At 41.0% G+C, this 60,948-nt stretch overlaps 3 protein-coding genes across 3 annotated transcripts; all 3 read left to right on the top strand.

Annotated features, from left to right (window-relative positions):
- Positions 1–1,953: 1,953 nt before the first annotated feature.
- On the top strand, positions 1,954–8,082 carry chchd1 (coiled-coil-helix-coiled-coil-helix domain containing 1). Its single transcript, XM_033979994.2, has 3 exons — positions 1,954–2,215; positions 2,792–2,910; positions 7,567–8,082. Exons 1-3 carry the CDS (start codon positions 2,086–2,088, stop codon positions 7,675–7,677), a joined length of 360 nt encoding a protein of 119 aa, XP_033835885.1. The 5' UTR covers positions 1,954–2,085; the 3' UTR covers positions 7,678–8,082.
- Positions 8,083–8,834: 752 nt separating this feature from the next.
- si:ch211-51a6.2 (neurotrypsin) lies at positions 8,835–31,361 on the top strand. The gene is made up of 14 exons (XM_033979993.2): positions 8,835–8,981; positions 12,661–12,700; positions 13,281–13,523; positions 13,634–13,772; positions 15,243–15,418; positions 16,116–16,260; positions 16,348–16,526; positions 17,756–17,897; positions 18,153–18,373; positions 18,456–18,597; positions 19,980–20,258; positions 27,346–27,468; positions 29,671–29,951; positions 30,647–31,361. Exons 1-14 carry the CDS (start codon positions 8,883–8,885, stop codon positions 30,955–30,957), a joined length of 2,520 nt encoding a protein of 839 aa, XP_033835884.2. The 5' UTR covers positions 8,835–8,882; the 3' UTR covers positions 30,958–31,361.
- A 708-nt stretch (positions 31,362–32,069) lies between these two features.
- On the top strand, positions 32,070–58,795 carry zswim8 (zinc finger, SWIM-type containing 8). Its single transcript, XM_033980265.2, has 26 exons — positions 32,070–33,324; positions 33,524–33,677; positions 34,068–34,162; positions 34,290–34,462; positions 34,841–34,948; positions 35,024–35,105; positions 37,027–37,147; positions 37,767–37,968; positions 46,266–46,441; positions 46,826–48,020; positions 48,087–48,218; positions 48,344–48,523; positions 49,253–49,436; positions 49,517–49,615; positions 49,695–49,819; positions 49,917–50,232; positions 52,041–52,190; positions 52,456–52,678; positions 52,794–53,083; positions 53,195–53,418; positions 53,758–54,252; positions 54,397–54,574; positions 54,657–54,830; positions 54,910–55,029; positions 55,148–55,326; positions 57,188–58,795. The coding sequence occupies exons 1-26, from the start codon at positions 33,147–33,149 to the stop codon at positions 57,389–57,391; spliced, it is 5,757 nt and encodes a 1,918-aa protein (XP_033836156.1). The 5' UTR covers positions 32,070–33,146; the 3' UTR covers positions 57,392–58,795.
- Positions 58,796–60,948: the final 2,153 nt, after the last annotated feature.

The following is a 60,948-nucleotide window of genomic DNA, read 5'->3' as shown; positions in this document are numbered from 1 at the left end:
TGCAGAGGATCACGCCAGTTTGTAAGGGTTTATGAGGAAGCAACACGTTGCCATCCAATATTGTACATTTCTTAGAATTTTTCATTTGTCTACAATTGCGTGTAAACTATATTCACTGACAAACAAATCAGAAAACACTGCTACAGTTACTTGGACACGAAAATATGAATTTTATCTGATTTCTGGATCTTTAAGATTACCTAAATTGACATGCAAACTGCAGAATCTGATATCAGGGCTCAGAAGGACCACGATCAGAAGGAAATCAGTTGCTGTTTACATATCATTTTAATTGTCTTTTAACTCTAAAATGTGATAATAAACACATTTTAAATGTGCACTGCACATGTAACTGCAGCCAGTGACTTGTCCTTATACAAACCCATGTTCAACACATCAACAGCCACAAACATTGGCATGGAGAGCTTTAAATATACCGGAATGTGTCTTAACATGACCCACTCACAACAGGAGACAGTGACAGTCTGGTGACATCATAACTGATGGCATTGGCACACTCATTTTATGCTTTTTTGTATACATTCCTTTGGATTAGCGAGGGCTTGCGTATCAATATACTGGTAAAAACACAATTTACTCTGAATTTGATCAGTGAGCAATTTTGTTAAATAGCTGCCAGTGTAGTCTACAGTTAGACAGAGTCAGACAGACAGGGGTAAAGAAGTCTGGGTGAGCTTGGGGCTGTCAGATGATCTCATTAAAATAAACTGAAGCAGGTTGTGCTGACACATCACTGAGCATGTCTGACTCGGACCAGTGTTGGGACATGTCTTGCATTCTCTTAAATGTTACCATCTGCAGCAGTGAGCAGGAGCTATACCATTTAGTCTGACAAGTCATATTCATACATCCGGCGCATATACAGAGCTTGAATCAGCCTAAATAGTAAACCAATTCATCCCTGGCTGTAAATGGTCATCATGAGGCAGGTGTTCTGGGGTGAGGGAAAAAGTGTTGGTACAGTGGTATTCTGGGGGTAATATTAAGCTAATTACAACAAAACCAACTCAGTTCTTCAGTTCTCCTATTGGTTAATCCACAAGGAAAAAAAACATTAAAATAATTCAGTCATTTAGATTGTGTTATTGTAAGGACCTATGGTGCTTGAATGTCCTATATTACACAAAACTGACTGATTTGTTTGATTCACACACCCTGCATTATTAGTCTGTCTACATCGCCAAAGCTCAAAATGCTCTGTTCCATCTTGTGATGTCATGAAGAGGTAGGTTTAAAGTTAACAGCTATGTTAACCTCAATGTAACCGCTTTACTCTTCAATAAACTAGAACAGTCATTCTCAAAGTCTGCTGTCCTGTGGCCCACCATCAATGCACAGATCACACAGGGCTCTTCTAATAATATCTTACAGAACATGTAAAAGAATATATAATGTTTTCTACTTAATTAAAAAATACACATCCTGAGGGCAAGAAATATAAAGAAATATGAAGAAATATCTTATGTAAAGTTGATTTAAAAAATGTTTTTGCTTGTTGTATGAACGGCCTTTGGGGCAATGCTTCTAAGGATATAGATACACACGCGCACCCACACACGCACCCACAGAGAAGCGCGCATTTTCAATTCAATTTCTCAGCTCAAAATCCGTCTGTTGTTTTAAACGTTAACTTCAGCTACGCTCTATGCCCGCTCAAGATAAGCTCAAGCGCTGATTGGTTAGAGTGGTCACGTGGTACGACGTAAACGAGCCGCAGGATTAGAACATGGTTCAGAAGCGCCCTGGAAGCATAACCATTATAATTAACAATTTAGTTATTATTCCCTTGCTTTCTTCGCGGCCGCTCCGTTCTCTCGTCGCTCAAAATCTCATGGGGTAGCTCAACTGCGCATGTTCGATGGGCAGGATGTACCTAGGGACTAAAGGCTACACCATGCCGTAGATTGCCAAGATCTTTGCAACAGTTTGTTGCTCTTTACGGTACAACATGGCGCTGCCCTGAAGGACGAGTGTCTTTTATGGTAAGGCCTTGGAGTAGTAGACAACGCAGTGTGCTCTGCTCTGCTTGGACACCTGCCTGTGTCGCGTACCTGTCTCTGTAATATGGCGAACCAATCGATCCAGGACAAGGTTAGCCGTCTGCTGAGCAGACAGAACGGCAAGCCCGTACTCCGACCCAACCGGCCACTCAGTCTGAGGGATGCCGTGGCAAACCGCAAGCCTCAAAAAGGAGGTAACAAAACAATAATGCAACTATATAAAACACATTTGAGGGCATAAATGTCGTTTTATTTCAGTCATTGTTTAACTTCCAACAATGATTTAGTATAACACAAAATTGCCTATTATGTTTCATGGAATTATGATTTTGTTGGGGGTTTTCGGGGCGACAGTAGCTCAGTCTCTCGACATAAATATCATTGGTTGAGCGGTCAGATCCACTGAGGGCAAGACACTTAACCCACCTCGCCCTCAGTGTCTGCGTACACTGGTGTGTGAATGGGTGAGTGGTTCCTTGTTGTAAAGTGCTTTGAGTGCCTTGAAGGTGGAAAAGCGCTATAGAAAAATGTGACCATTTACCATTTGTTGTTATACACAATACTTATACATAAAAATGATTGATCTGTGTAGAACTACTTCTCTCTTGTGAGCATCTTGGATCAGACCTACTATTTTAAAATCTGAACTGTTCTTATTATCACGGAAGTTAGTTCCTAGTTTATGAACTGTGTTCACAAACGATGGCAATAAAAGGATTCTGATTCTGGAAGACATTAAACTGACATCATTTGCACATTTCGATCTGCAGAGGCCACATGCATCACAGAGATGTCACTGATGATGGCCTGCTGGAAGCAGAACAACTTTGTGGAGGGTTTGTGCTCCAGTGAGATGCAGACCTTCTACTCCTGTGTGCAAAAAGCCCAGGTGAGTCCATCCACACACCACTTTGTCATGATAAAATGTGGTGTATGGTTCCTGTTAGGACTAGCGATGGGACGATATTAAATTTTAGACTCATGATTATTGTGGCCAAAATAATCGCGATTAACGATATTATCACGATAATTATTAACCTGTTAACGTTCTGACGGTCCGGGCCTACTTTACAACTTTACAGCAATGTACATAGACTTCTGCGTCACCCGCACAAACAATCAACACATCAAATGAAAGCTGCGGCGCTTGTCTTTCTGGATATGCAAACCATTTTCATGGTTTTCAGCCGCAAACACCACAGTGCTGACAGGAAAGACATTTTTACAGAAAAGTCACAAAGTGTCCCATAAATGTCCAGAGAATATAATCCAGTCAAGAAATTATGTCCACAAAATAAGATCCTCCATGTCCAATCTGCTGCAGGAAAGCACTCCAAATATGAAATCTGCACCGTCACTTGTTTGCATTTCTTTTGTCGATTTCAGGCATAATACACTTCTGACAGTACCAACTTTCTTCCTCAGTGTTGAGCACTGAGGAAGAAACACTGAGTTAGCTTGTGATTGACACCAGTGTTGGCCAATAAGGTGGGGGTTGTGGGTTACTGAGGCCGCAGACAGCGAATCAGTGCGACAGATGACTGAAAGTGTATGCCCCACTCTTCGCCTTGTAGAATCAACCAATTACATCACACACATTTAGTGACGTTTTCCCCTTACAGCCAATGAGCAGCGGGACAGGATGATGCATCACATGCCATGGTTTTCCGTAAACAGACGTACCCGGAAGAAAATGAACTCTTCAATGCCATGCTGGCGAAATGGACCAGTCCTTATCGCGCCGGAACTGAAGCAAGTGCCCGTCGACGAACACTTAGAACGATGTGTTTAAGGCACTTTGGTGAATTGGGAAACGGCCGAAGCGGATGGGTCCATCCGCAGTATGTATATACACATACTGTGAGGCAAATAAGTATTTGAACACCCTGTGATTTTTCAAGTTCTCCCAGTTACAAATCATGGAGGGGTCTGAAATTTTCATCTTATGTGCATGTCCATTGAGAGAGACATAATCTAAAAAAATCTGGAAATTACATTGTATGATTTTTAAAATAATTTATTTGTATGTTACTGCTGCAAATAAGTATTTGAACACCTGAGAAAATCAATGTTAATATTTGGTACAATAGACTTTGTTTACAATTACAGAGGTCAAACGTTTCCTGTAGTTTTTCACCAGGTTTGCACACACTGCAGGAGGGATTTTGGCCCATTCCTCCACACAGACCTTCTCTAGATGAGTCAGGTTTCTGGGCTGTCGCTGAGAAACACGGAGTTTGAGGTCCCTCCAAAGATTTTCTATTGGGTTTAGGTCTGGAGACTGGCTAGGCTAGGCCACTCCAGAACCTTGAGATGCTTCTTACGGAGCTACTCCTTGGTTGTCCTGGCTGTGTGCTTCGGGTCATTGTCATGTTGGAAGACCCTGCTATGACCCATCTTCAATGCTCTAACTGAGGGAAGGAGGTTGTTACCCAAAATCTCGCAATACAGGGCCCCGGTCATCCTCTCTTTAATACAGTGCAGTCGTCCTGTCCCATGTGCAGAAAAACAACCCCAAAGCATGATGCTTCACACCCCCATGATTCACAGTAAGGATGGTGTTCTTTGGATGGTACTCATCATTCTTCTTCCTCCAAACTTATTATTATTATTATTATATTATTTAAGACCAAAAAGTTCTATTTTGGTCTCATCTGACCACATGACTTTCTCCCTTGACTCCCCTGGATCATCCAAATGGTCATTGGCAAACTTAAGACAGGCCAGGACATGTGCTGGTTTAAGCAGGGGAACCTTCCGTGCCATGCATTATTTTAAACCATAACGTCTTAGTGTATTACTAACAGTAACCTTGGAAACGGTGGTCCCAACTCTTTTCAGGTCATTGACCAGCTCCTCCTGTGTAGTTCTGGGTTGATTCCTCACCTTTCTTAGGATCATTGAGACCCCACAAGGTGAGATCTTGCATGGAGCCCCAGTGCGAGGGAGATTGACAGTCATATTTAGCTTCTTCCATTTTCTAATATGTGCTCCAACAGTGGATCTTTTTTCACCAAGCTGCTTGGCATAGCCCTTTCCAGTCTTGTGGAGGTCTACAATTTTGTCTCTTGTGCATTTTGACAGCTCTTTGGTCTTGGCCATGTTAGTAGTTGGAGTTGGGTGGACAGGTGTCTTAATGCAGCTAACGACCTCAAACTGGTGCTTCTAATTTAGGATAATAAGTGGAGTGGAGGTGGACTTTTTAAAGGTGGACTAACAGGTCTTTGAGGGTCAGAATTCTAGCTGATAGACAGGTATACTTGCAAGAGAGAGAGAGAACTTGCAAAATCACAGGGTGTTCAGATACGTATTTGCCTCACTGTATATGTATATATGTATGTGTCTGTGTGTGTGTATATATATGTGTATATAGCTTTGATTACGGCATGCATTCGCTAGGGCATTGTTTTGATAAGCTTCTGCAATGTCACCACAAGATTTATTTCATCCAGTGTTTCATAAATTTTTCACCAAGATCTTACATTGAGTGTATGACCCTTTTTTTTGGTGGCAACTTTTTTTTGGCCAGTGTATATATGTGTGTATGTTTGTATATATATATGTGTGTGTGTATGTATGTGTGTGTATATATATATATATATATATATATATATATATATATATATATATATACACACACAGTGAGGCAAATACGTATCTGAACACCGTGATTTTGCAAGTTCTCCCACTTGCAAATAAGTATACCTGTGTATATGTGTATATATATATATATATATATATATATATATAAACAAATATGTCAAAATCGCTGACATCGGGCATGCATGTTTTTTTCTTTCCGTATTGTTTGACATGAAATCAGACTAAATTTTTCCTGTATTAGGTCAATTAGGATTACTAAAATTATTTTTATTTGCTAAAGGTCAGAATAATGAGAGAAGGATTTTTTTTGGGACAATTTCTCATTGCTTAAAGATTACTATGCATTTAAATGATTTGGGAAAACCCAGATGTTGTTATGTCTTTGGAAGTAGAGGCACACTTGAAACACACTGTTTCTTTGTGTAAATAAAAAAAAAAAATTCTGACAGTTTCTGAATGTGTTTTTCTTAAAGCTCTGTCATAGGCTTGGTCAACCATAACCTTGTGTGTGAAGGGAAAAAAAAGTTGCACAACTGGGTATAAAACGGTGCAACGGCGCTACCTGCAAAAATCACCATACATTGTGTCAGTGGGTGTCATCCTGACGCGACCTTTGTTATAGAGCCACAAAATTCAGTACATGGTTTTGTCATGTCAAGCTAAGCAAAAAACATTATGATGGCTACATACCATGGATATAAAAATAACTGGATAGGGTATTGCTGCTTAGAGCGGTCTCGTTGGATTAATGGCCACTCATTGGTACTACAACGAAAAAATCTCTCCTGTCTAGAAAGGATTTTTCTCATAAAGTTTGTGATTACAATCTGCTCGTGTTTGGCTAACAGGGCACCTGCAACTTTCACAAAGGTTGAATTTTGTGGCAATTTTCAAATCATAAACTTCTCAGCTCAAAATTAATCTGTTGACTTAAACGCTTTTTAATCGTGAGCTTCGGCTACGCTGTATCTACGCTCTAGCTCAGCTCAAGCGCATGATTGGTTAGAGCGGTCATATGGTACGACATGAACAAGCATGTGAGCGATGCTAACGGGCCCAAGTCAGTGTATATCATCGAGAGAAGTGGGGCATCAAAGGTTATTCTATTAATTCTGATATTCATTATGGATTACTTTCAGTGAAGCCGAAAATTTACGTAGTAATGCATTTTAACCATTTTGCTAGGATGTGCAATATTGCCAGTGTTATCTCAATGGGAGTGATCCCAAAATACCCCATTAATGAGAAAAATATTGGTATCATGGGGTAATGTGAAATTTGCCACAATGACCCTTCATGTCATTCCGATCATGTTGTATTTTGCATGGTGTTGCCATTGCAATGTGTGAAAATGCCTGTTAGTCTTATGAGCAAAGTTCCTAAATTTCAAATTACTACAACAACTGATTACTATCATTGAAGAATGTGACTCTTAAGGTCATCCCTGTCGGAAACGTCTCTGGGCCAAAGTTTTGCACTGTGTTGCCATGGCAATGCCCGAAACAACCCATGTTATTCTATGTTAGTGTATGAGCGCTTCTAATGTGTGTTGACTTTGTTACTGCAGCTGTATTTGTCAGTAAACAGACAATTTGCAATAACATCAACACAAGTGATGTTAGCACCATTTTTAGGGAGTTGGCCAAGTGCAAAGGTGAATTTTGTGAAAATGATCTAGCGGAGTGGGGCATCAAAAGTTACCCACATTTTTTGGACATGAGCTATTGTGTGGCTGCGCAGCCAAAGATAAATAAGTCAATAGAGCCTCAGAATTGGCAGTGGGTGTAATGTTAAGAGGGAAATTGAGGGCCGATCATTGCTGTTTGCGGCTATATTCTTGCTTTATTATGTTTATATTACTATTTTCAAATGTAAAAAATAAAACACATTAATGAATTTTTTTATTAGTACTTATTCTGATCTCTTTGTGTTGTTGTTTCAGGCTGCCATGAGAAATAAAACTTATACCACTGGTCAGGATACAGGACGTCTTCTCCCTAAACAAGCGACAACACTGCTCAAGAGATTTCCCAACCTTAGAACTGAGATTTGACTTTTTCCTGTTAAAGCTTACAGTGTTTTATTGCATCGATATCACAGCACGGACTTGTCCTGGAAACAGGTGGTGGGCTGATGTCTGAAAATGTATGTTGGAAATTCAGTGCTTATGAATAAATTTTTATGTATTTGGTTTTGAAGTTCAGCCATTTTTTTATACTGACTTCTTTGACAATGTGAACATAAAACAGTCACTGTTGAGCAACAGGTCAACAGCATACCTTTTCTGGTCCCTAAGTGTTGAAGAATTTAAAATTTAATAAGAAGTTATTAGTATATTTTTCCTGATGAAATGAGAGTATAATATGATACACATTTGATTCGTGGTTCAATTTTTTTTTTTTTTTTTTTGTCGGAATATAATTTAATTGTGTCCTTTTTTAAAGTTTATGTAAACTTTCAGTTTTCCAGCTCAACTTCGAAACACATTTAGTCATGTCTCTTTTGAAACAGACCTCTGGTTGTGTTGTGGTTTCTTTTTGTGGTACAGCTAAATAAAACAATTTTTATGGCCTGTTTTGCTGTAAGTGTTGACAGGGGCATAATGACATTTCCGTGCAGATGCGCTGTCATGTTTTGTCTCGGCCACAGGAAGTAGTTAGTGATGGACACACAAATACTATCTTAGTGCTAACACTAACACAAACAGTGTCCAGTGTCCAGAGCAGCTCTAGCCCAGCACTCGGCTTACGGTACCAGTAGTGGTAGTCATGGATGAGCTCTAAGTTAATCTTTTTAATATAGCATCAAATGGTTTGAAGAGTTTTAACTACATGTAAACATCTGACACGATTGTTTGCAAAATGATCACATGCTTTGTAGAGGATAGGTGAATATATATCGTTCCAGTTGTTCCAACATATTGCTTACTGGAGACGGCTTAATGAGAGTTAATTCTCTTTTTTAAATAATTATTTTCTGGGTAATAGTCAAATGTCAGTGTCAGTTAAGTCAATTTCCTTATTATTGAAGGGCAATTTTGGTCATTGCTTTGTGGATAATAATTCGATTTTTTTTCTTTCCTAAAAAATGTTTTAAATTTTAATTAATTTGAACGACTGAACAAGTAATTTCGCCTTTGACGCGTGGGCGCTGAGGGTGGAAGGGATACTCGTCAGCCGCGCGTCATTTTTATTTTTGCTCGTCAGTGGACGCGTGTGCAGAGGAGCTTTGCGGGAACATGGTTGGTGCACGACTCGGATGAGATGGTCCTACAGCGCTATGGAGCCGAGCAGAGCCGTATTTATGTGGATCTGCGCACTCTGGTGCTGTCTCCCGTTGCTGAGCGTAAGCGCGGAGGTAAGAGCGCTTCCACGCAGGCTGTTTAGTGCTGTGCGCCTGACAAGAGCTACATTTGTCATGTGCCCCACTGCTCCAGATTTAGATTCGTCTTAGCAGAGTTCTGAATTGCTGTTTAGTGGGTAACAACACAGCAAACACCGCCCTCAAGTCTTATGTGGCCTATAGCTTTTTTATATTTCTATTTCCCGGACTAATTTCGCCCAAGTAGAAGATTTTTTTTTCCTGCATTCCACCATGCCGCACTTCTAGAAGTTCAACATAAATACCATAATGGAGGCAACTGAGGCAAAAGTGTAGCGGGACTTGTGATTTTAATGGAACAATGGTGGTATAGCCACACTGTATATACACTTCGCATGTGTATCTGAATGCAAAATCTTTATTTTTAGGCTTTGAGAAATTTTTACCTCACAAAATTTACCTAAATCCACACATTACATCCTTCACAACAAATCCTACTTTTATATTAATTGCATATAACACTTTTTGTACAATTTATACATATTACTAAGCAAACTGACGCTCACAAAACATTATAGTGAACATTTACTTTTGTTAAAGAGACACTATGTATTATAGAGGAACATGTTAGCTAGCCTACACAATTCCCTTCAAAACATGAATTGCATTTATTTATTAATTTATTTTATGTTAAAATAATAATGTCCGTATTACATATTTTGTTTTTTTATTCTGTACCAAAATAATATTTTTGCCACTAGATGTCGTACTAAACCACAAGCCTGTAAATCCAAGTCATGTGGAACCAGGCCAGGCCATGCTATGAGCCAGGCCTTACTATGGGCAAGGCAAGGATATGTGCTAAGGTGAATAGGTGTGTCCTCCTTGGTCCTGGCCTGTACGGTATTGCCACGTTCACGTGATCTCGGAAACTCGGAAGATCTGACCTCAACTCGGAAAAATTAGCTTTAACACAACTTTGTTCAGAATTTCAACTCAGAAACTTGTGCAGAAGCATTTTACTCAGAGTTCCCAAGTGTACGTCACAGTGATAGTATACTATAGAAATGGAGGATAACATAGATTCAAGCTGAGTTTGAGAGGGACTTCTGTTTTAAAATACACTGGTGGTTCTACTTAGCAAAACCAGCTTGATATTAAAATGAACAAAGTTATCAGCAAGACCATCCATCCATTTTCTTCCGCTTATCTGGGTCCGGGTCGTGTGGGCAGCAGTCTAGGCAGGGACTCCCAGACTTCCCTCACCCCAGACACGTCCTCCAGCTCCTCTGGTGGGACCCCAAGGCGTTCCCAGGCCAGCCGAGAGACATAGTCCCTCCAGCGTTCAGTAAGACCAGTTTGTGGAAATTTCTTCAGTTTGAGTTTCAGTTTCGGCCTGCAAGCACCTGCCTGCAGTGCAACTTGATCATCTTTACTAATTCATTGGAACTATATGTAAAAACACATATTGTTGTGATGCAGGATGACGACTGATTGACAGCTGTTTGGACCTGATATTTTTTGATGAAACATGACGCCCTGCAGTTCCTTCCTTCCTTTCTTCTCTCATCTAGGCCTATTGACATTTATATCATCACAGATGTAAAATCAAATAGACCCCATGTGTTGTAAAACAGTCAACATGATTATTATATAATCATGATAAGCTAAAATTTTTACCATAGACCAGGTCTAAGCATGTGAGCTCTGGATTCTTTGCTCTGGTGATGTGATGTTAGTCCATGGTGTGTGGGGGAAAAAGGAGAATGCATTCACAAAGTTGCATGTAGCTTCAAAAAATCCAAAAGTTGAAATGAACACAAGATCTGTCTCTCCACTGGGACTCTGCGTGATCTGAGCCTGGCTGTTCTCCGGCTCAAGGAGCGTCCAGGCTGATTTCAGCTTTTTTCTCCTTCCCCTCGACTGTGCTCGCTGATAATCCAGGCAAGGATTTCGGTATTTTAAACACACCTATTGTCAAGAGCTTGTACTGCCTGGTGTGGTGGCATAATCTTTCTCTAGATCAGATAGGATTGATATACATATTACAAATTTGATATTTTTATGTAATAAATACAAACAAAGCATGTATTTATTGTCTAAACTCGATATACTAGTAGTCAGTGTGCCATGTGTCTCATTTAGAGTTTGAATCTGGGATCAGCTGTTCTATAAGCAGCCACTCTAATGCCACTTCAGGCAGCTCCTGAAGGAAGGGACGTGAATAAGCCGTTCAAAGAAAATTATATCAGTGTCCCCTCATGATGATGTACAAAAGTGCACACAAATATGCCCTCTGATGTCCAAACGGAATTCATTTTGAATTTGAATGGCTTTCAGAATTATCACATAGTAATAATAGTAAAAATGATAAGCATAGAACTGGTGTCAGTTAAAGGTTCACTTTGTGGTCTAAAACCTGTTTGTGTCAATGGAAATATTAAATATTGCATTAGCCAGGAACATTTCAAAGCATGACAGTATATTCATGGAGATGAGCATACGACATCACTATGTATGCCCATTTACATTGCATTTTTTTACATTTGAGGTAGTGTAAAGGGTGTATAAGACCCTATAGCACAAAAGTGGATTTCAAAACAGGAATTTACCTAAGTAGAAAATATTGTGATTGTATTGAAATGCAACAAAATGGGGTGGATAGACGTTCATGACATGAATATTTTTCAATATATGTGGTATAGAAATGACATAATAATTTACCCTTGTTGGTGTATAGCACATGTGTCAAACTCAAGGCCCGGGGGCCAAATGCAGCCCGCCACATCATTTTATGTGGCCCGCAAGAAGATAAATTAAAAGGCATGACTGTCATTTTAAAATAAGTCTATACTGCTTTAATGTTTGCACTGACAATAAACTAATGAGATTTTCCCAGCAAGTGGAACTGAGAAATATTTGCAAATAATCATTCCAAAATGTTCATCAAGAGGAAAATTGTTGGCATGGAAGGAAGTTGGGAGGAAGCAAGGTGAAGGTGAATACAAGTTTGTGCTTTGAGGAGAAAAAACGATGTTTTTTGTGTTTTGAGGCGCGGTCGGTACAATATACATCGACATTTTGACACCAAAGATGGAGCTAAGTATGGAAAAGTGAGTCTGCAAGAAAAACAACAAATTGTCCAATAATTAAAAGGCTGTAAAAGGCCGTATTTGAAGCAGAGCTGAAGGTCTATGAGCAGGTGTGTCCCGACCAGATACACACTTTTAAAAATGTCAGTTTATCACAGAAACCGTCATTTAACAAGTTAAAAAGAAATTACATTTATTTTACATGACATTCGGCTACATTTTGTGACATTTACACTGCCGCACAGTCACATCTGGCCCTTGATGGCGGCCATTTTGCTGATGTGGCCCTCGGTGAAAATGAGTTTGACACCCCTGGTGTATAGTATGTCACCTTGTCCACATAACTATTACTATTCAATTGCTTGGTTTCATTTACTAGATCATTCACTTCTTTGGTTGCACTTTAACCAAGTGGTTGGCCCTAGCAAACTTTATCTGAAGATCATAATTGACACATAATTGTTTGAGTCTGAAGTCCACTGATAATAACCTCTTATACTCTTAAATATTTGATTTAGGCAGAGCCTGTGCTACTATAGGTCTTGGCTCTTGGCTCTATTAGTCATTTCTGTCCAGTAACATTTTGTCTGCAGACAAAATATTTTAGTGTGTTTTCTTCCCAGATGGAGCGCATTGGTCACCAGAATACAGTGCACTGGACAGGTATGGATATGAATAGACTGTTACTAGTACTGGCTTGGCAATGAAAAAAGATCATTTAAAAAAAAAAGGATTTCAGCAACTTAAACACACCTATTGTCAAGAGCTTGTACTGCCTGGTGTGGTGGCATTATCTTTCTCTGGATCAAAGAAAAAAAAAAAAAAAAAAAAAAAGAAAAAAAAAAAAAAAAAAAAAAAAAAAAAAAAATATATATATATATATATATATATATATATATATATATATATATATATATATATATATATATATATATATATATATATATATATATATATATATATATATATATATATATATATATATATATATATAAACCTTATGATGAATGTGAATTTAATATACCCTAAAAATTAGGTGATTCTTAACTACTATTACTATTTATTTAGATAGTGATAGTTGAACACAACCAATTTATCAATATTTCTGTTGAGCAAAATCATTATGAATATTATATAACAACATACTATAGAGCAGATTTGATATTCTCTGCTCAACAAAGTGCAAACATGAGAGAAGGGTACTGAAGTGATTTGGTATTTGGTCTCTGCTTTAATTTTGCAGATGTGCAGTCATGCTCTGGCAGCCTTAGTCCTCAGGGCTTCTACACTGGGTCAATGTCAGTTACAGAGGCTGGTGTGCCCTGCCTTCGGTGGACAGAATTCCCTGATTACATGCAGCAGTATCCAGAGGGTGGCCTTGGAGAGCACACACATTGCAGGAATCCAGACAGAGAGCTGCGGCCCTGGTGCTTTTATCGTCAGAAGTCTGGTGCTATCAGCTGGGCCTACTGTGACTGCAACTATGGTGAAACTACTTACTACTAAACTGACTGAACCCATGCTGAAAAATATGACACGTGCACTTTTATCCAATATTAAGTGAAATCTGCCACTGGTTAATTTTTCCTGTGCCAGGAGCCGCTCGACTTGTAGGAGGTCCCTCCAGTAACAGAGGGCGTTTGGAGGTCTACTTCAGTGGCCAGTGGGGGGCTGTGTGTGACACACACTGGACTGATGGGGATGCTAGTGTGGTCTGCAGACAGCTGGGGCTTGGGTGAGGAGTACAACTTGGCACAAAAACAGCATAACATTTAATCAGCCAAGACTGAAGGGCTTCTGAGAAACAATACATTGCATTCCAAATTATTATGCAAATGATATTTTTTTCTGATTTGCCAAATTGTCAATATATATGACAGTCATCATAATTTTCATGTCATCAACCTTTAGAGTACAATTTGAATGTTGTAGAACAAACCTTCCAAAGATAACAGTATTTTTTTTTAATCAAAACTTAAGATGCACTGTTCCAAATTATTATGCACAACAGTTTCAAACCACGTTATTGTTATGAAGAACTGAAAATGGTCATTTGTTTATTTTTCAGTTAGAGGCATTAGCATATTACTGAAATCAAAAGCTATATCAATCAAAACATCTGAACAGGTCAAGTTATATTTTAACATAGGACCCCTTATTTGATAGGAGCTTCACAATTCTTGCATCCATTGAATTTGTGAGTTTGTGGAGAGTTTCTGGTTGAATGTCTTTGCTGGATGTCTGAATAGCCTCCCAGAACTGCAGTTTGGATGTGAACTGCCTCCCTCATACATCTTCGCTTGAAGATGCTCCAAAAGTTCTCAGTAGGGTTGAGGTCAGGGAAGGATGTAGGCCACACCATGACTTTCTCTTCTTTTATGCCCAGCGCAGCCAATGATGCAGAGGTATTCCTTGTAGCATGAGATGGTACATTGTCATGAATGAAGATGATTTTGCTATGGAAAGCATGGTTCTTCTTTTTGTACCATGGAAGAACGTGGTCAGTCAGAAACTCCAAATACTTTACAGAGGTAATTTTCACAGGACCCTAAAGGGGCCGACCAGCTCTCGCCCAATGATTCTGGCCCAAAACATGACTCCGCCACCTTCTTACTGATGTCGCAGCCTTGTTGGGACATGGCTGCCGTCCACCAAGCATCCATCACTCCATCCATCTGGACCATCCAGGGTTGCACGGTGCTCATCAGTGAACAAGACTGTGTGCTCTGAATCAGCTACAAATCTCTTAATAGTATGATGATCATGCTCAAGTTTTCCAGAAATATCTAAGATTTTCATACCTTGTCCAAGGTATTCAACTATTTCATGCTTTTCGGCACTAGATAGATCCTTTTTCTTTCCCATATTGCTTGATGGTGGTTTTTAAGTATTTTTTCCTTTAATTGGACTTACATGGCAAACTAATTGGCACAGGTGTCTGAGATTGATTTTACTGACCTAAAGAGCCCTGAGACACAATACCATCCATCAGTTTAAAAAAAAAAAGTGACTTTATGACACTTAAGCACAATTTGCATAATAAATTGGAACACTGTGTACTTTTTTGTACCATTTCTGATGTTGATGGCATTTTGGGGGGCAGAACACAACATTTTATAGCCAAGTGCCCCATAGGCTGTGTAAATAAAATAGTCTGTGCGGTTCTGTATATTTTATCAAACTTTTTTTCTTTTTTTTTTTACAGTGAGTTTGGAAAGGCCCTATTTGACTCGTCTTTTGGCCTAAGCTCCATCTTACACTATGAGCGCCTGGGTTGCCATGGTAATGAGAGATCCTTGGTGGAATGTCAAAGTCAGAAGTTTGTCTCAGGCGACTGTAACCATGGAAACTACGCAAGGATGACTTGTGCTGAGCCTAAAGGTAACAAATACATTTTGACCATGTTTGTTAACACAGCGCTGTTGGGACCAGTGTATCAATAGTCAAATACAAAGCAATGCCAATGACCATTATGCTCCTCATACTTTTTGCCTGACCATCTAAAATCACTGCATTGTATATATATTCCATACAGAAATTGGTTTCTCTGTATAATATACATGGAAGAAGTCAGTTGGTTTGCCAGACTCAACCCAATGGGTGGCGTTCATAGAAATAATAAACAATATTTTCTTTGTCAGTACAAAGTCAAATAACTTTTTCACAATAGCTTTGGAGTGGTGCCATTATTAAACTCCAAAGACATCATTATTGAAAGGTGAAAGGACTTAAAGGACCCAAGATTAATTATAAATAAGTACAAACAAAGAGTCAATCACAAACAAATAATGATGGGCCATGAATCATAAATTTGGAAATTTCCTTCAAAACCAGAACCAGCACACTGGTGACAGTGAGACAGTAATCTGCAACATCAGACCTACGACAACCACCAACACTCCAAGTACCACATTGTGCCACATTCCTACTTGGCAATATGAGTGTTTTGCCTAAGGACACAATACTAAACTAAGTATTGGTTGGTGTTGTGTGCTGTTGTCTTGTTCCATGTACTATAATATCAGACACTGAAGTGTTTCTCTGTCTGTGCTGTGTGTTTTACTGGTGTATCTCTCAGATAGCCTCCCTGTGAGACTAGTGGGTGGACAGGAGTATTTCCAGGGGCGAGTGGAGGTGTACCATGACGGGCTCTGGGGCACAGTCTGTGATGATGAGTGGGATGATACTGATGCTGAGGTGGTGTGCAGGCAGCTGGGCATTGGGTAAGAACTTTTAGTGGCAGAAAAACTGTATGGGGTATAAGGATGTGACACTGATATTGGCGATTTTTCTGTCTTTCCTGGGGCAAGGGGCGTAGCAAAAGCATGGATGGGAGCCCATTTTGGCCATGGCTTTGGTCCAGTTTACCTTGCTGATGTTCGCTGCACTGGGAATGAGTTTGCACTGGAGCAGTGTCCTCAGAGCAGGTGGGGGCTACACAATTGTGAGCACACACAAGACGCTGGAGTGTCCTGTAACCCCTACACAGGTACATACATGTGTGATATAAGATATTAGGGCTTATTACCACTTTGGAACCAGCACCAAACGAGGATAATAAAATATAACTAATATTACAATAGGTTAGATTGTTTAAAGTTGAGATGGAGGACAGGTCAGAATTCTGTTTCTAATTCTATTCTAATTCTGTATATTCTATCTATCTATCTATCTGGGTTGTTTTTTTTAGTTTGTTTATGGTTAATATCAAAGTTCAAAGTACTCTCTACCAGCAAACATTAAATATTACAATCCCAATAGCTCATCATTGACCTATTGCTCATCATTAGGTTGGTCTGGCCCAGATTATAAGCGAAGCCAGCAGAGGGACCCCAAGAGCCCATACATTTATATTAAAAATAATATATCAAGTTTTATTGGAAACCGGGCTTGTGTGTTTACAGCAGCCTAAATAGCCCTCTCAAACAATTACAATTGTTTTATATCTATAGTAGCAAAATATCTGCCGCTGCCTACATTTGTTTTTGAGCCGGGCAGAGGTAAGGGCAACCACGTGTTTACACCGGTGCAAGGACACTTTATAATGTGAATGTAAGCCCATAGTCGCCAACTGAAACTAATTTAAATTCACCAGAAACTTGTCTTGAATTCTTGACCCCCTTTATATGATTGTCTACTTTTCTTGTAACTATGGTAGTTGTGACATTCTGGATGTTTTCAGTCAGATGTTGATCACATAAATACAATTACAATTAGTCAAGGTGATGAAAGTCATAATTTTGTCAAATGTGAATCACCATTAGCCTAGCCAGGATACATCCACTGTTGGGGTCCCCAGAGACAAATTCAGCTTAGGGTCCCCTGAAAACTAGGGCCAGCCCTGTCATTGAGGAATCAATGATATAATTGTTAGTCAGTGGAAAGGGGAGGACTTTCATCTATAAGAAATTATGTGGCACATATGTTGAGCCAGCCAATCCTTAACATAATGATAATGACATTTGGATATTTACTAAATGAATAACTAAGTAAATAAATAGATAAAAATAAAAATAAATAAATCTCCCATAGAGTTACATAGGCTGCCTGTCCTACATCTGAAGTTATGACATAATCAGTACTATACAGTACAGTACTATACTGTTTAAATGTTAACACATTTGACACACATAGGGGGAAACATTTACCAAAAAATGTAAATATTGCATTAAATAATAACAATAACTGAACATGTATGTAATTTTTTTATTGATGCAGATGGTGCTGTTCGTCTGGTGGGGGGAGATGGACCATGGGAGGGCCGTGTAGAGATCTACTCAGAGGGGCACTGGGGAACAGTGTGTGATGATAACTGGACCGAACTAAATACACAGGTGGTGTGTAGACAGCTAGGTTTCAGGTCAGTTGACACACAAAGCAAGGTGCATGCTGGTTTCTCACTTGATTTTGTCTTTACATTCAGGTGTCTTATACCAAGTTTTTGTGAACCAAATTTGGTTGGATCTGGCGGTTCTCTAGATTTAATCTGTGTCAATAACAGATCTCTCAGCATGTTAACCTCCATTGTTCTGCTTCTGCCTGTGAAATGATGCATAACTGTTTGTATGTAACTGTATGTTGTGGACCTATTCTTACCAGTGCTTGTTGTCTTCAGTCGTCAGGTGGAAGGAACACCAGAAGGATCATATGAAGAGAGTCATGGGCTGATCCTGCTGGATGAGGTGGAATGTAAAGGCACAGAGTACAGTCTGTTGGCTTGTTCCCACTCTGCCCTGGGCCAACATGACTGCACCCACAGTGAAGACGTAGCAGTGCGTTGTCAAAGGCCCATTGGCACCCATAGTCCTCCTGCTACCTACAGGTCAATCCTGGCCAGTATGTACACAAGTTTTTGACAGTCAAAACATGTTAAATATTTAACATATTTTTGGCAGGACGTTGTGCCACCTTCTTTCAGGCACTCCGGTGCGGCTTGTGGCTGGGGAGAGCCCAAAGGAAGGCAGAGTGGAGGTGTTTATGAATGGCCAGTGGGGTACTGTATGTGACGATGGATGGGATGACATCAATGCTGCTGTGGTGTGCAGACAGCTGGGTTTTAAGTGAGTCTTATGGAAGATCCAAAAGCTGCTAAAATATTTCAAATTGGTATAGTCAAAATAAAAAATACTAATTATAGATCAATTCAATCTATTCTGTAATAAGTAAACTTAAAATTTCATCATCACATTAACTTTACTTTATCATTCCAGAAGTTTGATTTCATAAATCTGTTTACATACTACAGAGATGGTATTATTTTAGACAAAGTGACTGTAAAATTAAGAATTTCTGTGTTTGGTAATGGTCTCAATAATTGTTAATCATTTAAATTATGATTTTTCTCATAATTATGACACAAAAATCTGATATTTTTACATCCCTATGTGTTAAATACAACTTTCAAAGGTGCTCAGATCTGAACCTGTGAAAGATGCCTTTTACAGTTGAAACCAGAAGTTAGCATACACTAGATAAAAAGACTCATATGCTTTGTTTTCTTCTCTCTATCTGACATGAAATCTGACTAAACTTTTCCTGTTTTAGGTCAGTTAGGATTACTAACATTATTTCTCTTTGCTAAATGCCAGAATAATGAGAGATGGATTTATCAAATGGGAAAAACCCAGATGATGATGTCATTTTTTTGGAAAGTTCTGACAGGTGTATTGATTAACGTTTGAGATAATTAGAGATACTAGATAATTAGAAGGTACACCTGAAACACAGGGGCCGGTGCATAGAGATCTGGGTGGCAGTCAAAGGAGGTGGGGGCCTCGACGACCGGATCTCCGGACACGGAGACTGGCTCTGGGGACATGGAATGTCACCTCACTGGGGAAAAAGGAGCCTGAGCTGGGAGGAGGCCCCATGAACCTTGTGAAGATGCTGGCTGAAGCACATCAACCAGGAAGTTAAGCTTGTGCACAAATAGGCCTTTCAAATGGACAATGACCTGAAGCATACAGTCAAACTGGTTACAAAGTGACTTAAGGATAACATTGTTTTGGAGTGGCCATCACAAAGCCCTGATCTCAAGCCTAGTGAAAATGTATGGGCAGATCTGAAAAGACAAGGCAGCCTACAAACTTCACTCAGTTACACCAGTTCTGTCAGGAGGACTGGGCTAAAATTCCTGTCAACTATTGTGAGAAGCTTGACCCAAGCTTGACTCATGTCATACAAATTAAAGGAAATGGTACCAAATACTAATGAAATGTATGTAAACTTCTGACTTTTAAGAAAGTAATGAAAATTTTTCTCAAAAAATCTTTCTCTCATTATTGTGGCATTTAGCAAATATTTTTGTTTTTATGTATCTCTCTCTGTTGTTGCCGATTTTGTGGTTTTAGGCCTGTTATGCTAATATGATATTCTTATTTCTTCTTTGCGTCCTTTTGAGGCACACAAGTGTCTCATATCTTCTATCATCTTTCTTATCCAGGGGTACAGCTAAGGCTCGGTCCATGGCCTACTTCGGGCCAGGCCAGGGTCCCATCCACTTGGACAATGTCCGATGCTCAGGGGTGGAAATGTCACTGGGACAGTGTCAGTCTGACGATCAAGGGGGGCACAACTGTCACCACAGTGAGGATGCTGGGGTCATTTGCCAATATACTCTGGAGCCATTTCAAGACAGTAAGATGTCGCTTCACATGTGTGGTCAAAGTCTGAGCAAAAAACGCCGCCTTCGACGCATTATTGGGGGTACCAAGTCCCTCAGGTAAGAGCAACTTACCAGATAGGCCCGCATCTTCATAGAGGGACTTCAATGTAGTAAACAACAGATATCCATTTACTTAAAAAATATCTATGTGAAATGTTTAGCCATATGCATGTATCACCCAAAGTCAATTTTTTTTTAGATAATCAAAAAAGTCCCCGAGCTGCTTTCTCATCAGTTGCTTTCCCAGGCATGAACTCCCTCATAACAATATCAGATTATTTTTTCACATTTACACATTAAATTGGATTGACATATAAACTAATCAGTCATCTTAAAGACCTTACAGGTGTTATTTACTATAGAAATAACACCTCTACAAAACAATGAACTGTAACTCTACAAGTGTAAACAGAAGATTGTGGTCAAAGAAAGCTGCACATTCATGTAAATCAGGGATGTCAAACACATTTTCACCGAGAGCCACATGAGCAAAATGGCTGTCCTCAAAAGGCCAGATGTAAAATAGATGTAACTACTTTTTTAACTTGTTAATTAACTGTTTCTGTATTTATTACTTATTCATGTTTCAAATATTGCATATTCATTTGCATAGATGTAAAAATATGGCTGTGTAAAGACATACCTCTTAATAAAATTACATTTTAAGACCATCATACCTTTTAATTTACCATGTTGAGGGCCACATAAAATGATGTGGAGGGCCACATTTGGCTCCTGGACCTTGAGTTTGACACATGTGATGTAAATGTTCACATTTCATAATTGTTATGTGAAAATTGTCACTATTATGTGCATGGATGTCACTTAAATTTGTGCCAAAATGTGCCCTCATATGTCACAATGTGCTATTTTATCTCATTCATACCTTTCCTGTGGCATATGTTACTTCTGATAGCTTCCACAAGATCTTAGCTTCATTTATATACAATTTCCCATTTAGATCATGCACAGGCTGAAAAAAACAGCATTTTGAAGATACTGTTTTTATCCGAATGTTTGTCAAAATAAGGTCCTAGGGCTGAAAATATTAAGAGATAGTCAGCTGAGTGACTCGCCTTTGATGTGTTTCAAACTCTTGAATATGGCTTCAAGTGCATCACATGGTTTAGAGGTCCCTTAAACATAGACCAGTCTTTGCTATTGTTTGCTACACTCTTGCATAGAATTGGCAAACGTATCAATACCAGAATCAGAATCTAGATACTTTTTTGAACAAGGAAAAAAAAAAAACTATTTTGACCTATTCTAAATCTAAATCTTTTTTTTCATAGTCAGATATACACATAAGCATATTAGGGGATAAGTTAAATTTTACATAAAACATCAAGAGGAATTATAATTCACAAGTTATAATAACAAGGTTATTCAAAGTGCATAACAGAATAAGAAAGAGAAAAAGACACCACAATACAAACTAATAAAACATAAATAATCATTATAAAATTAACATTAAAAGAGAAGAGTGCAGAATAAGGCAGCGACTGACAGAAAGATAGAGATAGAAGATAGAATGAACACAAGGCAACCCCAACGCCACTTGCAGAGACTAAGTGAAGTACCATCTGAAAGTCCCCCAGAAGGTGTGAATGCAGCATTGAGATTGCTCTCAATGCTGCATTCACATCTTTTAGGAGACTTACCTCAACCATACCTACCTCAACCATCACAGAAACCAATGAGCTCATATACACAGCAGTTATCCTAGAGATGCTTGGCTATAAGAGCAACCATGGGAGCCATGAAAAACAATACCCACCATGGAAATGACGGTTAGAGGCTAATAATTATAATGGCTTACACTTGTAATGCACTTTACAGGCTTTTCAAAGCCTCTCAAAGTGCTACACTATAGTCATTATTCATTCATTTCCACACTTGGTGATGGTAAGCTACTACTGTAGCCACAGCTGCCCAGGGGAGACTGACGGAAGCGAGGCTGCCAATCTGCGCCATCAGCCCCTCCGACCACCACCTATCATTCACACACACACCACTTTCATACTAGGCAATGTGGGTGAAGTGTCTTGCCTAAGGACACAACGACAGAACTTGGTCTTAGCGGGACTCAATCCTCTGACCTTCAGATTGGGGGACCAACACTCTAACCACTGAGCCACTGTCGCCCCTAGAGGCTAGAATCAAGGCAGCACGGAGAGAAATGAGCCAACTGTCAGAGGCCCAGAGAGGAGCGATGAGCCGCCAAGAGGTACCCACGAGATAATCAAGCCAGACGAATAAACCGTCTGTTCACAACCCGCGAAATATGTATGCTCAATGGCAGGGTAATAAGGCACCAAGGCTGGAAACTGAACAGTACTGGAAAGGTATAAGGGAGAAGGAGGCATCACAATACAGCGATGCACATTGGCTGATGGCTCTGAGAGAAGACCACAGCAACCTTCCTGAACAGAATCCAGTTACCATCACAGTGGCATTCATCCAGGAAAGAGTCTCAGGTATGAAAAACGACCACACCAGGCCCTGACATGATCCACGGCTAAAGAAGCTCACTTCTCTCCATGAGCGCCTGGCAGCACAAATGAACCAGCTGCTAATGGATGGGACTCACCCTGAATAGCTAACTGAAGGGCGTACGATCCTGATCTAGAAAGATCCCACAAAGGGTATAGTACCATCCAACTATCGTCCAATAACCTGTCTCTCCACAACATGGAAGCTCATGTGAATCATCACGGCAGCTAAGATAAGGGGGCACTTGGATCAGTACATGTGCACAGCGCAGAAGGGCATCGGCAAAGATACCAGGGGAACCAAACACCAGCTCCTGGTAGACAGAACTGTTGCCCGAGACTGCAGAACCCGTAAGACCAACCTGTGCACTGCCTGCATTGATTACAAGAAAGCCTGCCTGCATTGATTACAAGAAAGACTATGACTATTGTTACTGCTATTGCTATTGTTTTTTCTGATGCACTTTAAACATACTGAGGCACTTTACTTACCTCTTGCACTTTAAATAATACTGACCCCCTGCACTTTAAGTAACTGCTGCAATTTTACTTCTACTTGACTATTTTATTGTTGCTTTATTACTTGTTTTATTAGTCTGTTGAACACTGAATAATCTGTACTTTTGAATTCTTGCACCGATCTGTACTGTATTGTTTTTACATTATATGTGTTAATTGTTGTTTTAATTGCTGTTTAACTGTTATATTAGTTGTTGTTTTAGGACTACAGATGGAAAGTAGCATTATGCTAAATCTGGTGCAGCCATCTTTTAATGTAACTGCACATTGTCCATTAAATAAAATAAAGTAAAGTAAAGTGCCACACACATGGATTACTGAATGCCTGCAGCTGTACAACATCAATAGGATTCTAAGAGTCTTCATTGCACACTTGATGAGGTTGTGGAAAACCACCCTTGAAGCCAATGTCAAGCCACTTGCACAACTGACCATCAAATGTGGCATACACCAAGGAGACGCACTGTCCCCACTGCTGTTCTGCATAGGACTGAACCCCTTCAGCCAAGTCATCAACAACACTGGCTATGGATATCGACTCAGGAATGGGGCCACCATCAGTCACCTACTCTACACGGATGACATCAAGCTGTACGCTAAGAATGAGCGAGACATCGACTTGCTGATCCACACCACCAGGATCTACAGCACAGACACTGGAATGTCATTCGGGCTTGAGAAGTGTAGCCGGATGGTGACAAAGAGAGGGAAGGTAGTCCACACTGAAGGGGTCTCACTCCCAGAAGGAACAATAGCAGACATTGAGGACAGCTACAAGTACTTTGGTATACCACAAGCAAATGGCATTGTTGAAGAGGAAACAAGGAAAGCAGCCACGGCCAGATATCTCAGACGAGTAAGGCAAATCCTAATGAGTCATCTCAATTTCAAGAACAAGACCCAGGCAATAAACAACTACGCCCTGCCAGTAATCTGATACCCAACAGGAATCATAAGCTGGCCAAAGAAGGAGATACAGACCACAGATCTTAAAACTCGAAAGCACCTGGCCATGCATGGCAGGTTCCATCCCAAATCCAGCACCCTGAGACTGTACGCAAGCCGTAAGGAATGAGGCCGAAGACTAGTGAGTGTGAGAGCCACAGTTCAGGATGAAACATCCAAGATCCATAAGTACATCAAGGACAAGGCCCCCACACATGACGTGCTCAGCGAATGTTTCAGACAGTGGAGAGACAGTGGGATGTACCAACGGAACATAACTGAAGTGGCTGATATCAAGAAATCCTACCAATGGCTTGAGAAAGCTGGAGTGAAGGACAGCACAGGGACACCAGAGCGATAGAGGCCCAGATCTACCACACCAGACAAGACCCAAGGTGTAGGCTGTGCAAAGAGACCCCTGAGACAATCAACAAAGCAAAGTCGTTGTGCTGGACATTGCAGTACCAAGTGATGGGAACATCAGGAAGAAGGAACATGAGGAATTAGAGAAATACCTGAGGCTCAAAGAAGAGCTGGAGAAGTCCTGGAAGGTGAAGCCATCAGTGGAGCCCGTGGTCGTCGGAGGACTCGGAGCAGTGACCTCCAAACTGAAGGAGTGCCTACAGTAGATCCCAGGAAAAAAAAAACATCAGACATCTCAGTCCAGAAAAGTGCAAAAAAAAAAAAGTTTTTCAAAAAAAAAGTTTTTATTTTCTAGATATCATGTGTCCACTACAGTGGACATCGGAACACCATACATGTGAAACTGACCCTTGATGGCAATCAATTAGTGCCAAAGAAAATAGCACAATGTCAACATAAGAATGTGTTTAACATCCACATAACTGTCAATTATAACTTTTGTTTGTTTTATTTTGCTTTGTTGTGCTTATTTGCTCTGATACTTCAAAAAGCAATTCCCCTTCATGGAAACACAAAGGAATACTTTGCACTTTGTGCACATCACATATGTTTTGCTCTTGCAGCCAGATCTCCAACACCTTTAGGCATGTGTTTCATTCACCATCTCTGGAAGGTGGATGGCACCATAGTGTCTCATAGCTGCATTTGGCTGCCATTTCCACTTTTGACGTGGTGGAGTGTGTTCATCTTCGTTGCCCCTTATGATTTCTGCTTGAGCCCGGTTAATCAACTCTTCACCAAGGAGCAGTTGGAAGTCAAGAAACTTCAGTGGGTTTTTTTTGTTTTTGTTTTTTTTTTCCCAGAAACTGGCAGTCACTCTCATACTAAAGCCATGAATTGCCAGGTCAAAAAAGTGGAATTACTACACGCACTGTCCATTTCCGAGTGTGAGAGGCTATCCTGTAGAAACTCAACATTCGGTCAACCAAGTCCACACCACCCATATTGGTGCTGTAGTCAGCGATTGCCAGTAGCCTTGACACCTGGACAAACCTTTTCTCTTTCTTGGACCATCTTCTGCGTGTGTCCTGAGGTTCAATGCCATAGGCTGAGGATCCCATGACAACAGACTTTATGACAGCAAGTTCAGGAGGGTTTCATCTAACTACCATCTCTGATGTCCCTCTTTCTTTCTTTTTGAAGAACTTATCCCCTATGATCTTGCACTCTTTTGGAACCCTGTTATTCCTGAGGGTTCCAGTTCCTGTCATCCCTTTTCTCATCAGGGTGTCGAGGAGGTTGATTGAAGTATAGAACCTGTCAAAGAACAGGTGGGTTCCTTGGGGAATAGACTCTGCCAAATGAAGAACAGCTTGTTCTCCAATGCCCTTTCCTCCCGTGTCTCTGAAAGTAGTCTTGCCTTGGTAGAGTACAAAGTCCAAGAGCAAGCCATTTGGTGTGGCCAAGACAAGCACCTCCAGTCCAGTTGGGTATGTTTTAACTGGTACATACTGGCGCATTGGGCAGAGACCAGCAAATGGAACCATTTGCTCCTCAATGTACAATTTTCCTGTTCTAGGCAGATTTAGACATCCTTGCCTTACTTTGGTCAAGAGGGGCCTGACTCTCCACAAGAGATCACTTTTTCTCATATTCTGGAACGTCAATGTGAAAAAAAAGAAAATTTGAAAAAATACAACAAAATGGAGGAAATAACTACAAATGTCCACTACAGAGGACATTTTTAAACAGTTAAATATTACGCTAAAAAACTATTAAAATTAATTAGACAGTGTTTAAATGTGCTGTTAAAAGACTTACATTAAATATGTCACCAACATTTCAAGCCAAAATTTGCTCAATAAAAAGTAAAATGCATTTACTTTTCGTCTTCCCATAAAATGTGCTTGCAGCGACGGACACCATTTTCCTTGACGAAAAAAGAAAGGTACCAAAGCCCCACCCCTTCACATTTGGTATCATTGAAAAGCTCTAAATGTCCTCTGTAGATGTCAAAAGGAGTTTTTTCAGTAGTATGCACTGGGTTGGAGATATTCAGGTTTACATATGTCCTCCATAGAGGACAAATTTGAACTACTGGTACTACTACCACAACATATATTAATATGTTGTGAAGATGTGTACTTCAAACTTTCTTTTTCCAAAAAAAAAAAAAAAAAAAAAGTATTTGGAGCATTTTTTCCTCGCTCTAGCCATTTCTTCTCGATTGGATAAGCACATTTTGCTTTTTCATCAATTTGATCCAAGGCAGTCTAATATAGTTCAAGTTCCATTTGCTCATCTTCAGTTTGCAATTTGCTATTCATTTTCCTTTTTTTTTTCTTTTTTTTTTTTTTACATATATATTTTTTCCAGTTCATAAGACTTGGTGTAACAGTTTTTCATAGCAGCTATTCTCCTATATTTTTCAATAAGTTTCTGTGTTTTTTGAAATCTTCATTGTTGATTAGGGTTTTATTAAATTTCCAGTTATCGATATTATATCTTGGCATATTGGATATTTATTTCAGTAACAATTGCTCTTGTGATCAGAGAATACAGTAGGTGTAATTTCTATTTTTTCCACATTTTCAATAATATTTGCTGAGACAAGCCAGGACTCGTCACTGTATCATGTCTTTATTGCTCCAGGAGTACATTTTATGGTTTGGGTTTTTGTATCTGCAAATGTCTGTCAAGTTCGTTCTGTCGCATATGTTGTAAAGTTCATTAAGCTTTAAGTCTTTTTAGTGCTATTGCTATAATTACTGTAACTGTCACCTTCAAATAATTATCCATGTATATTAAGCAGTGCTTTTTTGCAGGGGCGAATGGCCATGGCAGGTCTCCCTGTGGCTCAGGTCCCAGTCTAAAGGGACCCATCCTCTGTGTGGGGCTTCCCTAATCAACTCATGTTGGGCCCTTTCTGCTGCCCACTGCTTCAAGAGGTAACACAACACATATCTTGGCACCTCTCTCGATGTGTACCCTTGATAACAAAAATAATAGAAAAGCAACAATAGTTCAGAGTAATTAGCATCTTCAAACACACTGAATACTATACAAACATTAAGAAATTTCTTTATTGATTTATTTTTCTATTGAAACTTCCGGGTCAAATGATGAGTGTTCTTGGATGGCCCCAATATAAAAGTGTTTTTTGTACTAACATTTATTAAATTTTTAAATTTTTAGATTTAAAGCCACTAACCACTCTTTTGAAGATAGTGAAGTTCAGATCTTAGCCAGAGAAAAGAAATGGTTTGAGAGAGGAGTTAAAAAAGCTATTTTTGTTAGGAAAGAGAATCCTTCCTTCAACAGAAATGGGGGCCCGAGATATAATCTCTCCCCCATCTACAACTCCATCCTCAGACCCAGAACAATGAGAACAATAGCAGGGTCATTAAGGGCTGAATAGGGTAGTTTCAGCTGAAACTGGAGACAATAGCTGTTTACAGTTTCAGTGTAGTTAGCCCCTCCCCTCAGATAGATTTAAAGGCAGTGGCCTCCACCATTCTGTCCAGAACTGAAGAAGTGGCTTGGATGAGCAGCGAAACGTCTTCACTCCTACAAGATTTGTCTAGTTGACAGATTTAACTTTGTTGTTTGCTAACATTGATTAAAATGATGAAACAACTACCGTAAATTTCGGACTACAGAGCGCACCTGATTAAAAGCCGCACCAGCTAAATTTGAAGAGAAAATCAATTTTGTACATATATAAGCCGCACCTGAATAAAAGCCGCAGGTTTTCATATTGTAACATGAGATATTTACACAGAAAGACGGTGCACTGACACGCTTTTTTTTAAACTGTGCCTGAAAATTGGAACCAACACGACAACAACACGGGATGAACACATCTGCAGGTTTAGAAAATAAAACTGCACCAAAACGGAAAATCTGCTTTTATTTCCTCTGAAAACTTTTGTCGTCTTTTACATTGACCAAGTTGGATTCATTGATGTCGAGCTTACGTGCAGTGGCTCTATTTCAGGAGTCTGCAACCCGCGGCTCCGGAGCCGTATGCGCCTCTTTCAGCCTTATACTGCGGCTCTGCGTGGCTGAAGTGTATTTTATTTGTGTTAGTTCTTTTTTGTTGTAGTTTAAATTGGAAGATTATTATGATCTTAAAATAAAATTATATTTTCTTATTTTTCGTTGCTCAAAATAAGCGTCACACTCGCGGAACAATGTTCAAAACAAACACCGCTCACGTCTCACGTCTCACAGACACAGACACAGACACAGCTCACAGTCCTGCGTAAAGAGCCCTGATTTTCAGACGCTGTGCGCACAGGGGTCAGGAGCAACTTTGGCCCGTCCCTAATGACACACTAATAAGCTCGTCCATAGATGTATCATGAAAATCCTGCTGGAAATCGCCACAGAAATCTATTTGATGTAGTAGCAAGTTTATTATCTGCTCTTGTCTCCGCGGTGACGTATCACGTATAACACATCAGACACGACGCACAAAAGTAGAGCCACAAGCGAGTGAAAATGAGCCAAAACAAAAGTCTTTGGAGAGCTTTTAACAAAGGGGAAAAGGACAACTGAGGAGCCAGAAGAGGAGACTACACCTCCAAGAAAAAGAAAGATAAATTTAACAGACAATGCCTACTTAAAACCTGGGTTTGTCGCTGCAGGTGACTCACGCGCACAGTCCGCTCTACGTAACATACGGGAAAAGCAAATAAGGCAATGAAACCTTCAAAACTGCTTTGGCACATGGAGAATAAGCACCTGGGATTAAACGATACGCCTTTAGAGTTTTTGAAAGAAACTGCGGAGCAGAGTAGACATAATCACATAATCAGCGCAGGGCTCCCTCTGATGCAGCGGTTTGGTGAGTTGTATTTTTTTAATGCACTTAAGTTGTTTTTGCCATATTTATCTGCCACGTGTAGAAGGCTTGTCCGTGAAAATAAAACCCAGGGGCCGTTATCCAGTAAAAAATCCATAAATAAGCCGCACTGCTGTACAAGCCGCAGGGTTCAAAGCGTGGAAAAAAAGTAGCGGCTTATAATCCGAAATTTACGGTAAATGAAATCTTTACTCATTACTGCCAAAGCTAAGTCACACAATGAAGACTCCTTGCAGAGGTACTCTGTAGAATTCTGATACATACAGTTTTGCTTTGATGGCAGGTTTGGCACTGATCCTAGCCGATATTTGTTGCGCCTTGGCGACTATCACACTCAGGAACAAGACGACTTTGAGCGCACCCTAAGCCCTGAACGCATCGTCATCCACAGAAAGTACCAAAGCCATGCCTGGGACTATGACATTGCTCTTGTACGACTCAAAGGCATTGAGGGCAGTTGTGTGGCATTCAACCCTCACACTAGTGCTGTGTGTTTGCCAGAATTCAGCCATAAGTGGGTCACGAGATCTGTCTCCTGTATCATCACTGGCTGGGGATTCACAGGTAACGTTGTACTTGACTGCATATAATCATTTTGGTAAAGCTGTTTTCGCTCCGAGATGAAACCTTATTTTTATGTTTAATATTGCTTGTCTGATGGACATTGACTTTGGATCTCTCTGTTGCACCTTTGTTCGTCCCACAATTTTATATATATATATATATATATATATATATATATATATATATATATATATATATATATATATATATATATATATATATATATATATATATATATATATATATATATATATGTTTTAGAGATAGATATGTTTTATGGCATACTATGAAAAGATTATCCCGGAAGGAACAACAGGAGGGGGCCCACTTCCTGGCCTGCAACAGTAGCTGTGTACCATGTAGTACATAGATAACATTGTTGATAAACATAGTAACAAGGTATTTATTACCTGATTGGTTGGCTTTCCAATTTTTCCATTAAAAGAAGACAATGTAATGGTCAGCTGGTACACCCATTTGATATGTACTACATTTAAAAAAAAACATATTTTAGGAGTTTTTGTAGCAAGAGAGAGGCCAATGCATGCAGGATAATGTGGAAATATTATTAATATTTTGAGATTATAGTCCACTTGATGAATACTGACTTGATACTTTCTGGAACTTTGACATTTTGAGAAAGCCATGAGGCTTTTATAATCCAAAGATTGCATGTCTTTATTGTGTTCTTGCAGACTCTGAGTACTCTCGGACTCTGAAGCAGGCCTGGGTTCCTCTCCTTCCCTCTTGGAAGTGCAAGAAGCGGTATGGAGCCCGTTTCACCAGTCGGATGATATGTGCAGGGAGCCTGTCTGAACAGCGGCGTGTGGACAGTTGTCAGGGGGACAGTGGCGGGCCCCTGGTTTGTCAGCATGGGGGGGGGCACTGGGTTCTCACTGGAGTCATCTCGTGGGGCCATGGCTGTGGGAATCCTGCCTTTCCTGGGGTATACACCCGGGTGAGTAGGTTTTTGCGCTGGATTGACAATGTAGTCAACAAGCCCTAAATCTATATCTGAAAATAAGCCACATCTATTCCAGTAGCTCATCATTAAGAGGAATAAATAATCGACTAATGTAAAGAGCTTTCGGTGCCTTGGTTGGCATGGTGATCCCACTTGGTAGAAGCTGGAGACTTCAGGCACTTAAAACTATATATTTTTTAAATACTTTATATTGATGTCCAATATATATAAGAACAGTGAACTGTTGTAAGCCTACCTGTTTTGAACAGAGGCATAAAGATTTTGTGTCTATATTAATGACAGCAAATACTGCAGTTTATCTTAAATAATTAGAATTATTATTTATGCTATGTGTTGTTATTATTTCACTTTTCATTTATCATGCCGGTAACCTCTGTCTGACATTCAGATTGATTTTTTTAAGGATAAATCAATTAACTACTATTATCAATTGCTGTTATTTTATATATATATATACACACACACACACACACACACACCCACACCCACACACACACACATATATATATATATATATATATATATATATATATATATATATATATATATATATATATATATATATATATACACATTCAGTTCTGGTCAGAATTCAGAATGCTGGTGGCCACTGCCTTAAATCTATCTGAGGGGAGGGGCTAATCACACTGAAAGTGTAAACAGCTATTGTCTCCAGTTTGAGACTAACCTATTCAGCCCTTAACGACCCTACTATTGTTGTTTGTTTGTTATGAATCAGACCTGGACGACTGAGGGTCTACAGAGACAACATCTGCACACACTCACAGGGCATCTCTGCACCCCCACAGGACATCTGGGCAAACATACACACATCTGTACACACACATCTGTGTACACGCACGGGGCATCTGCGCACACTCATAAGGCATCTGTGGACACTCACATCTGCGCACACGCACAAGGCATCTGCGCACGCGCGCACACACACACACATCTGCGCACATTCACAGGGCATCTGCGCTCACTCACAGGGCATCTGCGCACATTCACAGGGCATCTGCGCACATTCACAGGGCATCTGCGCTCACTCACAGGGCATCTGCGCACATTCACAGGGCATCTGCGCACACTCACAGGGCTCTCCGCGCACACGCATGGGAGCGCGCTGTGTCAGTCGCCGGAAGTCTTGATCAGCTGATTGAGGAGGAGAGACTGGGAAGGTAAGCCATCTTTCCCCGGCAGACTGATAACGACCCCACTGAGCCCGGTGGACATTAAAGAGACAGCAGACATGCTCTGGGGGTTCTGCTCGTTGTCTATGGAGCTTTAAGGACGGCGAGGTGACACTGAAAGAGCAGGACAGCCGCGGATTGGACTGCAAACCGCACCACAACCTTAAGCAATCATTTAAAGACTGGAAACACTATTTGGATGATAATTTTCTCCCTGTGATTGGATGCTGCTTTTGCAGTAGTTTAACTGTTGCACTTTTGTGGAAGGACAGCGTGTGTAAACCTGCGGCGGATCGACAGAGAGTGTGTGTGATGTAAACAAACGCCTGGCGCAGCTAGTGTGAGCCCTGTGGAGTTAGCTTTGTGCTAATCTCTATCACCGCTCAGACATCACGATAAAGACGACCAGACGATACAATTTCCATCTAATACAAGAGCCTTTGAGTGCGTGAGGAACACATTGTAGCTGACAGTGTAATCCCCGTGAATGACAGCAGTCTGTCTGTAAGTCTGTAAGTGCCGTTATCTATTAGCATTCAGGCTAAAGTGCTAATTTAATTGACTGGAATCAACGTCTTACGTTTTCTTAACAACTCTTGTTCAATGTATGTTGTTAATATGCGTGTGGGGAGATGAAAAAGGACGTTAGCATGTGGCACAGTCTGAGCAGCAGAGTTTGATTTGGACTTGTCTGGAGGAGAAGGCGAGTGTTTAATAGTGGAAGTCCAGGCCCCTGTGTTCATAGTCACTCGGCTTTAGGGCGCTGAGCTGAGCTTTCTGCTTATTTGGACGTCCTTTGACTTTTGTTTAAAGGTATCGCGTACATATTTGTGCGTGTTTCTGTGCGTGTTCGTGGCTGATGAGGGTTTTCCATGTAGTTGTGGCTCTACTAAGCTCTCAGCTGTGTTTGGCTTGTTGTTGCGGCCCCTCCCCCAGTCTCCATTCTACCCTGGAGTTGGTGACTTTTCTTCACTTTAGACTGAACACTCGCAGTGGGGGCTGTCAGCAGTGGATGTAATGGAACTGATGTTCGCCGAATGGGAGGATGGGGAAAGGTTCTCCTTCGAAGACTCGGACCGGTTCGAGGAGGACTCGTTGTGTTCATTTATTTCCGAAGCGGAGAGCCTGTGTCAGAACTGGAGAGGCTGGAGGAAACAGTCTGCAGGACCCAACTCCCCCACTGTCAAGATTAAAGGTTTGTATAGAACATTGACGCGTTGTGTAGTTATTCTAACCAATGTTTGTGCTATCAAACATTAGGTTAAATAGGCAAAATATGCATTTGCGCATGCCCCAATGGAGTTAGTATTCTTTTTAAGGTTATTTTGTGTTAGATATAGACCTGGGTAATCTTTAAACTTCATTGTTGTTCCTCATCTGTGTCCCTGTCTCAGATGGTCTGGTGATCCCATTGGTAGAGCTGTCAGCCAAACAGGTTGCTTTCCACATTCCTTTTGAAGTAGTGGAAAAGGTCTACCCTCCAGTGCCTGAACAGCTCCAGCTCCGCATTGCTTACTGGAGCTTTCCTGAAAACGAAGAGGACATCAGGTGAGCAATTAATAAATTAAAGATGTATAATTGTTACAGTGCATGATAAAGTTATTAGTAACAAAATAGTTTCCTTCGCACTTTAAATTAATGTGTGTAATATATATACTGTAGTTACAAGCTGTCACAAACCTTTTTGTCACATTGTTAATATTTACATGCATGAGTTTTCGGGCACATGCACAGCTTTAGATACAAATGCGCACATGTCTGATTTTATCACAAAGTTCTACGTTTATTAATAAACAGAACTCTGGCATTTCATGTTGTCTCTGGAATTCCCATTTATTCTATTTAAGAAAACAACATTGTGCTGTGTTCATGTGCCATTCCTGGTTGGAAAGTTGAAAGCAGTCTGACTTTAAATGTTTGCGATGTTTTGAGTATTAGACTGTACTCGTGCCTGGCTAATGGGAGTCCAGATGAATTCCAGCGTGGAGAGCAGCTTTACCGAATCAGAGCTGTTAAAGACCCTCTACAGATAGGTAGGTAATGCAAGTTCATAACAAATGATAACTCTAATTCCTCTATGGCTATAATTTTTCTTAGTTGTAATTAGTGTGTCAATCCATGTAGATTTATACAGTTCATTTGTATTTGTTTATGTGGCAGGTTTCCACTTGAGTGCAACAGTAGTGTCCAGCCAGACTGGACAGTCTAAAGGAGCATATAATGTGGCGGTCATGTTTGACCGCTGCCGCATCACTTCCTGCAGCTGTACTTGTGGTGCTGGGGCCAAGTGGTGTGCCCATGTGGTAGCGCTGTGTCTCTTTAGGATTCACAATGTAAGCACCTCTCTTTGTCTCATATGTCTTACCATCACAATCCACTGTGCTTATCATCTCGTATCTGACTTTATCATGTAAAATGATGTGATAAACTCAACAAAGCGTAACTGAGGAACTCTGTGTGTAGTTGAATCATGTAGCCACATATTTTGACTGCACTTGGACAATTAACTGTGTATGCTGTGGGGCAATGTACCTTCCAATGTTGTTCTTACTGCTGGTTGAGATAGTGGTAATCTTTAAAGGCAGCTAAAGATTGTTCTCCTTGCACGCCATCTTGGTTCTTATGGTCTTAAATCTGAAAGGTTAAGGAATAGGGTTAGGGTTAGAAAGAGATAACCTTTGATTTGATCCTTGTGTCTGCTATGTGTGTAGGCTTCTGCCGTGTGCCTAAGAGCCCCAGTTTCAGAGTCTCTGTCCAGGTTACAGAGGGACCAGCTCCAGAAATTTGCCCAGTACCTTATCAGTGAGCTGCCACAACAGGTATTCCACTAGCAGTGTTTTGTAGAAGAATTCAGTAACTAAACATCTATTTAACACTTGCATTTGTTTTTAAAGATCCTGCCTACAGCGCAACGACTACTTGACGAGCTGCTGTCCTCTCAATCGACAGCTATCAATACTGTATGTGGAGCTCCTGGTATGTTTTAGAAATGCATGGTTATACTTCTCCGCATACTTTCTCCCTACTGTTACAACAAGGGCTGATATGCATGGGAGGTTGAACCCTGTGCCATAATGGAATGTCTCCCAGTTCACGTTGTTGTTGTATCCTGCAACATGAATCCATTTCTTCCACCTTATATGGAAGAGTTTAGCAATTGAACATCTCTGCCAGCTGTAGGTGATACATCTTTCATTTGGTCTTCACATTTAATAACTTTAAAATATAGTCAGACCTGGATTATTATGTCATACCTTGACAAGTTTTGGATGCACTCTGCTAGAAGTTGGAGTACTGTGCCAAAATCTGTTTAAATCAGCTAACCAGACATGTCACAGCAAAATCACATGATACTTCCCTTCTAACCCTCCTCCTAACAGCTAATTTTTTTACCTGTTGCATTGGTGATGCCCAAAGCAAGGTGATATATAATAGTGATTAATTGTTGCCGGACTACCTGTGCAGTTATACATACATAATGCACCCCAGTTGGCATTAGAATTTTCACTGACCATTTTATAATGCGATAGTGAATCCGATAGTCGAACCTCGGATTCAGGAGGAGCAGTATGGTTTTCGTCCTGGTCATGGAACACTGGACTAGCTCTATACTCTTCATCGAGTCCTTGAGGGTTCATGGGAGTTTGCCCAACCAGTCCACATGTGTTTTGTGGATCTGGAGAAGGCATTCGACCGTGTCCCTCGTGGTGTCCTTTGGGGGGTGCTCTGGGAGTATGGGGTCCGGGGCTCTTTGCTAAGGGCTGTCCGGTCCCTGTATGACCGGAGCAGGAGCTGTGTTCGCCGGCAGTAATCAGACCTGTTCCCGGTGCATGTTGGACTCCACCAGGGCTGCCCTTTGTCACTGGTTCTATTCTGTCCATATATTTATGGACAGAATTTCTAGGTGCAGCCAGGGGCTGGAGGGGGTTTGGTTTGGGAACCACAGGATCTCTGCTGTTTGCAGATGATGTTGTCCTGATGGCTACTTCGAGCCAGGACCTGCAGCAGGCACTGGGGTGGTTTGCAGCCGAGTGTGAAGCGGCTGGGATGAGAATAAGCTCCTCCAAATCTGAGGCCATGGTTCTCGACCGGAAAAAGGTGGTTTGCACTCTCCGGGTGGGTGGTGAGTCTCTGCCTCACCAAGTATCTCGGGGTCTTGTTCACGAGTGAGGGAAAGATGGAGTGTGAGATTGACAGGCGGATCGGTGCAGTGTCTGCAGTGATACAGTCGCTATATCGGTCCGTTGTGGTAAAGAAGGAGCTGAGTCCAAAGGCAAAGCTCTCGATTTACTGGTCAATCTACGTTCCTACCCTCACCTATGGTCATGAGCTCTGGGTAATAACCGAAAGTACAAGGTCGCGGATACAAGCAGCCAAAATGGGTTTCCTCCGTAGGGTGGCCGAACGCACCCTTAGGGATAGGATGAGGAGCTCAGTCACACAGGAGGAGCTCGGAGTAGAGTCACTGCTCCTACACGTTGAGAGGAACCAGTTGAGGTGGCTCGGGCATCTGCTCAGGATGCCTCCTGGACGCCTCCCTAGGGAGGTGTTTTGGGCATGTCCCACCGGGAGGAGGCCCCGGGGAAAACCCAGGACACGCTGGAGGGACTGTGTCTCTCGGCTGGCCTGGGAACGCCTTGGGGTCCCACCAGAGGAGTTGGAGGACGTGTCCGGGGTGAGGGAAGTCCAGGAGTCCCTACTTAGTTTGCTGCCCCTGCGCCCCGCCCCAGATAAGCAGAAGAAAATGGATGGATGGATTTTATAATGCAGTGTAAAGAGAGTATGACGCACTGTAAAAGACAGACTCATTGATAATATAACTCATAATATAACTCTGAGTTCAATGTCCTAAAATTAGCATTGTAATGTGTTAATTGTGTATGTGATGTTTTTCCAGATCCTACTGCTGGACCCTCTGCCTCAGACCAAAGTACCTGGTATCTGGATGAATCCACTCTCAGTGACAATATTAAAAAGACTCTCCACAAGTTCTGTGGGCCTTCGCCTGTTGTCTTTAGGTACACAAAGACACATCCTGCATCCTATCATAACTTTAATGTAGAAATCCAATTATTTTAACCATTTAGAGTTGTATTTAGATTGGTCCATGTATGTTAAAAAATGTATAATGTATATATAAGTATATAAACACTACATAAAATTCAGGTGCTTGCTATGAAATGCCACTATGAAGAGGCAGGTTAAGTAAATACATTTTGCAGTTTTATACAGGAGGTTATTAAACCTTTTTCTAATTTTAAGTCATTTTATATAAATAATGCTAATTACAATGAAAAATAATAAATAATTATGACCTATGCATGTAATAGGCTATTACTAAGTTGCAGAAAAAACAAAATATTAGTTTTCTAATATTAAAGAGAAACAATTTTGCTTTGAAAACCTTAGCATCTTTTTTGTGATTTATGGAAAATTTCAGCTCATATGTATTTACACATAGAAGAAGAATACCTCCTTCTAAAAGCAGTAATGCAGCTTTAGGTTAATCCCAAAATCCTGAATACTTTTGGTGTTAAGGTTTTGTTTTTTATATTTGAAGCAATTATGATATTATATAAAATAAATAGTTATGAAAATGGAGTGCAGTAGTTGCAAATGACTGTGTTCTCCTTATAGTGATGTGAACTCCATGTACCTGTCGTCCACGGAGCCCCCTGCTGCTGCAGAGTGGGCATGTCTATTGCGCCCCCTCCGGGGCCGCGAACCTGAAGGCATCTGGAACCTCCTGTCTATTGTCAGGGAGATGTTCAAGAGACGAGACAGCAACGCTGCTCCTCTGCTGGAGATCCTCACAGAGCAGTGCCTCACCTATGAACAGGTGTGCTCTGAAATCTCCACTCTCAACAACCTGTTATTGTTTCTATTCATTACACGTTGGTTGTTCTAAGTATATACATTACATTTTAATGTAACCAAGGTCAATCAGAAAAATTGCATAGTACACCTTTGAAGGAGACATGTTACAAAAAAAAAAGACAACTTTATTAGACGCTTTATTAGGCCTGAGCCTGGGACAACGTCCCAGCGAGGGACTCATTAAAACCACGTCCGGAGCATGGGAAATGGCAAAAATCAAGTAGTAAACATGCCCCGACATGCCAGTGAGTGTCAAAAATTTGAACTCAATGAGCTTTAATTGTCACGAGACCCCGAGAAAAAGTAACAAAAGATGACTCGGTAGCGCCACCTCAAACTTTGATTTTCACGGGGCCAATGGGAGCCCGACTCGGAAAAAAGTCAAAGTAAATATCTGAAACTCACATAAAAAATAGTACATGTCAGGACATGACAAAAATGATATTATGGCCCCACGCTACAATGTACAGGAAGTCGGCCGTATTGAATCAAACCTGGGAATGACAAAAGTGCACACCCTTGCATTCAGGACATCTCCTCGCACAGTTTTCATCACAAACACGTCAAATTTGACCAAATCCCACTAAACACATGTGTGTGATTAAAGATTATCAATTACATTTTGAATATGACATTGGATGTGGTCATGGTGAATTTTCAACAACATTGCAATTTTTGCAAAATTTCAATAAAATATTTCTCTTTCACACATTTTTTGTTGGAAACACGCTAATATAGCGTTTATGCATATTTGTGAGCTGAACGCAATGATATGCAAATCGTGGCACTATTTCAGAAAATGGCTCTCTAGCGCCCTATTCAAATTTCATTTTCAAAAATTCATAGAAGACAATTGATTTGTCGTGGACTCATGAAAAAATTCACAGGGGCCTCATTTGTGATTTGGCACAATGTGAGAAAGCCACATGTTTCTATCTTTTTATGGTTTATGAGAAAAATAATGGGTGGGAAAAAAAATTCCATTATTATTCTTTCTTATTATTATTATTTTGGTGGCCGGATTGAAGCCACTTTTGACCCACTGAACGTTAAAGAAAAGTCAATTATATTGCACCCAAAATTCAAGGTTGGTGAAAAATGTATTATTTTGTTGTTCAAAAAAAATTAACATATCAAAATAACTCAATAGCACCACCTCAAAAATCAAAATACATTATGGCAATGAGAGACCTTTTTCATCGTAGACAGATTAAATTTGGTACAAACATAGAACATGTCAAGACAAGTAAAAAAAAAAAAAATTATGACCCCACCCTAAACCCTACAGGAAGTCGATCATTGTGAGCGGAACCCCATTTTTTCAATTTCACATTTGAATTTTTTGTGTGAGTCCGAAATAAAGATGAATTGAATTGAATTGAATTGAATTGAATTGTGCCTTGGATTTTCATTCAAGAAACTTTCAAATTGGTCAAAATGAACTAGATCCATGTGGGATTATAGGCTACTCATCTGAAATTTTTTAAGTTATAAAATGTTGATGTAGCCAGCCTACAAAGAAGAAAGACGTTTTTTGAGGTTTTCAATGGCCTGTAACTCAGACATGCAGTACTCTATTTCCTGGCATTAATATACATTTTGTTCAAAATCTTGATCTGAGTGCACAGATATGCAATTTACATATGTCAAACATTACATTGCTCCACAGCGCCCCCTTGAACTTTTTAATGGCATGCAAAAAAAATTACTTTGTCACAAACTTTTGAAATTTGGCATGGACATCCATATTGCCAGACTGAACAAAAAAGCTAATGAGAATATACCTCTATTTTCAAAGGTGTTGCCAGGGCAACGTCTAACATTTCTCATTGAAATACATAGGTTTTGGATAACTGGGATGAAAAATTATTACTTTGTCATAGACCATTGAAATTTGGTACACATATTTCTCTCATCATACTGAACAAAAAAGCCAATGAAGACAAACCTCTATTTCCAACCGTTCAGGCGTGACAATGTCATAAATGGTCTCATTGGAATGAATGGAGTAGTATTACTGAGACGCTGATTTTGGGAGGAGGGGCCATGTAAGCGGGTATGAAAGGCAGGATCTTCACTGTGGCCTGTACCCCGCGGTCGCAAGGGGTAGCGAAGGCCTTTATCACTGCTTGCAGTTTTAATTAGGCCCGAGCCTGGGACTCCGTCCCGGCGAGGGACTCATTAAAACCGCGTCCGAAACCCGGAAAATGGCAAAAATCAAGTAGTAAACACGCCCCGACATGGCAGTGAGTGGTGTCAAAAATTAGAACTCGACGAGCTCTAATTGTCACAAAAGACCCCGAGAAAAAATAACGAAAGATGACTCGGTAGCGCCACCTCAAACTTTGATTTTCATGGGGCCAATGGGAGCCCGACTCGGAAAAAAGTCGACGTAAAAATCCGAAACTCACATCAAAAAATAGAACATGTCGGGACATGACAAAAATGATATTATGGCCCCGCCCTAAAATGTACAGGAAGTCGGCCATATTGGATCAAACCCGTGAACGGCAAAAGTGCACACCCTCGCATTCAGGACATTTTCTCGCCCAGTTTTCATCAGAAACACATCAAATTTGGCCAAATCCCTCTAAACCCATGTGTGATTAAAGATTAACAATTACATTTTGATTATGACTTTGGGTGTGGTCAGGGTGAATTTTCAACAAAATCGCAATTTTTGCAATATTTCAATAAAATATTTATCTTTCACACATTTTTTGTTGGGAAAATGCTAATACAGCGTTTATGCACATTTGTGAGCTGAACGCAATGGTATGCAAATCAAGGCACTCTCTCACAAAATGGCTCTCTAGCGCCCTCTTCAAATTTCATTTTCAAATATTCGTAGAAGACAAGCGATTTGTCGTGGACGTGTGAAAAAATTCACAGGGACGTTATTTGTGATGGGGCACAATGTGAGAAAGTCACATGACTGTAGCTGTTATGGTTTAGGAGAAAAATAATGGGTGGAAAATGCGTTTCCATTATTATTATTAGGCCCGAGCCTGGGACTCCGTCCCGGCGAGGGACTCATTAAAACCGCGTCTGGAGCGTGGAAAATGGCAAAAATCAAGTAGTAAACACGCCCCGACATGGCAGTGAGTGGTGTCAAAAATTAGAACTCAACGAGCTCTAATTGTCACAAAAGACCACGAGAAAAAATATCGAAAGACGACTCGGTAGCGCCACCTCAAACTTTCATTTTCATGGGGCCAATGGGAGCCCGACTCGGAAAAAAGTCGACGTAAAAATCCGAAACTCACATCAAAAAATAGTACATGTCAGGACATGACAAAATTGATATTATGGCCCCGCCCTAAAATGTACAGGAAGTCGGCCATATTGGATCAAACCCGGGAACGACAAAAGTGCACACCCTCGCATTCAGGACATTTTCTCACACAGTTTTCATCAGAAACACGTCAAATTTGGCCAAATCCCACTAAACCCATGTGTGATTAAAGATTATCAATTTTACTTTGATTATGACTTTGGGTGTGGTCAGGGTGAATTTTCAACAAAATCGCAAATTTTGGAATATTTCAAAAAAATATTTCTCTTTCACACATTTTTTGTTGGGAAAACGCTAATACAGCGTTTATGCACATTTGTGAGCTGAACGCAATGATATGCAAATCAAGGCACTCTCTCACAAAATGGCTCTCTAGCGCCCTCTTCAAATTTCATTTTCAAAAATTCGTAGAAGACAATCGATTTGTCGTGGATGTGTGAAAAAATTCACAGGGGCCTTATTTGTGATGGGGCACAATGTGAGAAAGTCACATGACTGTAGCTGTTATGGTTTAGGAGAAAAATAATGGGTGGAAAATGCGTTTCCATTATTATTCTTCTTATTTTGGTCGCGACTTTGAATCCACTTTTGACCCCCTGAACGTTAACGAAAAGTCAATTTTATTGGACCCAAAATTCAAGATTGGTGAAAAATTAATTATTTTAATGTTCAAAAAAATTAATGTATCAAAATGACTCAATGCCACCTCAACCTGAAATACATTGCGGCAATGAGAAACTTTTTTCATCATAGACAAATAAATTTTGATACAAACATAGAACATGTCACGACAAGAAAAATGTTATATTATGACCCCACCCTAAACCCTACAGGAAGTCGGCCATTGTGGGCGGAACCCAATTTTTCCAAAATTTTACCTCTCACATTTGGATTTTTTATGTCGTGGATTTTCATTCAAGAAACTTGCAAAATGGTCACAATTTACTAGACCCATGTGGGATTATAGGGAACTCTTTTGGAATTTATGGAAGCTATAAAATGTGGGTGTGGCCAGCCTGCAAAGAAAAAGTATGTTTTTTGAAGTTTTAAATGGCCCGTAGCTCACACATGCAGTTTCCTATTTTCCGGCATTAATTAACATTTTGTTCAAAATCTTGATCTGAGTGCATAGATATGCAATTTACACGTATCAAATATTACATTGCTCCACAGCGCCCCCTTGAAATTTTTAAAGGGCACGTAAAAAAATTACTTTGTCACGAACATTTGAAATTTGGCATGGACATCCCTACTCTGATAGTGAACAAAAAAGTCAATGACACCATACCTCTATTTTGAAGGGTGCTGCCATGACAACATCTGACATTTCTCATTGAAATACATGGGTTTTGGTCTACAAGGATGAAAAATAATTACTTTTTCATAGACCATTGAAATTTGGAACACATATTCCTCTCATCATACTGAAGAAAAAAGCCAATGAACACATACCTCTATTTCCAACCGTGCAGGCGTGAAAATGTGATAAATGGTGTCATTGGAGTGAATGGAGTAGTATTACTCAGTCGCTGATTTTGGGGGGAGGAGCGATGTAAGCGGGAACGAAAGGCAAGATCTCCACGGTGGCGTGTACTCCGGTCGCAAGGGGTGGCGAGGGCCTTTATCACTGCTTGCAGTTTTAATTATTGTTATTATTATACCAGATTATTATGCCAGATTGAAGCCACTTTTGACCCCCTGAATGTTAACAAAAAGTCAATTTTATTGCACCCAAAATTCAAGATTGATGACAAATTTATTATTTATTATTAGGCCCGAGCCTGGGACAACGTCCCGGCGAGGACTCATTAAAACCGCGTCCGGAGCATGGAAAATGGCAAAAATCAAGTAGTAAACACGCCCTGACATGACAGTGAGTGGTATCAAACATTAGAACTCGACGAGCTCTAATTGTCACAAAAGACCCCGAGAAAAAATAATGAAAGACGACTCGGTAGTGCCACCTCAAACTTTGATTTTCATAGGACCAATCGGAGCCCGACTCGGAAAAAAGTCAACGCAAAAATCTGAAACTCACATCCAAAAATAGTACATGTCGGGACATTACAAAAACTATATTATGGCCCCGCCCTAAAATGTACAGGAAGTCGGCCATATTGGATCAAACCCGGGAATGACAAAAGTGCACACCCTTGCATTCAGGACATCTCGTCGCACAGTTTTCATCACAAACACTTTAAATTTGGCCAAATTCCACTAAACCCATGTGTGATTAAAGATTATCAATTACATTTTGATTATGACTTTGGGTGTGGTCAGGGGGAATTTTCAACAAAATCGCAAATTTTGGAATATTTCAAAAAAATATTTCTTTCACACATTTTTTGTTGGAAAAACTCTTAATACAGCGTTTATGCACATTTCTGAGCTGAAGGCAATGAGTTGCAAATCAAGGAACTCTCACAAAATGACCCTCTAGCGCCCTCTTCAAATTTCATTTTCATGAATTCATAGAAGAACAAACGATTTGTCGTGGCCTTATTTGTGATGGGGCACAATGTGAGAAAGTCACATGTTTCTATCTTTTATGGTTTAGGAGAAAAATAATGGGTGGAAAATGCATTTCTCTTCTTCTTCTTCTTCTTCTTTATTATTTTGGTGGCCAGATTGAAGTCATTTTTGACCCCCTCAACGTTAAAGAAAATTTTATTGCACCCTAAATTCAAGGTTGGTGAAAAATGTATTATTTTGATTTTCAAAAAAATTAATGTTTCAAAATGACTCAATAGCGCCACCTCAAAATTTGAAATACATTACGCCATTGAGAGACCTTTTTTATCGTAGACAAGTGAAATTTGGTACAAAGATAGAACATGTGAAGACAAATAAAAAATTATATTATGACCCCACCCTAAACCCTACAGGAAGTCGGCCATTGTGGGTGGAATTTTTCCAAAATTTTACCTCTCACATTTGGATTTTTTGCACCTTGGATTTTCATTCAAGAAACTTGCAAATTGGTCAAAATGAACTAGACCCATGTGGGATTATAGACTACTCTTCTTAATTTTTTAAAGTTATAAAATGTGGGTGTGGCCAGCCTGGAATGAAAAAAGCAATATTTTGAACTAATAAATTGCACGTAACTCACACATGCAGTGTCCTATTGCCCAGCATTAATATACATTTTTTTTCAAAATGTGGATGCCAAAATGTGTGCCTCCTGGACGCCTCCCTAGGGAGGTGTTCTGGGCATGTCCCACCGGGAGGAGGCCCCGGGGAAGACCCAGGACACGCTGGAGGGACTATGTCTCGGTTGGCCTGGGAACGCCTTGGGGTCCCACCGGAGGAGCTGGAGGACGTGTCCGGGTTGAGGGAAGTCTAGGAGTCCCTGCTTAGACTGCTGCCCCCACGACCCGGCCCCGGATAAGCGGAAGAAAATGGATGGATGGATTGTGCGCAACTCACACATGCAGTATCTTATTTCCCGACATTAATATACATTTTGTTTAAAATCTTGATCTGAACAAAATGATTTGCAATTTACATAGGTCAGACATTTTTTTGTTCCACAGCGCTCCCTTGAATTTTGAATGGGACCAAAAAAATTACTTTCTCATAAAAATTAGAAATTTGGCAGGGACATCTGCCTTGACAACCTGAACAAAAAAGGCAATGAGAACATACCTCTATTTGCAACCATGTTACCATGGTAACATAATAAATGTGCAATTGAAATACATGGGGTTCAGAGTACTGGACTTTGATGTAGACTAAATAGATGCTGCACACTAATCCAACTATGACCTAAAATTCAACATTGGTGAAAGTTTTTTTATTTTCATGTGCAAAAAAATTTGTTTCAAAATGATTCAATAGCGCCACCTCAAATATCAAAATGCATTACGGCAATGAGAGACCTTTTTCATCGTAGAGAAATGAAATTTGGTACAAGCATAGAACATGTCAAGCCAAGTAAAAAATTATATTATGACCCCACCCTAAACCCTAGAGGATAGATATCCAATTTACATATGTCAAACATTACAATGCTCCACAAGCACCCCCTTGAACTTTTTAATGGTACTCAAAAAAATTACTTTGTCACAAACATTTGAAATTTGGCATGGACATCCGTGTTGCCATACCGAACAAAAAATCCAATGAGAATACACCTTTTTGCAAAGGTGTTGCCATGGCAACATCCAACATTTCTCATACATGGGTTTTGGTTAACTGGGATGAAAAAATTGTGTTTATCATAGACAGTTAAAATTTGGTACATATATTCCACTCATCATACTGAACAAAAAAGTCAAAGAAGACATGTCTCTCTTTCCAACTGTGCTGGCATGACAATGTCAGAAATGGTTTTGGGGGGAGGGCCGATGTAAGCGGGAACAAAAAGCATGATCATCGTTGTGGCATGTATCCCGTGGTTGCAAGGGGTGGCGAGGGCCTTTATTACTGCTTGCAGTTTTAATATATAATTGTTTTCCTTCATCAACCACCTACACAGAGTTGTATGTTGATTGTATGCATGCTTGAGTAATTCTGTAATGTTCCTCTAATTACAAGAGATTCAAAAAAGAAAAATACAGACTCTGGGACATATGGCTTGGATTCAGTAATGTTTTGTAGCCATTTTCCAAGATGAAAATCAGATGGGCCACTATGAAGAACCAGGGTCTGCAGCAGAGACTCGAGAGACTTCTACAAAGGAGTCATTTGAGTTGGTTCCTTTATTATGTAGCTCAATATGGTTATGTACAAAATGATGTTTTGTCACAAAGAACAAAAAAACAAAAATATGTCTCCTTTAATTCATTGTAGTGATTATATAATCTAGAAATCATTTTTAATATCAAATGGCAAATGTAGGCCATTTTCTGCAATGCTACCCATTTTATGTGTATTCCAATTATAGCAATCCATGTATTGCATCTATTCTTATTCCTGTAATAAATAAATACATGATGAAAGATTAATGTGTTGTTTCCCAGATCATCAGCTGGTGGTACAGCGTGCGCACCTCAGCATCTCACAGCAGTGCCAGTGGCCACACTGGTCGCAGCAATGGGCAGTCAGAGGTGGCAGCTCATGCCTGTGCCAGCATGTGTGATGAGATGGTTGTGCTTTGGCGACTTGCAGTGCTGGACCCTACCATGAGTCCATGCAGGTTTGTGTCTCATGTCTTAATGCTTTGCAGCAACCCTCTCTAAATGCAAAGCACCTCATCCAAGCACACATCCAAATTAGTCTTAAAATGGCTTCTAGATGGAGGGATTTTTTATCTGCAAGGATTCATGCATGTTAATAGAGTACACTTCAGAGGTAGTGTCATTTTTTTTTTACAGTCTGACCTTTTGTGTGTAGTAATCATGATTCATCAACTGGTTCAGTTAATATGACAATTCTGTGTTTACACCTCTGGTTTATTTTATTTTATTTTTTTTACAGTTGTCTAATACTAATGGTCATATTGAAGGCCATATTAGTGGCCAGGCTTGTAGACAGTTTTCTACAATACGCTGTAATTAATAGCATCTATGTTGTCTTTCAGGCGCATGGAAATGGCCAGTCAACTGAAACTGTGGCATTTAAAAGTAATTGAAATTGTAAAGCGTGGTCAGCATCGGAAGTCCTTGGACAAGTTGTTCCAAGGTTTCAAACCTGCTCTGGAATCCTGTTATTTCAACTGGGAGGTGGCTTACCCATTGGAGGGAATTACCTACTGCAGCACTGACAAGAAGAGCTCGACCTTCTGCTGGTCCAGAGCACTTCACAGTCATAGAGGAGTTAAAGCTACAGCAGTCCCGGCAGTTGGGGATTCTCAAGAAGTGTGTGGAGGCAAGTGTGAGGGGGGAGCTCTGCGTGTATCCCAACAAGAGGTAGCAGTGCGTCCAAAGGAGAGTGTGTTGAGTAAACGGAAGGGGCTGTCTGTGAGTGGAGGAGGGGGGATGCTGGTGCGGTTAGGTGGCAGCATGTCATTTTCTTTAGATGATGCTGGAGGAAAGTGCATGTACAAAGGTGGAAACTCATCTGGAGGGAAGCTCAAGATTTCCCAGGGTGGAGCTGGTGGAAAGGGGGCTTTATCTGGAAGTAGTGGTGGGTTAGGAGGAGGGAAACACTCAAGCAACAAGCGCAGAACTAGCAGCGAGGACAGCTCTCTAGAGCCTGACATGGCTGAGCTTAATCTAGATGATGGCTGCAGCCTGGCTTTGGGAGCGGAGGCCAGTAACACTTTTGAGTTCCTGCCTCCACCTCCTGAGATGCTCCCCTCCCCCAGCCCCTTGCTCCGAGAGCCCCGCAAGAGCAATACCAGCTCAAACAAGATGTTTGACTCAAAATGCCACAGCCCCACTGCACCACCTCCTTCTGACCTCCCTTGTTTGACTACTGGTGAGACCATCCTGATGGTAACGTCTAATGATACAGAGAGCATCAGTGAGTCTGGATCAATCAGTGTTAGGAAGGAAGATGTAGATCCAGCCCTCTTGGCTTCCTCTACTGAGAAACCAGGTCCTGTTCCGACTGCCTCAAAGCCTCCTGTGGATCAAAGGGAGGCAGGGGCAAGTGGCGGCAGGGGGGCAGGCGGCGGAGAAGACCCTACTATGGGAGATGATGACTATCAAGCTTACTACCTGAGTGCAGCTTCTGAAGAGGGAACAGACAGACAGCTGGTGGAAAGTCACCAGGACGATGAACCAGACATCTTTGCGGGCATAAAGCCTCTGGAGCAGGAAGGCCGCATGGAGGTAAAAGTTTTCAAATCTTTTAAAGGTTTTTGTTGAATGTTCTGTCATATTTTCTATGCCGTGTAGGTAGTATTTGCCTGTGCTGAAGCTCTTCATGCCCATGGATACAGTAATGAGGCCTGTAGGCTGGCTGTGGAGTTAGCCAGAGACCTGCTAGCCAACCCTCCAGACCTGAAAGTTGAGCAGCCACAGACCAAGGTATACTCAAACAGTCTTATAATAGAGAAAGAGACTATCCTAGAATAGTGATTAAATGAACTTTTTTGGGTTTATAGTATTAAAATATAGTATAAAAAAACATATGATTTTGATCTCTTTTTAAGGGTAAAAAGAGCAAGGTTTCAACGAGTCGACAAACACAGACTGCCACCAATACGCTGTCAAAAACTGCTTTTCTCCTCACTGTGCTCAGTGAGAGACCAGAGCTTCACAACCTGGCCTTCTGCACTGGCATGTTCTCCCTAGAACTGCAGAGGCCCCCGGCATCAACCAAAGCTTTGGAGGTCTGGTCTCTTTTCATTTACACAATTAACTATGTGTTCGCCAGTCCCTTATGTCTTAAGTAAATATTTTATTTTTCTCAATTGTGCATCAAGAAATAAAGATGAAGCTTACCTTTACTCTCACTTTAATGAAGAATTATGTTCTTCTGCTCCTTGTAAAAATGTGTGGCTTTAGGTCATATACACCCTTTTAAAAGTTTAAAAGTGGCAACTCGAGGAACATAAAACAATTACAATGGGGAAAATGATAGCTATAGAATGTCATGAAATGTGAAAGATCATAGCAGTTTTGGCAAATGATAACGACTCAGTTACACGTACTTAAGCCTGGATGGATGACATTAACAAATGTACTACATTACCAGACAGTAGCGTTTCAGAAAATTTGACTCTGCTGTATGTGGACATTGTATTTAAAGATATATTATTTCCAAATGATCCTTTCTGTAAAGCTTGAATAAAATTTCAATCTCAATTTTTCAGTATTTGTCATCGAAGGATTACCAAAGGATATTACACTGCCAATTCAAAATGGTAGTCTACTAATAGTAAATCATTAGTAATTAGAGCCAATATCAGTTAATCAATGGTATTGTATCATAGTCTTATCTATTTCACTATTGCAATTTTTTTTTACATTCTGATCACATAGCATTTTAAAGAGTCTAAAACCTACAGAAAGTGACCTAACCATTTAGAGATTGTTCAAGCTTCTCTGTGTGGTGTCAGGTGAAGCTGGCCTACCAAGAGTCAGAGATTGTGGCTCTGTTAAAGAAGATTCCTTTGGGCCTAGTGGAGATGTCAACAATTAGAGAGCGTGCTGAACAGCTCAGAGATGGAAATTTTTGTGATTATCGACCCGTGTTGCCGCTAATGTTGGCCAGCTTCATTTTTGATGTCTTGTGTACACCTGGTAAGGGAGGTTGTCTTCTAAAGAACAGTACATAGTGAACATAAGTATTCACACTTATAGTCTGTTCTGTTTTTGCCCAGTTGTGTCACCAACAGGCTCCCGTCCACCAAGTCGCAACCGGAACAATGAGATGCCTGGTGATGAGGAGCTGGGTTTTGAAGCTGCAGTTGCTGCACTTGGTAAAATCAGTTCTAATTACTTCTAACTGCTTTAATCGTGAAATGAATGCAGCTGGCAATTTATTTTCTTATTGAACAGGTATGAAGACAACAGTGAGTGAGGCAGAGCATCCTCTTCTATGTGAAGGAACTCGGCGAGTGAAAGGAGACTTGGCATTAGCCCTTATGATAACATACAAAGATGACCAAAGCAAGCTCAAGAAGGTAACCTGTCAATGTTTTCATATTACTTTTCCTGATGTATTTTTTATTGATGACAGCAATGACAATAGTAGAATTTTAAAACGTATTTTTCTTCCAGATACTGGACAAGCTGTTGGACAGAGAAAGTCAGACTCACAAACCCCAGACCCTGAGCTCGTTTTACTCGAGTAAACCTGCAGCGAGCAGTCAGAGGAGCCCATCCAAACATGCCACTACGAGCCACGGAGGAGTGGGGGGAGCTTCTGGAGGACTCTCCAAACACACACCTTCCTCTGTTACCCCTCTGACGGCCTCTACCACTAACCAGTCTACTGCAGTGAGCTTGGCCCCTGATGAGATCAACAGTCAGCAAGAGCTCAACCAAATGCAGAATACTTTATCTGGAGAGAGTGTCTCAGAGGCCAAAGAGCATGGTGAATTACACACACTGCACATCATTCTGTTCAGGTGCATCTTGTAATAGAATTGACAGTGTTTTTTTGATGAATACATGCAATTCATACATTCATACAAATTAAATGTACAAATTGCCTAGTTTAGCTCTAACCATCTTTTATTTATACATTTGAAATATATCTATTTAATCTATTTGATCAGGGACAATGCACAAAAGATATTAACTTTATTAAAAGGAAACATGCCATGTGCCAAGTTTTAGCAAGAATGCTGCTTTCCAACTGCAGGCCCTGGACAGGTTGATGTCACAATTGCCATCCATCCATCCATCCATCCATCCATTTTCTTCCGCTTATCCGGAGCCGGGTCGCGGGGGCAGCAGTCCCCAGCTCCTCCGGTGGGATCCCAAGGCGTTCCCAGGCCAGCCGAGAGACATAGTCCCATGGTTCCTCTCAATGTGTAGGAGCAGCGGCTCTACTCCGAGCTCCTCCCCTGTGACTGAGCTCCTCACCCTATCCCTAAGGGATAGGGTGAGGAGCCACTCTCAGCCACTCTGGAACTGTGGCATTTAAAAGTAACTCTCAGCCACTCTGGGTTTCCTCCACAGCCACTCTGTGGAGGAAACCCATTTCGGCCACTTGTATCCGCGATCTTGTCCTTTCGGTCATTACCCAGAGCTCATGACCATAGGTGAGGGTAGGAACGTAGATTGACCGGTAAATCGAGAACTTCGACTTCCGGCTCAGCTCCTTCTTCACCACAACGGACCGACACTGCAGACGCTGCACCGATCCACCTGTCAATCTCACGCTCCATCCTTCCCTCACTCGTGAACAAGACCCCGAGATACTTGAACTCCTCCACTTGAGGCAGAGACTCACCATCCACCCGGAGAGGGCAAACCACCTTTTTCCGGTCGAGAACCATGGCCTCGGATTTGGAGGAGCTGATTCTCATCCCAGCCACTTCACACTTGGCTGCAAACCGCCCCAGTGCCTGCTGTAGGTCCTGGCTCGATCTGTCCATCAGGACAACATCATCCGCAAACAGCAGAGATGAGATCCTGTGGTTTCCGAACCAGACCCCCTCCGGCCCCTGGCTGCGCCTAGAAATTCTGTCCATAAATATAATGACCAGAACCGGTGACAAAGGGAAGCCCTGGCGGAGTCCAACATGCACCGGGAACAGGTCTGACTTACTGCTGGCAATGCAAACACAGCTCCTGCTCCGGTCATACAGGGACCAGACAGCCCTTAGCAAAGGGCCCCGGACCCCATACTCCCGGAGCACACCCCAAAGGACACCACGAGGGACACGATCGAATGCCTTCTCCAAATCCACAAAACACATGTGGACTGGTTGGGCATACTCCCATGAACCCTCGAGGACCTGATGGAGAGTATAAAGCTGGTCCAGTGTTCCACGACCGGGACGAAAACCACACTGTTCCTCCTGAATCCGAGGTTTGACTATTGGTCGGATTCTCCTCTCCAGTACCCTGGAGTAGACCTTACCGGGAAGGCTGAGGAGTGTGATTCCATGTCACAATTATTTATTGCAATGTCACAATTGCAAAAAAAAAAAAAAATCTTTGATTGAACAACTCATCAACATTACATCTCACATCAGACCACACATGTCCATACAGTATTTTAGTTTATAGGTTTATATTATGTTTATAGTAATGTCATATATAAAATATCCAATAGATCGATCACTATCTTAGGGTAGCCACCAGTTCTGCAAGTTGTAATCTTCATGGGAGAGTAGTGGCTCCATGTATTATGTGTTTGCATTATGTTTTTCCTCTGTGTTATAATTATAGACGGGCTGTCTACATCCAGTGAGCAGCAGAATGAGACTGTACTTTTTAAGTTGGAGACCACTGTCCCAAGCCGCTTAGCCCTGGGAGCGCGCTATGGTTACAACCAGCGTTGCTGGGGGTCACCTGTTCGACAAAAGAAGAAGCACACTGGTAAACGGTTTGAGGGTGTTGGTTAATGGTTAGTGCTTGTTTAGATCAGCCACAGAGCGACTCCTGATGCACACTGTAGGGAGAGTTTGTTGTGACAGTGGCTTGGTACATTGGTACTGTCCTTATTCACAACACCGCTCACCAGTGAAGTAAATAGAAAAAAAATCTAGTGTGCATTATATCCAGCGTGTTTTCAAAGATTTCTGTAATGTGGTCACCCTGGATACAATGCATAAGCAACTGATTGTAACTTCTGGTTTGCCAGGAATGGCAAGTATTGACAGCAGTGCTCCAGAAACCACCTCAGACAGTTCGCCCACCCTGAGCCGTAGGCCTTTGCGGGGGGGCTGGGCTGCAGCATCCTGGGGCAGGGGTCAGGATAGTGACAGCATCAGCAGCTCCTCTTCTGATTCTTTGGGTTCATCATCCTCCAGTGGCTCACGGAGAGCAGGGGGTGGGGCCAGGGCCAAAAATACTGACACAAGCAGGTAAGAATGTTTTTAGCTTTTGCCTTAAAGAATTAATAACATGGCTGCAGTAGGCTGTTTCATCTGTAATCAGCACTTATAAACATTCAGCTTTTAATGACAATCTATTATTCAGGTACAAAGGACGGCGTCCAGAATGCCATGCTCCACATGTTCCCAACCAACCTTCGGAAGCTGCTGCTCATTTCTACTTTGAGCTGGCCAAGACAGTGTTGATAAAAGCTGGAGGGAATTCGTCTACATCTATATTCACACAGCCTTCAGCCAGTGGGGGCCACCAGGGTCCTCACAGGAACTTGCACCTCTGTGCCTTTGAGATCGGCTTGTATGCTCTCGGCCTCCACAACTTTGTGTCTCCTAACTGGCTATCCAGGACTTACTCCTCACATGTGTCCTGGATTACTGGTGAGGGCTCACTTTGTGTCACAGAAATTCTTTCTCTTTCTGATCATTGAGAAATGCTGTTGTTTTATGATGCTATGCTAATTATGTTTGCATGATATAAATCCCTCTCAGGCCAGGCCATGGAGATCGGCAGTGCTGCTCTCAATATCTTGGTGGAGTGTTGGGACGGACACCTGACCCCACCAGAAGTGGCGTCTTTGGCAGACCGAGCTTCCAGGGCCAGAGACCCTAATATGGTCCGAGCAGCAGCAGAATTGGCTCTGAGCTGTCTGCCTCATGCTCATGCCCTCAATCCCAATGAAATTCAGAGAGCATTAGTGCAGTGCAAAGAACAGGTAACTTTGTTACATGCCTTATCACCATCACCTACAATTTTGTAAACAGTATACCAAAAGAAAAGTCTTCATAACAACTGCCAAAATTATGTTTTTGATGTTTTTTAATTAATGTTAGTAATTGTTTCATATTGTATATTTTATTTCTTATAATGTTCATGTTTAAGTTGCATCTATTTCATTTACATACAGCAGGTGTTCTAAAACCTATTTAATAATAATAATAATAATAATAATAATAATAATAATAATAATAATGAGAAATACAGTATTTATTTGTTCTAATGGGGAAAAGAAATGTAGTAAATTAACTGATGTGATGTTTTCCTGTTGTGTCAGGACAATGTTATGTTGGAGAAAGCCTGCATGGCAGTGGAGGAAGCAGCAAAGGGCGGCGGGGTATATCCAGAGGTTCTCTTTGAGGTGGCCCATCAGTGGTACTGGCTGTATGAGCAATCAGTCAGTGGAAGTTCTGGACAACAGCGTGAAGCATCAAGTCGCTGTGGAGCTAATGGGGGCTCAGGCAGGCGTCCCCCAGAGGCCAACTGTGTTCTTGACAATGGTTCGAACTTGGATGCCCCAGGTGTGGCCACTGTCACAGCATCTGTTACTGCTACAGCTGTTGTACCTGTCATCTCTGTGGGCTCCACCATCTACCAGTCCCATGCTATGCCTGGCCAAGCCATAGCCCACCCTCACAGCCAAGGCCTGCATCCTTACACCACCCTGCAGGCACACCTTCCCACAGTCTGCACCCCTCAGTACATGGGACACCCTCTGCAGCATGTTCCACGACCAGCTGTTTTTCCCGTCTCTGGAGCAGCTTATCCACAGGTCAGAAAAACATTCTCATTATTGCAGAGAGAAAAGTTTGAAATTTGGTGGGATTTGGTACAAGACAAGTGAAAGGTTTTTGACTGAAATGTATTTTGTTTTCGATTTTGCATTAATTTGCCCTCTGATTGTATGCCTTTTCAGGGGATGCATCCTGCCTTTATTGGTGCTCAGTACCCTTTCTCTGTTGCAACTGGTCCTCCTCCTCCAATTGCAGCCACTGCAGTAACCTTCCCTGGTGTGCCTGTCCCATCTATGACGCAGATAGCAGTGCATCCATATCACACAGAGACGGGCTTACCCCTCAGCACCACTGTAGCAGGTCAGGACAATCCCCGAAACATCACTTATACACATTACCCATGCTTGCAATGTGCTTTCTAAATCTGAGGGGTTTTTTTTAGTGGGCAGTGTCCATACAGGCACCACTATTCAGACCATGCAGGGAGCATCTATACCCTCCCTCTCGTCACAGCCAGGGTCATTAGTCAGTCCTCCATTTCCCACAGAGGAGGAGCAACACAGCCAGCCGCTCAGCCAGCAAGGCTTGCACTATCTCCACTCAGCCTACAGAGTTGGTAGGAAACTTCCCATTTTGGATTAACTTTTATTTCACAAAAGCACTGCAAACAGATAATGGTCTTCTGTTGCCTAAAGGGATGCTGGCACTGGAGATGCTTGGGAGAAGAGCCCATAATGATCACCCAAACAACTTCTCTCGCAGCCCTCCATATACTGAGGATGTCAAATGGCTGTTGGGGCTGGCTGCACGATTAGGTAGGCCCTTCTTATTAGAGGAGCTATACCTGGAGGGTCTGTAAAATTACCGGGTGGTTGATCTAAGGGTATATCTCCCTCAATATATATATATATATATATATTTTTTTTTTTCTAGGGGTCAACTATGTGTACCAGTTCTGTGTTGGGGCGGCAAAAGGAGTCCTTAGTCCTTTTGTTCTGCAGGAAATTATCATGGAGGCTCTGCAGAGGCTTAACCCAGCTCACATCCATGCTCACCTTCGAACTCCAGCCTTCCACCAGCTTGTACAGCGGTGCCAACAAGCATACCTGCAGGTACTCCTCTTTACGCTTCTTCTGCGCTGCCCCATGCACAGATTTTTAAAGTTTGGTATGATTTGAGGCTCCTAAACTACAACCCCAATTCCAATGAAGCTGGGATGCTGTGTAAAACTTAAAAAAAAAAAAAATACAGAATACAATGATTTGCAAATCCTTTTCAACCTATATTGAATAAACTACAAAGACATGATTTGTAATGTTCAAACTGATGAACTTTATTGTTTTTATACAAATATTCACTCATTTTCAATTTGATGCTTGCAACGTGTTCCAATTAAGCTGGGCAACAAAAGAATGGGAAAGTTGATGAATGCTTTAAAATACACCTGCTTGGAACATTTCACAGGTGAATAGGTTAATTGGAAACAGGTGAGTGTCATGATTGGGTATAAAAGGAGCATCCCTGAAGGGCTCAGTCATTCCCAAGCAAGGATGGGATGAAGTTCACCACTCTGAACAACTGCGTGAGCAAATAGCCCAACAGTTTAAGAACAACGTTTCTCAACGTACTATTGTAAAGAATTTGGGGATTTCATCATCTACAGTCCATAATATCATCAAAGATTCAGAGAATCTGTAGAAATCTCTGCACGTAAGTGGCAAGGCCGAAAACCAACACTGAATTCTTGTGACCTTTGATCCCTCAGGCGGTACTGTATTAAAAACAGACATGAATGTGTAAAGGATATTACCACATGGGCTCAGGAACACTTCAGGAAACTACTTTCAGTTAACACAGTTTGTCACGACATTTCCAAGTGCAAGTTAAAACTGTAATGTGCAAAGCGAAAGCACCACTGGCTTTCCTGGGCCCGAACTTACCTGAGATGGACTGACGCAAAGGGAAATTTCAAATTATTTTTGGAAATCATGGACATCGTGTCCTGCGGGCCAAAGAAGAAAAGGACCGTCCGGATTGTTATCAGCGCAAAGTTCAAAAGCCGGCATCTGTGAAGGTCTGGGAGTGTGTTAGTGCCCATGGCATGGATAACTCGCACATCTGTGAAGGCACCATTAATGGTGAAAGGTACATACCAGTACAGGCTTTGGAGCAACATATGCTGCCATCCAAGCAACGTCTCTTTCAGGGATGTCCCTGCTTATTTCAGCAAGACAATGCCAAGCCACATTCTGCACGTGTTACAACAGCGTAGTAAAAGAGTGCGGGTACTAGACTGGCCTGCCTGCATTCCAGACCTGCCTCCCATTGAAAATGTGTGGCTCATTATGAAGCACAAAATACGACAATGGAGACCCCAGACTGCTGAGTAACTGAAGTTGTACATTCAGCAAGAATGGGAAAGGATTCCTCCTCCTGCAATTAGTGTCCTCAGTTCCATGCCCCTGTCCCACCTTTTATTGGTGTTCCAGACATCAAATTGAAAATGAGTGAATATTTGCATAAAAACAATAAAGTTTATGAGTTTGAACATTAAATATCATGTCTTTGTAGTTTATTCAGTTCAATATAGGTTGAAAAAGATTTGCAAATCATTGTATTCTGTTTGTTTTGTTTTTTTTAAGTTTTACACAGCAACTGTTTTGTCACCAACAGGCTCCCGTCCACCAAGTTTTTCCAACTTCATTGGAACTGGGGTTGTAAATATGGACAGTAGTTGAAAGATTAATTTGACAACACATACATTTCTTTGAAAGGTGTGACAGTGGTAGCATTTCAAATTGTTTGAGCAACTGCTGCTCCTCTAATTAATCTATAAGTTAGATTCAAAATGAAAATTACTGTTAGCCCCTCCTATGTATTAGGATAGAAAGGATATAGCACAGTATGTGGTTCCTAGTCTGTTGCAACATTGAAGTCTGACTCTTTACATGTTTGCCTTGTATGTGTATGCAGTACATTCACCATCGACTCATCCATTTGACACCAGCAGACTACGATGATTTTGTCAACATTATCCGTAGTGCACGGGGAGCATTCTGCCTCACACCAGTGGGAGTCATGCAGTTCAATGATGTGCTGCAGAATCTGAAGAGAGGCAAGCAGACCAAGGAGCTGTGGCAGCGCATTTCTCTGGAAATGACCACCTTTTCCCCCTGAGCAGAGACTCCTGGACTATCTAGCCTCCTTGTCTCCACATTGCACCTATGTCCTAATATGTGGCGTGTTCTCTCTGACCCATAGGAAGTGTTTCTGTGTCCGTCCATCCCTCTGGTGGACAGACACAGACCCTCTGTGACAAACACTCTTGTTTTGTCAGGTTTTCTTTGTGTAGCCGTGAATCTGGAACTGTTCTGTTATTTTGTTGAAAAAAATTATCCCTTGGCCAAGGTGTTCATTTTTTATGTTTTTAATTTGTTCTAATTTCGCATTAGTAGTTTTTATGTTGAAACCACCAAGTGGCTCTGTGGTGCTGCATCCATCGTGATGGGTGTCATGAGGCTCTCACCTCTGAGCTACGGATTTTAATTTTTGCAGTATGGGAGAAGATGAGGAAAACATTTCCTGAGAAAAAATCTGTACCACACATTCTTCAGTATTGTTTAAACTCTTTTGATACTTTGTAATATGTATTCAAAATTATGTTTGTTAAAGAAATGAAAGAGTTATTTGTTAAGTCGTGCTTATGTTGAACCTGGTTTCTGTCTAAGCCCTTTAGAGAATTAGATGAGGTTTAAGGTGGATACAGCCATAAATTTAAAATGAGATTGGTGACATTTGAGAGAACAATTTAGTTTCTGTGGAGATTTTTCATAAACATGGTGCCATTTAAGTAATTTTATGTGTTTTTCATAGTCCAATCAGGTTTGATGTGAAAAATCACCCAGTGTTTCCAAATACAGTCACAATGATGAAAACCAATCAATACATAATATTTATGATAAAGAGTAAGTCCATCCAATCTAAAATGCAGCCCATTTTACTAAACTGAAGTGTACTATAATTGACAGAATCACAAATTTCTCTTGTATGTTTTGTCATTCATGCTTGACATGAGATGCAGTCAGGGTGCTATTTTATTCCAGGTTCAAAGATGGACTATACTACAGATCGAATTTAGTATAATTTCCTGAATATGCCGTTGTCCCTCAAATTTGGAAAAAAGGTGTACGTTTTCTACCCTTAAGCTGAATGCTTGGGAATTTGGGAGAATTTTTTCAGCATTTGTGGAGCAACTTCTCTGTGATGGAAAGCTTGTGAAGAAGTAATGGGACTCTCCGGAGGCACGGTGCTCTTAATTCCTCCAGACATGATGATGTTCCATCGGCAGCTGTTGCTCCACCTTCTCTCACATGGCTCTGGGTTTCACAGATAGCCTAAAAGTTTTTTGGTAGAAATGTACTGTCCTATTTTTGTATTCCTCAGAGTGTAGCTTGATTGATAAATTCAATATGTGCTCATTGCAAAAAGTTATGTTATATTGAGTATAAAAACAGACTGAAGCAATACTATACATGTAGAAACTACTTAATAAAACATTTGAAAGCATTGATTGCATCAGGAGTGGGAAGTTCCCTGGCATTGTTTTTTGACAGACAAATGGTTGTAGTTTTTTATAAAAAAAACAAAAAAACAAAACATACTTTGTAAAGTAAAAAAAAAGATTTAAGCAGCAAGCAGCGCTGATGGCCCTCGCCCCCCGCGCAACTGCCCGGGGCCAGCCACTGCCCCTGCGCAGCATTCCCCCCGGCCGCCATCAGCCCCCCTTCACAATGTTTTTAGTGCAGTGCGGGCATTGCATTATAATGGCGGCCCACGGTGTTGCACCGGCAACCTCATGCATATTACAGGTATGGTGTAATTTACTTTTTTGTAAGTTTTGAGGCCTACAGTTACCTCCCCAAGTTTCATGCCAATCGGACAAAGTTGAGGCTTTACATGCACAGTAGGGGGCGCTATAGAGGTCACTGGCCACGTGCTCATTATGGTTCTCTATTCACAGTTAAATTCTGCATCAGTGATGAGAATTTGAGCTCTTTAGGCTGATCCATGTATTGGTGAGCGGGAATCAGAGAAACAGGAAATGACGGCGTTATTCAGCAGGGACGTACAGGCAAACGTCATGGAATTAGGTGAAAATGTGGATATCGTATGAAAATCCACGAGTCTAGACCAAAAACCTGGCATTAGATACGTTTTGAAATCATCTGGCAAAAAAGTGGCTGACCAATATGGCTGACTTCCTGTTAATCATAGAGCAGTGTTTCCATTCATTTTTATGCTTGTCTCCGTATGCTCTATCACTGCTGTGACTTTTGTGCGTGTATTCCAAAATTAACCAGCCTCTTCTCCCTTAGGGGTGAAATTGTAGGGGGTCCCATCGAGCCGGTGGCCATGGGACAACATTGCAATGCCAATTTTATGAAATTTTTCACCGAGCCGGTCGATCCTACACCCCCACGAGACTTTTTGTGCATGTTCAAGGGGTGAAAAATGCAGAACAATGTTAACTTGCAGTGTGGCCCTGGGATGTGTGGCCCTGTCTCCATATGAGGGGGGCTCCGTGGCTTTGCACCGGCAACCACATGCATAATAAAGGTTGACTTTTTGGTATGATTCGAGGCCTACAATTACCTCCGCCGAGTTTCGTGCCAATCGGACAAAGTTGCGTCTTTTACGTGTACAGTGGGGGGCACTATAGAGGCCACTGGCCACATGTTCAATACTGTTCTCTATTCACAGTTGAATGAATGGTTAGAATTTGAGATCTTAAGGCTGATCCATGTATCCGTGAGGGGGAATCAAAGAAACAGGAAATGAAGTCATGTTTTGACAGCGTGCTACACATAAACCGTAAAGAATATCCCCAAAATGTGGATGATTATTGACAATCAATATGTGTACATACTGTATGTGGAGTTTGAGGTAATTTGGATGAAAAACCAAGGACTACATAGGTTTCATTTGCACATATGTCAAAGTGGCGTTAGAAATTTAATCCAATATGATCTACTTCCTGTCCATCATAGAGCAGTGCTTCAATTCATTTTTATGCTCGTCTCACTGTGCTCTATCACTGTTCTGATTTTTATGCGTGTATTCCAAAATTTACTCCTCTCTGATAGGGGTGAAATTCTAGTTGGCGCCGTCGAGTCAGGGGGCATGGGACATTTTCGCTATGCCAATTTTATGACATTTTTTGCCAAGCCGGTCAATCCTATACCCATATGTGGGACTTTTCATTGACGTTCTGGGGATAAAAAATGTGATAATTTGGGCGGAAAAACGAAGAAGAACAATGTTAATATGTAGTGTGGCCCTGGCTCCATATGAGGGGGTTCTGTGGTTTTGCACCGGCCACCACGTGCATAATACAAGTATGGTGTAATAGATTTTTTGGTAAGTTTTGAGGCCTACAATTATCTCCCCAAGTTTTATGCCAATCGGACAAAGTTGTGTCTTTTACCTGTGCTATAGGGGGCACTATTGTGTTCAGTTTTATTAGACTTAATTGTCCATTACATTAATATCCCAATGATGCATCTGTGATTCATATTTGAGCTGTGTAGACCAATGTCTGTGCGTGTCAGACATTTTTCAAATTTTTTATTTTTTGCGCCCCTGATGGCCAACTGTGAGAAATAACCCATGTCCGTAATATAATTTTTGGTCCATGTCATGCAGCAAATTTATTCCCCAAATTTTGTCTGAATCCG

The sequence above is a fragment of the Periophthalmus magnuspinnatus genome, chromosome 15 (assembly GCF_009829125.3).
Source record: "Periophthalmus magnuspinnatus isolate fPerMag1 chromosome 15, fPerMag1.2.pri, whole genome shotgun sequence".
In the NCBI taxonomy this organism is placed as follows: domain Eukaryota; kingdom Metazoa; phylum Chordata; class Actinopteri; order Gobiiformes; family Gobiidae; genus Periophthalmus; species Periophthalmus magnuspinnatus.
Note: the sequence above shows the minus strand (reverse complement) of the source record. Positions and strands in the feature narration are given on the sequence as shown.

Bases quoted from the DNA above. Each gene is read 5' to 3' on its own strand.
- si:ch211-51a6.2 (XM_033979993.2), top strand. From the start codon at position 8,883: ATGAGATGGTCCTACAGCGCTATGGAGCCGAGCAGAGCCGTATTTATG. The intron at 15,419-16,115 runs GTAACAAATACA...TGTATCTCTCAG, and splicing joins GACTTGTGCTGAGCCTAAAG to ATAGCCTCCCTGTGAGACTA. The intron at 16,527-17,755 runs GTACATACATGT...TTATTGATGCAG, and splicing joins GTCCTGTAACCCCTACACAG to ATGGTGCTGTTCGTCTGGTG.
- chchd1 (XM_033979994.2), top strand. From the start codon at position 2,086: ATGGCGAACCAATCGATCCAGGACAAGGTTAGCCGTCTGCTGAGCAGA. The intron at 2,216-2,791 runs GTAACAAAACAA...TTCGATCTGCAG, and splicing joins CCGCAAGCCTCAAAAAGGAG to AGGCCACATGCATCACAGAG. The intron at 2,911-7,566 runs GTGAGTCCATCC...TTGTTGTTTCAG, and splicing joins CCTGTGTGCAAAAAGCCCAG to GCTGCCATGAGAAATAAAAC.
- zswim8 (XM_033980265.2), top strand. From the start codon at position 33,147: ATGGAACTGATGTTCGCCGAATGGGAGGATGGGGAAAGGTTCTCCTTC. The intron at 34,163-34,289 runs GTAGGTAATGCA...TTTATGTGGCAG, and splicing joins TAAAGACCCTCTACAGATAG to GTTTCCACTTGAGTGCAACA. The intron at 52,191-52,455 runs GTAAACGGTTTG...CTGGTTTGCCAG, and splicing joins ACAAAAGAAGAAGCACACTG to GAATGGCAAGTATTGACAGC.